At 38.9% G+C, this 67,681-nt stretch overlaps 2 protein-coding genes and 2 pseudogenes across 2 annotated transcripts; 3 read left to right on the top strand and 1 right to left on the bottom strand.

Annotated features, from left to right (window-relative positions):
* The first annotated feature begins 13,219 nt into the window (after positions 1–13,219).
* Positions 13,220–20,354, top strand: LOC137731383 (uncharacterized). Its single transcript, XM_068470493.1, has 15 exons — positions 13,220–13,649; positions 14,043–14,201; positions 14,350–14,466; positions 14,616–14,700; positions 15,126–15,234; positions 15,341–15,408; positions 15,488–15,613; positions 15,713–16,653; positions 16,985–17,188; positions 17,297–17,357; positions 18,513–18,626; positions 19,090–19,203; positions 19,294–19,380; positions 19,563–19,638; positions 19,995–20,354. Exons 1-14 carry the CDS (start codon positions 13,567–13,569, stop codon positions 19,587–19,589), a joined length of 2,295 nt encoding a protein of 764 aa, XP_068326594.1. The 5' UTR covers positions 13,220–13,566; the 3' UTR covers positions 19,590–19,638; positions 19,995–20,354.
* Positions 20,355–31,933: 11,579 nt separating this feature from the next.
* On the bottom strand, positions 31,934–34,096 carry LOC137732363 (7-deoxyloganetin glucosyltransferase-like). The gene is made up of 2 exons (XM_068471675.1): positions 33,547–34,096; positions 31,934–33,248 (listed from the first exon to the last, which is right to left on the bottom strand). Exons 1-2 carry the CDS (start codon positions 34,070–34,072, stop codon positions 32,320–32,322), a joined length of 1,455 nt encoding a protein of 484 aa, XP_068327776.1. The 5' UTR covers positions 34,073–34,096; the 3' UTR covers positions 31,934–32,319.
* A 2,469-nt stretch (positions 34,097–36,565) lies between these two features.
* LOC137732774 (protein ANTAGONIST OF LIKE HETEROCHROMATIN PROTEIN 1-like) lies at positions 36,566–37,930 on the top strand (annotated as a pseudogene).
* Positions 37,931–38,128: 198 nt separating this feature from the next.
* Positions 38,129–39,123, top strand: LOC137730964 (uncharacterized; annotated as a pseudogene).
* Positions 39,124–67,681: the final 28,558 nt, after the last annotated feature.

The following is a 67,681-nucleotide window of genomic DNA, read 5'->3' as shown; positions in this document are numbered from 1 at the left end:
CGGATGAGAGACTTGTATCCTCGATTGTTCTTTGATCACTAGGGGTTGTAATTTGGTTGTTTGGAATTTCGGGACGAAATTCTATTAAGGTGGGTAGGTTGTGACATCCCGTTCCGAATTATTAAAACATAAGTGCGAAATGACCCTTTTGCCCCTGGTTTGTTTTCGTTTTGTTGATTGGTTGTTTGTGTGGTGTTGGCATGTGTTGGGCCACACACACACACACTGTCACTATCCCTCTCCCTCTGTCTTTTCCCTGTCTCTCTCTCCCTCTCCTGTGCTCCCTTCCTTCCCATCTCCATTGAAATCGTACGGACACACACATAACCACATCAAACTTTAGCAGATCGAAGGAACCAATTACATTTTTGAACTCGTGAGACTCGTGCGAGTGCAACCGTACCATTTTCAGGTGGCTTAGTGAGGTCCCAAGGAGTCTCGGAGTGCTTCGTTGGAAGAGTTTTGACGTCGGAGTCGCCTGGTTCGAAGTTGGCCGGTTTTGGGCAGTTTACACAGTTGTTTCGCATATAGGTGATACGTATCCCGAGGATGAGCGTGGTCACTCGAGGCAGGGGGGCTACGACCCTTCCACTTACCAGTGAGTGGGCTTTTGGTTTTCCGTATATACCTATATACATATATTTTCTCAGAAATTGAGTTGAATTGTTAATCGCCACATGCCATGCATTATTTTATTACTGGTTGTGCATCGTTAGTTGCATTATTAATCGTATACATATTTATATGCATATATGGTGCTGTGGACGCACAGGTAAGTGCCAGGTAAGTGTTATTCACATTTATGTTTCAGTAGTGGTTTGAGATGCTTAGAGAGCTCATAACCTGCACCCCCGGTGTTAGTGCTCCCGCCCAATGTAAGGCACAGTCCTTCACGTGATGTTCACCTCTCGCACCACACGCTCAGCTTGGATCCAAGTTAGGTGCACAGTCCTGTCGTACAGACCACTTTAGGTGGTTCCGACTCGTAGGTGACCCGCGATTATTCACACAGCCTTCACGTGATCGTAGCACTAGAGCGTTTATATGTATTACACCCAGGCCTGTCGTATAGACCACTTTAGGTGGTTCCGACTCGTGGGCAGGTTCAGTTATTGAGTTTGAGATTTGAGCTCTAGATGCAGTCGTACAGGTCACACTAGGTGACTCCGGCTGCCAGATTACATGTTCTTGTTATGATTATACCTGAGCACTTGCATATCATTATGAGATTTCGGCATGGCATATTATTGAACATATTTGGCATATCTGTATATACGTATATTTATTTTCTAGGAAGTATACAGGTTTTACGGCGAGGGGTTAGAAAGTATTTTTATAAATGGTTTTCGAAAGCTTTGTTTTTGCCCACTCACGCTTTTGTTTTGCGCCCCTCCAGGTTCTAGTTGAGTAGCAGTTTCGGTGGTTTCCCAGAGGGCTTTTCCGGCATTTCTGACAGACACCCATTAGCGTAGGGTCACCTTCGGGTGTACTTTTGTCGCATCTTTTCTTTTGGACTGTTGTAGACTTGCTCTGAACTTAGCGTCTCACTTTCGCTAGCACTTGTTTTAGTACTTTGTATGCTAGTTTTAACTATTCGTACTTTTTATATTATTACTTTATTAGCTTCCGCACGTGCAGATGGTTACGTCACCTTCGTGTGACGGCCAACACGCCCTAGTCTCGGTCGGGGTGTGTCAGGAAAGGATAAAAAGAACCCTAAATCAAATCTTTCTTCACCAACAATCGTCATTTTCTCAATCATGTATATAAATACCATCCAAAATTTTCCTAACAACCTTGTCTTTCACATGGCAATTCTGGTATATCAGTGAGTTGTTTCTTTAATTATTCAAATCTAGGCAATTCGAGCTACAAAACTTAGCTCTTTTACTATGAAGGATAAGGGATGACAGATGAAGGCAATGCCGATGGGGAGGGAGGGGGACGATTTCTTTAATTAAAAACAAATCTTAAAGGAGTAACAAAAAATTTCTTGTTATATCAAGAGGCTTGTTATTGCTCTTTTACTATTTTTTTTTAGTACATTGATATTGTTACACTAAGGGGAGGAAGAGTTCGACTAAGTCACACAATGGGTAGCCTAATTTGGTATCAAATTCGTCATCCACGAGATTCGAACCTAAGACCTCTCACTTCCAAGTGAAAATGAATACCACCAAACTGTAGTACTGAGTGACTTTGTTCTTTTAGGGGGCGTTTGTTTGCCCTCACTAAAGTGTACGGGACTGGACAGGACTAAGGGTTAGTCTAGTCCCATGTTTGTTCCCGACAGGGACTAGGTTTAATGAGACTAAATCTCACTCATCTAGACTAAATCAGGGACTAGCTGGTATTAGTGAGACCCCTCAAAAACCATGGGACTAGCTAAGACTGTCCCCTCTCTCCCCCTTTCTCTTCCTCGCCCTACTCCTCAACCGCTCACCCTCGAAAACCATTGGACTATCACAACCAATTTTCATATAAAATACCAAATTGAAGATGGGAGTGAGGGGCTTACGATTCTACCTGAATCGAGGCCAAAAGGTGGTTGGAGGTGGCCGAGAAATGGCCTGGAAGTCTCGGCCGATTTGGGTTTTTTCAAATCCATGACAGATTCGAGCATGCAAAGCTCAGATCCGGGACCAGAGATGGGGAAAAGTTTTTTAGTGGTTCAAACCTCATCTAATCCGATGAGGTTTAGTCGGAAAGCTTGTCGAGAAACTTGCAACTCATAAAAAATAAAGGAGCTGTGAGGGTTCCATTTAACTAGCGTAGAGCTAGAGAGAGATACAGACTGAAATCGAGAAGGAGGGAGGAGAGAGGCTGTAATCGAGAGGTTTAATCTGGGGAGGAAAAGATTGGAATGGAAAAGGGAGAAAAAGAGGGAGAAAAAGAGGGGCAGAATGAGATGGTAAGGGAGGAATAGAGGGATAAAAAGATAGGATAAAAATAAAATATTAATAATTATGGATTAAATGATATAATATTAGAGTTTGTTAATTATCTACTTGTTAGTTCGACACTAGACTAAACACTTAACTAAGTTAGTCCAGCTTAGTCTAGTATAAGCTAGTCCAACTTAGTCCCTGAAGCTAGTCCAGTCCGAGATAGTCCGGTGCAACAAATGCACCCTTACTATTTAGTTTTAGTATTTTTTTTTTTAGTATGCTTTATTAAACATTATTTATTTATTTATTATCCTCGTGGCTCCTGTCCTTTATTGGGCGCACACCTTTTTGTTTCTTTAATATTTTTTGACACACCTGTGGATGCAAATTTTTGCCTTTCTTTAATTGACGAACCTGCACCTGCAAAATAATAGCACCTAAAATTAAGGCTAAAAGTCTCACACGCTCACAATGAATGAAGGGCTTTGGCCGAAGAATCTCTGATGCCAAACTTAGAATTATGAGAAGAATGTGTTTGTGAATAGCAAAATGCCTCTTTAGGGGTAGCTAAAGCTTACTGAATTTTGGAGATAAGTTGAGTATTTATAGGAAAGATGGAGGAGATGGGCCGACCCTTTAGGGTTTAGGGGTGGTCGGGCCTAGGCTTGTGTTTAAGTGAGAATCAAGATTCTAAAAAACGTTAAGTGCTAGTCGGACGGTGAGCATGGGCTTAGCACATAGGTGGCTAGGTAGGGCCTAGGCAAGCGCCTAGGCGGATTTATGTAAATTTATTATATATCTTGTAAATAAGTGCCAATTTACACTTAAAAAAATAAAAAACTATACTTGTATGGATAATAGAAGAATGATAAAATGCAAAAATAGAATTAGAAGAACACACAAAGTACATCCATCCAACAAGTTCAATATTTAAAAAACAGTAAGCATATAATCATAATGAGGAGTACTCTTGGATGATAGACTAAATTCTTCTTATTCATGATCCTTGCATTAGATTGGATATAGATTAAATTATTTAACGTTGTTGTATCTAGTTTTTTTCTTTTTTTCTTTTTTTTTTTGTATGTATCCCCTCAAAAGTTCTCCAATTCATTTCACAATTGGATGAACTTGTAATCAATCCATCCTTTGCAAATTAGGTAAACCATTTTCATAAGTATACCACCATGAAACTAAAAAATAAAAAAGCACACAATTAATTAAAATAAAAAATCAAACCTGCCTAAGAGCCGCCTAGGACCGCCTAGGTGCCGCTTAGCCCGCCACCTAGGACCGCCTAGCTCCAAACCAATTTTTCGAAATGATTTGCCCTAAATCGAGGCGGGTCTTCATCGCCTAGGCCGATTTTTAGAACACTGGTGAGAATATTCCAAGATATTTATGTAAATAAATATCTTGGAGCAATTAGGTAAATATCATAAATAAATTGGATTAGGAGTACTTACTTGAAAGATGTTTTCTCTAATTAGGAATGTATTTATGATAAGAATAAGGGATTATTCTATCATAAATATCTTAAACTTTTTCTACGAGCAGGGGTGCCTTGAGCAGTCATTAATCCTCTGTCTACTCTCTCAATTGCACGTGGTGAATGAGACTGCTCTTTGCTCATTTAATATGGTCAGCCTTGTCTCTCTTGGGAAATAATCCACGTGTCCGTTCCATAATTTTTGGGATTATTTTTGGCTCCACAACACCACTAACACTTGATAGAAGAATATTAAAAAATTAAAAAGATGTGGAAGAAATAATTTGAGATATATGAATATAGTCTCTCTTCTTATAAAAATGTGGGACCTTCATTTGTCATGTCATCATCTAACATCCAATTTAATTAAATATATAATAGATGTATGATGTTGTAACAAAATGATAATTTTAGGTATGACATTATATTTTTTTTAAAAATGGTATGAGAGTGAAATGATGTCCAAACTTAAGGGGCCAAAATGTAATTTACTCCTAAATATATAAAGTAGCAACTGAGTTAATTGCAAAAGTAATAATTGACTTTATCTATATATAAGGTGAGTTGCTACTTTATCAATTTTGCAAATTGGACCTCATAATGTATTTAACACAATTATTATCTGATAATCAGATATAATTCATGTGATTACGATATAATACATCTGTTATAAAAATGTATTCAATATAGTTACTATCTAACTATTGAGATGCTGATACACGTATAAGTCATGTCCCCAAATTGCAAAATTTGGGCTACACCGAATATAATAAACTTAAGATAATAATATTTTTATTACTACCAAAAAAAAAAAAAAAAAAAAAAAAAAAACACTTTTCGCGATGAAACATATCGTCTACATTTTACCATGCATTTGACACCTCCTGTACCATTGAGCAAGCTGAGTCACGCAGCCTAAATGAATATTAAGATGTCCACCTATTTTATTAGGTGTCCAATCCTTACACATTCACACCAATTAAGCCACAATGCAGCAGCTTGAGTTCTTAACTGATATGCATTACTTCACTTGGGCATTAAGTTTTTAGCTTCAAACTTGACGTGACATGATTTGGTTCATGCCTATCTCTCTTGTATTCGTATTAAAGCTGCTTGCAAGCACTAATTGTGCATGGAGGTGGCAAGGTGTAGATTCCATCCTATCAAACTATTGACACTTGTTTCCAGAGGACTTAGTCATTAAGTTTCAGATTCATTCTTTTATCTTCTTTTTTTTTTTTTTTTTTTTTTTTGCCGCTTCTACAAACCAATCATAGGCTAGTTGTTGCCGACATTCCTTAGTATAAATAGGACAGTTCCTATTGTTTTAGAGGGAATTGTAGGGTGAGGATTTTAGTCGGATTCTCTTTGTGAGGATATCGAGGATCTTCAAATTGTATTCGTTTATCATACATTATGCAGTTAGAAATCATTATTATTATTTTCTATTTAAAATTAAATATAAATAGTATCTGACGAAAACTGATCATCCGATATACGATGAACAAATGTGATTGGAGGATCCTCCGGATCCTGACAATGAGGAAATGCAATGTAGGCAAGGATAGATGCTATGAGTGGGCACAGTTCGATTTGATGCAGTTCTGAAGCCAAAAACTGTAATGAAACAAAACCATTTGGATCGATTTGGTGCGTTTTCAAACGGTTTCGGTTCGGTTTTTACAAAAAAAATATACAATTAAAATACGAAACGGTCAGTTATCTCAAGCTTTACATGAATGCAATCAACAAAGAACTTAAAAAAAAAAAAAAAAAAAAAAAATACCTAGAAGAAAAGTAGTTTCTAGTAAGATCATAAATGAAATGAAAGACATCATACTTCAGAACATATTATTAAGCATTTCTCAATCTGAACATCATAGAGAATGCTCCTAAATGGTACAAGTTAAACATAAGCAGTAGCTAATCGCACCGCTACAAAATGTCATAATCCGTATATAAAATGAAACTAATCCTTCATTAAAAACCAATAAAAAGTCCTCATAGAGCAACCTTATTAGCTAGCTAGGTACCAATTGCCAAGCGAAAATTTAAGGCCTGGGAAGAAGAAATGAATGAACGGTTTGCAACTTTACATGCACACTCTGTGCAGTATCACATGTATCGATGATCTAATGTCATGGGCTCATGGCATATGTATATTATAATTGCCCAGCAAATAGACTTGCATGGTTGCACCCTCAAATCTATGAGGAAGCTATGTATTATTTCCCTTGCAATTCGATTTCTCAACGTCCTTTGTGTGGAACATTTACTAGTTGATCACATATTCAGAATAGGACAATGGATTCAAGTGCCTACCCTTACTGATGAGTGATGATATTATGTCGAAGACTAAAGAAAGGAAGTGAGGAATGATGATATTCTAGTGTTGTTGAGTTTATACTAAATGTATGGACTCTAACAAACAACCAATTAAAACATGACATCTAATATGGACATTTTATTAATATTTACAGTGCGGTTTTCAAAAGCCAAAACTGAAACCAAACCATTTCCTACATTGCGGTTCGGTTTCAAAACTGATTCATTATGTGCAATTCAATATGATTTGGTTCGTGTTTCGGTTTTAAGTGCCTACTCCTAATAGATATAGAATGAAATAGAAAATATGAGGAGTTGTGGTGCATGTAATAAGAGTTAATGTAGACATTATATATACTTATCTATAGAGAGAGAGAGAGAGAGAGAGAGATAAGAAAAGAAAAGATAGTGGAAGAAATAGATGGTGATCAAGCTTACTCAAGTTTTTAGCTTTAGAATTTAGGTACGGGAATATGGAAAACCTTTACAGAAATTGATTTTATTAAAAGATAGTGAAATGTTATAATGTTCTTGATCTTGTTGTTTGATTAATGTGGTTAGATATTAATTGGCTAATTGCTTCAATTAAGTGTTTACTTATTATTGGTTATGGAATTATGGTTGAAATGCTATTCGTTGAGAATATACTATGACACATGTGAAAGATGAAATGACATTATTTGTGCATCATTCATGTTGATGTGGTTAGAACTTCAGTTTTGAGATTGCTCTGGACATGAGGCTAATTGGAAAGGGTCTTTTGTGTAGTTGAATATATTTATTGTGAACCAGTTCCTTGGCAAGTCTGGTGTGCACATTAGAATAGGATGTCGGCAGGATAAATTGTCGATTTGGGTTGGAGATCAATGAATTAGATAAGATGACTAGCAAAAGAGGTTTATGAACTTGGGGTATTTTATGGGGGTTAGTTTGTATAATAGAACATTCAAACACCATTACAGTGGTAAAATGCACGGTATGGGATGTGCATGACACACCCCAACCTGTAATGTCCACTTGGACTCCAAATCGAGCTGTGCTGGCTGACACTCGAAGGGTGACGAAGCCAAAAAGTGTAGTGATGTGGAAAATGTGAGTAAATTTAAACCTAAAAGTGCATAAATATAAGAGTGCGCATATGAGTGAGATTGAACCCAATTCACAAGTGATGTCAGAGCATAAGTAAAGTACAGTAAAAGTAGAATGAGAATTATACCATCGAAGGTAACCACCTATACCGAAATTTGCCAAGAATCCTTTGCGAAAGCTTAATACTAAAACCTGGAAGGACGAAAAACAAGGATGAGTGGACCTAAAAATAAAGTTTTGTAAAACCTTTTCAAAAACATAATAACCCTTGCCGTAAAATGAGTATAGTTTCCAAAATACACATACTACGTATAGTATGAAAATACTTACCAAAGCCAACAGTATTTCAAGAATGCAATACGTCACAAACTTTCATAAATAAACACATGACGTTCGTAATCACATATTCTCGCATAAACAAACATACAATATCGATTGCTCATCGACATTTGCTGACACACAAGTTCATGCAGAGGTATTGTCTGACATGAAGATGACTATGTGAAAAAATAATTTACGCTATAGTATTACAATCACGTGAAGACTGGCGCTGACACACCCCGACCCAGAAAGTCCACTTGGACCCTGAATCGAGCTGTGCTGGCTGACACTTGGAAGGTGACGAAGCCATAAAATGTGATAGTGTATAAAAAGTGAATGAATTTGAATCTAAAAGTGTCTAAATACCAGAGTGCGCTACGAGTGGGAGCGAACCCATTTCACACGCGATGTCAGAGCATAAGTAAGGTACAGTAGTGTGGGTAAGAATCATACCCTTAAAAATATCCATCAATACTAAGATTCGCCACAGATTCTTGTCGATACAAACTCAGCAGTTAAAACCTGGAGGGCACCAAACAGAAGGTGTGAGTAAGCAATAAAACCAAGCTTCCCAAAGTTACTACCTCTCAAAAAGTAATGCCCCTAAATGTAAAACCTGTATCGTTTTCCATAAGACATTACAACATATATACATATATCCAAACCATACTCAGAAATGACCAAAACCACGGTTTGCCATCAACTCCACCATACATTAATATGTAGGCCAAATGAACTAAATCAATACAAAGTGATATATCAGTCAGAGTCATCTAAAATGACTTGTACATCTTATCCATATCTCATCAATCATGGCTAGCATATAAGTCGGAGTCACCTATAGTGACCTGTACGACTTATCCATATCTCATCAATCATGGCTAGCATATAAGTCGGAGTCACCTATAGTGACCTGTACGACTTATCCATATCTCATCAATCCTGGCTAGCCAATAGCTCAATAAGTATACCTGCACACGAGTCAGAACCACCTAAAGTGGTCTGTACGACAGGACTGGGTGTAAATAAATGCTACGATCACGTGAAGACTGGGCGAATAATCGCGGGTCACCTACGAGTCGAAACCACCTAAAGTGGTCTGTACGACAGGACTGTGCACCTACCTTGAATCCAAGGTGAGCGTGAAGTGCGGGAGGTGAACATCACGTGAAGGACTATGCCCTGGCCACGGGCGGGAGCACTAACACTGGGGTGCAGGTTTATGAGTTATACTATATCTCAACACAATCGTACTCACTACCATCACTAACATCAACATGTACTCACCTGAAGCTTACCTGGGTGTCCTGCGTCCACCTTTGCACTTGAAAGCATTCCCAATAATTATATGCAAGTAGTATACATATGGATATACCATGATGCAATCGAACATTCAACCATGTTGTAGCATTTTCAATTATGAACTATATAGTGTGAAATGTACAATCAATAACGCTCTACTCCCGAACTACTTATTTTCAGAGATAATTATCCATAATAACCCAATTAACACTAATTAACTAACTAATTCACAAAACTAAAACTTGTCTTTATCAATTTCCTTTGCATTACTCAATTTCCCAAATAAGGCTTTTGTCTCAAATATTTTATGGCTGCATCTAACGTCTCGTTAGACTGCCTACGTACCCTAGACATGGATCAAGCCATTCGTAGTTCATATTGTACTTCAAGCATTCACAATAATTATATATGAAAGTAATATGCCTAATCAATTTTAAAGTGTCGATAGAACTCTCAACAATATGTACGATAAAAAGGAAAAGATCCACTCACCTGGAGTCCACGCTATGATTCTCTAGCGCACGCATTGAGGCGTCCTGAATGATTGGTCCCTGTGACCAATTATCAAATCACATCTCAGAACTCTTATCCGTAGAATATGTAATTCACATAAAACACAACCTCAACGACATTCTAAAATAGTTTGATACCCATTGACCACAAGTCAACCGTCGATCAAAGATCGACGGTAGGGTTTACAACCCTGTATAACTTGACCCAGAAGATCCGCATATCAGATCTCCAATCCGCAACTCCCAACGATCCAAAATATGTTTCTAGAATAACATATTAAAATTTCATTACGATCCAACGGTCAGATCTCCACCAATTGCCTAAAACAAGTGGTCGTGAACATTTATTTTACTAACTTACAAATCCAATTCAGGAAGATCCGTAAGTCGGATTCCCGATCCGTGAATTCCTATAATCTTTAAATATTACGTATTATAATGTATCCAATTTTGGTGACGATCCAACAGTCGGATCATCAATTCACATTTTATCAAGTAACGTATCGTAACGAATTTAGGTTCCAACTATCAACCTACGTCATTCAAATGACAAAAATGAATTCAAGACATTTGACATAGCCTAAAAATAGCATTGGCGGCCCACTGGCCACGCGCCGCCGCACGCGCCGCCGCGGGTGGCGGTCGGCCGCCCCGACTCGCCGGAAAATTCAACTATTTCAAAAAATTCTCAAACTTCACAGAAATGAATATCTCAGTGAGTGGAGCAACTTTCATACCTGCCACAAAGTCCAAAAGTGGACGGAAGATGGTCAATTTTGCCCACGAAGCCGGCGGGTGCCTAAAACTTCCCGACATCGATTCGTCGTCTACGGTGGTCCAACGGGGTCAAGGTTGGTTGGGTTTTGCTCCTGGGATGATGGGCTACAAAGCCCAAGTGGTGGCATCGGCCATTGCTTTGCCGATTTGCCGGAAAACCGAGAAGGGTGGCCGGAGCACCATTGATTTTCGTCAACTTTCGTGGCCTCAAACCGCCTCATACCATGGTTAATCAAGGTGGTTCTTGGGTGGGTTTTGTAGAGGGGAATGAGAGCTTCAAGATGGTGGTGGTGGCATCGAAAAACTCCACCGGAGTTGGCCGGAATCGGCCTTGGAAAGTGGGTTGTCGCGAGTGGGAAAAACCCACGGGAAAGCTGGGATTTTTTTTTTTTTTTTTTTTTTTCTTTTCTTTCCTTTTTCTGATTGGGCTTCACCTTAAATAATCAATTTCTGATTGGGGATTTAATTTAATCAACACTAAACCTTGAATAACCAATTTCGAACGTCCGTAACTATACCGTTATAATCCGGACTCGCAAACGGTTTTCGCCTATGCGTTCACATCCACGAGTATTACGAGAATATGTTAAAAGAATAAGTCATACGTCTCTCTAGACGATGGTTAACAGAAGTCAAAGTCCTTGCCTCTAGGGCAATTTCGTAAATTCACGCTTTTTAAATAAAATAAAAACGTAAAATTTGGAACGGGTTGTCACAGGCGCTATGCGCATCACATACAAGTCGTAATTGCCTACAACAATGTAGGATAAGACTGGCACATATAATGGATCCAAAGTGAGCGTACGGTGCGTTATGAACATACACGTTAAACACTGGCTGTGGTCTGGACGAGTACTAACATTGGTGCAGCAAACGATGAGCATATAACATAAATATAGTCATGCCATAGTGATTCGATAATTCTAGTCAACATAATATTATTCATAGCCGAAAATTTAATTAAGGCACCCTGTAAGGTTTATAATGATTTCCTAATTCTCACCGTTAAGTCATTTCCTAATATTGTTAATTTAATTATGGTAGTCATATAGAAAATTAAAAAAATGATTGGGCCTTTGCTTTCACATTAAATAAAATAAAATAAATAAATAACTTATTCCCTAATTTTAAAAGAACTATCAGCCAACTTTAAAATCCTTAACTCCAACCCTAGCTAACACAACAACGTCGCACTTCTTCTTCTCTGCAATTGCAAATTTACAAAGCTCTCTCTCTCTCTCCCTCTCTCTTCCTCTCTCGTCAAATCTTTGATGCCGACTCTTCTTCTACGCACGCAGACAGGGGACAAGGCGCAACAACGCGATGAAATTGCAGTGGGACACCGGAGATTCACAACCTTTGCAACGATAGTTTTTGAAGTTACAGAATTGCCCAAAGGTCGTCGAGGCCGCCTAGCCCACCTAGCCTTCCCAGGTGTGTAATTTTATTTTTGCTTAAAATATAATAAATTTACTTAAAATAATCTATGTGTTATTTTATTTTTCAATTTATGTATTTCAGTATAATTATGTATTTTTTAAAGTATAAATAGACACTTATTTATATTATTTTACGTAAATCCGCCTAGTCCGCTTAAGCCCTGCCTAGCAGCGTAGGCGTTAGGCCCTAGTTTGTCGCCCAACTAGCGCCTAGCATTTTTTAGAACCTTGGATCAGCCAACTAAGATCCATCAAGCTCACAACATCTTATTCAAATTTCACGATGATCCAATGGTTAGATTGTCATTAATTACAAAAATCGAGCGGCGATACAATTAACTCAAAAATCGAATAACCAAATCATCGCATCAAATCTCAACAAACAAATCTTAGATATAGGCTCAGGAGATTAAGAACATTTTTTTGCCCAAAATCCAAGTCATTGTGCTTCACATGCATGTATATCTCAACACGAAGAACAACTTTTATACTTGCCATGAAGTCCAAAGTGGATGGAAGGCAGGCAATTTCTCAGGTAAAGGTTGCGGGTGCTGTAATCTTCACGGTGTAGAATTTCTGCATACTGTGATTCAATGAGGTCAGGGTTGGTCGGGTTCTACTCTTTGGATGATGAGCTACATAACTTAGGAGGTGGCGTCGGATGCAGTTTAGCCGATTTAGGGTTTAGGATAAGACCTTTGAATCCCTCTTTTTAGATCTCTTTGTCAACTTTAAGTTGTAAGATTTAAAAATTTTAAATCGTATACCAAACAAGTTTTTGAGTTTTAAAGAAAATTGTTATCAAAAAAATTTTTAAGAAATATTTTGAGAAATTATAAAAATTTTCAAATAGGATATCAAACAAGTCCTAAATTTCTAAACGGAATATGGCAAATACCCTTTTATTGAGATAATGTTGGTCATTTACATTAAATCTTGTATTTGTCCCTTTTATGATCAAAACGCGTGCCGTTGACACTCCACGACACCACAGATGAGGGCACAACAGCAAGGGCATTGTCGTCCAACAAACAACTCCCTAGGGTCCCGAAGCCACCTAGCGCCCCCCCTCCTCTCCCCCATCTGTCCAATGCCCCCATCACAAAAAACCCAAGACGGAATTTTCCAAATCCAAATTCCACGGCCGCACGCACAGACACTCGGACACTTTCCCCTCCCAATTTTCCCTCCCCGCCGACTGGAGATCTCGCCGCCTCCCTCCCCAACCGTACCCCACGCCGCGCTCTCCGACACCAAATCCGCACCCCTAGCTCAATTCAATTCAAGCCCCCCTTCTATTCAGTTTACTCTTTCCACGGCGTGATGATTTTCATGTAAATTTCGATTGGATTTTCAAGATATCAATTTGAAATTTCCCTAGAATGCCGGAAAAGCTGAGATTATGACATTTTCCCGTGAAAATTATGAGGGCAGGTTCTTCCGACGAGCCCAATTCTCCTTCCACCTCTGTGCCGCGCGTTCCTCAGCCCAATCCGTGCAAGCACAGGTGAATCTTGGACTTTTTTATTGAATTTTGGTAGGAATTCATGAGTTTTTGTGTAATTCAATTACCAAATTGGTGTATTGTGGATTAATGCTTTTGCAAATTATATCTATTCATGCTTTAATTTTGTGGTTTTGCATGGTGATCCTAATTGAATTAGTTCCAATCCGAATTTGGTTTTTCGATTGATTAGCTTTTATCGAAATTGGTTAGGATTTAGGAAGACAATTTTGGAGATTGAGGAGGTACCGAGTTTTTGTTTTTGTTGTTGTTTCAAGTACTTTCCGTGCTTGAGAAATGGTTTCGGTGTTGATTTTGTAAAATCGGATTGGAATATTAATTGGCACTAATTCTTGATTTCAAACTGATTTGCATGTATCTGATGTTAACTGGCAGTGTTAGCAATGTCCTTCGATTGTTAGCACGGAGAGAGGTTTCTCCGCAAACGAAACATTGGTCAAAGAAGTTATGGGGGGAACCTCCGGAGTCTAATTCCGATTCTGTTGGCCCAAAGTTTGAAACAGCTAGAGATGCTAGGCACAGCCTTGTCTCATGGTAAACTGCCAATTCATTTAGTCGCTCTCTCAAAATTTTCTTGCAACAAAAAAAGCATACTGCTTTGTTTTTTCTAGTTGTTTGAATTATTTTGCATTTAGTTGGATCTTTCAATTCATGGTTTGTCTTGAAATTGGATCGACTTCAGGGTGGAGGCAGAGTCACTCCAGCATTTGTCTTCCAAATATTGTCCGCTTGTGCCTCCTCCACGTTCAACTATTGCAGCAGCCTTCAGCCCCGATGGAACGACACTAGCTTCAACTCAGTAAGTCCTGCTATGCATATATATATATATATATATATGTATATATATATCTCGGCCTGGTATGGGGTTTGCCTAAAGCTTAGTGTTGAGTTATATTTATTCTAAGAAGTGTATCATTTATTAAGTTTCAATTGCAACTGTAATTGCAGCGGAGACCATACTGTAAAGATTATTGATTGCCGAACTGGGATCTGCTTAAAGGTCTTGAGTGGTCACCGTAGGACACCGTGGGTGGTAAATCTACAGCACTGGATACTTGATTCTGAATTTCTTTTGTTTTTGTTCAAATACTTGAAGTTGAATGTTAGCTTCTTGCTTCAGCTTGCTGCAAGATGTTGTGAACAATTTTTTAAACAGAACAGCTTGAGATTTGGTGAAACGTTAAAGCTTCTTTTTCATCCATATTCTTTTGCTAAGAAATATAGGATGCCATCTATGCTTATAATGCTAAAATTCTCTCTGCAAGAAGTTTTATGCTCTCGTCAAAAGTCTTTGGGTTGCTTTATCCTAATCTTTTTTAGTGGATGTTGCCACTTTAATCTAGTTGTTTTATTCATCAACAAAATTACTGGTTACCAGATCTGACACTTCAGCATAGCTACTCAGTACATCTCATTAGCTTGCTGTGCATTTCTCACTAGCTGGTTGTGCTTTTGCAGGTTAGATTTCATCCTGTGTATCCAGACATATTGGCTAGTGGAAGTCTGGATCATGAAGTTCGCTTGTGGGATGCAAACACGGCAGAATGTATAGGATCTCGTGATTTTTGTAAGTTTTTGCGTTGATTATCAATCATTAAAACAAACAATGTATTCTTTTTTTCATTTAAGTTTGTGTCATGGATATGATTGTTAATGCTTTTTTCTCCACACAGTGCGTCCCATTGCATCCATAGCTTTCCATGCCCAAGGTGAGCTGCTCGCAGTTGCGTCAGGTCACAAGGTAAGATTTTTTATTAGGAAATTTTAACTAATCATGCTTATCTCTTATTAATGGCCTTAACCTTTAAATCTTGCATTAGTTGTACATATGGCACTACAATAGGAGAGGGGAGACATCCTCACCAAGCATAGTACTGAAGACACGACGTTCACTCCGGGCTGTGCATTTTCACCCACATGGAGCTCCTTTCCTTTTAACTGCTGAGGTAAATTTTTGGGTAGTCGTTTTTTTGTTTGTTTGGTAGAAATATTAATCGTTTTCTTTGATTAAATATATTTGAATCATGTATTTTTCTTATTTGTAGGTCAATGACATGGACTCCTCAGATTGCTCGATGACACTTGCAACTTCTCCGGGTTATTTGCGCTATCCTCCACCTACCGTATATTTGGCAGATGGTCAATCTAGTGATCGTTCCAGTTTGGCAGATGGACTACCTCTTATGTCTTTACCATTTCTGATATGGCCTTCATTTGCTAGAGATAATGGGAGAATATCTATGCAGCGTAGTGACACGGACATTGGTTCAAGTAGTGTGCAACAGAGAGTTGATCCTTCTGCTTCAGTGCGGTTGCTAACATATTCAACTCCTTCAGGGCAGTATGAACTTCTGCTGTCCCCAATTGAACCTAGTAGCTCTTCTCCAGCACTAGAAGAGACAGAAACTAATACTTTCTTGAGTGAAATGGAAACTGAAGTTTCTCAACCTGCAATGGACAGTTTAGAGGCTTTGGAAGTGCAACCTGAAGGGAGGAGCAATCATATTTTCCCATTTGGTGACTCAACATATTGGGAACTTCCTTTTTTGCAAGGGTGGTTAATTGGTCAGACCCAAGCTAGCCAACGGAATATGCGGCTGGTAGGTGATGCTACACAAGATAATCCATCTGCACGTGGTGAGATGAATCCAGCCATAACTTCCTCGGTAATACCAACCAGTGTGAGCCAATCCAGGCTTACTGGAAGATCTAGTTCCCGGCATCGTACTTCACGAACTCATATGGTGTCGACGATTGGATCTAATGACGGTGCTGGATTCAATAGTTTTGCGCATGCTGAAAGTGAGCCTCAACCAGTTGCAAGTAGAATCCAATCGGAACTTGCCAACTCACTTGCTGCAGCAGCAGCTGCAGAGTTGCCTTGCACTGTAAAGCTCAGAATTTGGCCACACGATTTGAAAAATCCTTGTTCTCCCCTTGATGCAGAAAGATGTCGCTTAACCATTCCACATGCTGTACTTTGTAGGTAAATTTCTTTCTGTTTTCAACGTTCATGGTACTTTGTTGTTTTATACAATTTGACATTGCCTTTAGCTTATTCGTAAGTCTTGCAAAACCAGTACATTGATAAAGGATGCAACATCAGTTGGTAGTTTGTTTTTACGTTTGGTTTTTTTGTCAAAGGTAGTTTGTTTTTACTGGATTTACACCTTTTGCAAAGAAATATTTGATTAGGAGATGATCATGAAATGTTGGCTTTTGTTCTTTTATTCTCTTTCAGCATTGCATGATTGTTTGAACTTTAATAGTATTACTGGCTGTATCTTTTTGGATTTTTACTTAATAATTTTTTGCAGTGAGATGGGTGCCCATTTTTCCCCTTGCGGAAGGTTTTTAGCTGCTTGTGTTGCATGTATGTTGCCCCATATGGAAGCTGATCCTGGATTGCAGAGCCAGGTCAACCATGATGCGACAGGGGCATCAACTTCCCCAACTCGACATCCAATTTCAGCACACCATGTCATGTATGAGCTCCGGATATATTCCCTTGAGGAAGCAACGTAAAGCTTTAACTCCCTATAATCTGTGTTGCATTTTCATACTTCTCTTTTAGCTTTCCATTTGCATTTTCCTTCTTTCTAGAACCTGATTTTCTTTTATCTATCTAGATTTGGAATGGTTCTTGCATCCCGGGCAATAAGAGCTGCCCACTGCTTAACATCTATTCAGGTCAGCTAAATTTTGAAGATGTATGACTTATTGGGTCATTTTGATCATTAGTTTCTCATTGATTTTCAGACAATTCTTTACTTATTTAACTTTTTTCCCTAAGACTAAAGCAAATCTTTAACAGAAAATGCTTCATTTTAACTGAAAACTATGATTAGCAGCCCTGTATGGAGTGCATCCCTTGAAATCTCATCATAAGAGCTCAACGATTCATGTCAATGCTGTGCCTAGCTTTAGTTTGAGTTAGATACTCTGGAGTTATGATAAGGAGATAGAGATATCTATTATGTTCGTAGAATGTAATGAATTACAGTTACGCATATTTTTTATAAGGCATTTGCCATCAGAAAATCTAAAGTTGAAGCAGTCTTGTTATGTAGCGGTATGTAAACACATACATATATAGGTATGTTTTATGTAGGGAGAATCTGTTAGGATTGCCTTATATTGTTGATGTGTGATCATGTTGTTTCAATATTCAATCCAACAGCTGATTGGTATATGACCTAGATGTCCAATGCACTGCTGTTATGATTAAAACAAATAATCAATAAACTGATATAGAAGAAGGTATATAAATGAGTGAAGACTTGGACTCTGTATGAACTATCATTATGGCAGCGGTCTATGGGTGGACTTAGTGGCAGATCATTAAGACATTAGGTTTTTATTATTTAGATAATATTTTAAGTTACGCATCCTCAGCACATACCCACCTGACTGCTTAACTACACAAATTAAAAGATGTGTATATTGTATTTTAGCGGGCTTCTGGTACTTAGCTTTGTTCTATTCCACATGAATCTCTGGGGTTCTCTAGTTGTGTTTACCTGTTTGTAACAGTAACTCACACACACAGACACACACATACGTCTGAGTTACATATAGTCCCTTATATATAACTTTTTCATGCATGCCATCTGGTTATGAACATTCTATTAAGTGACTGCCTTTGTTGCCTAAGTATTCTCAGTTTCACCTGTCAATAGTCCTTAGGTTGAATAGATCTCCGAACTCTAATAGTTGTCTCATTTATAAGCAAAAGATTCACAACCTAATAATATTTTTTCCTTTATATTTCTTCTAGATCAAGCAAAGAATTTGTACTTTCGTCACACTTATTCCATTTTTTTATTCCTTGATTTACTGTGGCAGTTCTCTCCTACGTCAGAGCATATATTACTTGCCTATGGCCGTCGTCACAGTTCACTTCTTAAGAGTGTTGTCATTGATGGAGAGACAACAGTGCCTATTTACACCATTCTGGAGGTAAGATTTTTTAGTTCTCTTCCATCCCTCCCTCTTCATTTTAGTTTTAATTTTTAAATATTAAAGTATCTTTTATTTTTGTTTCAAATCTGTGTCTTATTAACATTGGGTGTTTCAATCAATCTGTAAAGTAACATCTAGAAAGTTATGTAATATTTAATCTGCTTCTAATAAGTAATGACAAGGATATGAAATTTTTATGAATTTTGGTTGAGACTAATGTATGCAACCTAAGTTGGATTAAACTAGTCTTAGAGTGGAATAATTGAATTTGGTGCAAACTAAAAGTCATTTGCAACTGAACTCGTGTATGAAATAGATTTTATGTCAACTTTCTTATAAATTTGACCATAGTTGTGGCTTGTGGATCAACTGTGCATGATATAAACTTTCATGTGTTACCAGTTGCTTTTGGTTGTCCTCTATTATGAGTGTTCATGCAACATTCTTAGTTGTTATTCAGGTCTACAGAGTTTCTGATATGGAACTTGTGAGAGTTCTTCCTAGTGCAGAGGATGAGGTCAACGTAGCTTGCTTTCATCCTTCAGTTGGAGGTGGCCTTGTCTATGGAACCAAGGTAATCAATTCTGTTTCCGTAAGCTTCTTTTGCTTGTTTGGTTCCTCCCCCAATTCCCACAACTCAGTGTTTTCATGTTGTGAAATGCAGGAAGGGAAGTTAAGGATCCTCCAATATGATAGTTCTTATTGCATGAATCAGACAACAACTGCTTTTCTTGATGAAAACATGCTTGAGGTACAACATGACCCAATTGGAGGGTTTATTTGTTCATTGTTCTTTATTTTTGGATGCAATTATGCCTTTCCTTCATGTTTGGTTTTTAAATTGCTGTAAAATCAAAGTGTTCATCCTTTACATGTTTAATTACTTTTCTTAGCTGTTCATTCTCCTGATATTACCAGTGTCTATTTTTGTAGGTCCCGACATATGCCTTGGAATGCTAGGAACTGGCCATCATTTTCCACTTGTGGGACGAACCACTCAGCCTAGCCGGTCTGTTTCTCTTTTTGAAGATCTATTGCTTTTAGATTTTGTCAAATTAATTTTACTTCCAGCACCAACGTGTAGGATGGAGAGCGTTCAGAGTATGACGCCTTTAATATTACACTTATTTTCTAGAGGTTTTGGTGATGGGTTGAGGTTTTTCTTCAGTATGGATTTCTCCTTTTTAGTTGTAAATAAAAATTATAGGAAGCCCATGGATTGAATAGGACGGGCATGGATTGAATACACTCGTAGGTTTATAAGCTACGTCTTTAAGAAATAAGGTCTAAGATATTAGTTTACATTCCGATGGCTCCGGTTTCTTGGGGGAAGAAACTTATAATGGCCCTATGTTTTGCTTTCAGGATGAAATCACGGTGTATCCATGAAGCTGAATATTGTGCCTGACTCTTTCTTCTTCAGTCAAATGCCTGTGAAACGCTCTATTCAGAATCGAAAAATACAGCTTTGTAATTTTTCTTTATTGTATTTTTAGAGTATATGTTGTTCAAATTACTAGGGAATTTAATTTAACAAGGGAACAGATAAGTTGGGAGCGAAAAACCGTGGTGTTGTATATACGTGTTTGGTTCCGTTGGACGTTGTTAGGAATGTAATTGATTCTCTTTTTCTTTGTCTTGAACAAGGCATTGTGTTTTTAGGCTCTTGTATGTTGGCCTTCACTGTAAAAAAAGGAAAAAAAAGCAGAGCAAAGTTTCTCTAAATTATTGTTTTCCATTCCTTTCGTTTTATTTTTACTCGATTTTTATTGCGGGAACGTACTTTTCTAATGGGATTGATCTCCGCACTCCTGTTTTCTCGTTTTGCACGTGCCGGAAAGGAGAAAATGGGTGTAGGTGAATCACCTCCCTTTGTTTTACCAGCTTTACCCACCGTTGGAAGAGCACAAACTTGTTCCGCTCGTTTGCTTGTCAAACTATACGCACCTAAACAAAGAAGAAAATGGCTCTGTCGGAAGTGTCTTTCTTCTTCTGGACATGGAAGTCGATCTCCGTGAAGTGAATCGAGTTCCCATCCAGGAGAGAGCACTGTACTCTGGACTGACTCACACCCAAAAGAGAGCAAGATTTCCAATCAATTTCCCCTTTATCCGTCCACATCTACCATCTTCCGTCGAATAACAGAGCTTATAAACACGGCAAATGTTGCAATAAGAAATCCTTGCGACAAGGAATAGATCTTCCCTAGTTTTGATTATGTAAGCTCCGTACATGTCAATGTCAAGTAGGGACGATGCATCACGTTGGATGTCCATCTTTTTAACAGGAAACGAGGAATTCGTGTAGTCCCGTACCTCAACAGCGCAATCTTGACGCATCGTACCGGAAAATATCAATGTACCAGCCGTGCTCATCAAGTTTTGTCCACTTACTTTGCTCTGGAGTTTTACAGAAGGCAAGACGATTACACAAATCATTTTCAGACCAGTAGTAGTCCAATTTTCTGCAGTACCAAGACTCCGACGTTGGCAGCACTCCTGTCTCGCTCTATTCTCTCTCATTCTATATTTTATTTCCAATGCGTTATCAGCAAGAATGTGCTCTTGAATTCCGCTTTTGGAGAATCAGAGATAAGAGAATCGCACACAAACTGCAAGATCGAAGGAGCGCAAACAAGCAAATGTGCTTTGGAGGATTATGCTCTCTATAATTCTTGTTAAAACTTCTGCACTAGTAATATTGGTCATTTATCCTTCATTCCATGGTATGTCTTTTATTCTCTTTGTTTCAGATTTATTTTTGAAGTAAAAGATGAATTTTGCACTCTTATCTGTCACAGTGCAAGACAATGCAATACGCTTGTGAGGTTTTCAGCATGCAGCACCATCGATTTGCAGTAGCATGCGCTATTTGATTATTACTTCCATGATTCGTATCATGTTTTCTTTAACTTGTTGCATGCCTAAAACATGACAAATATATAGGTTCGAAATTTTGTATTATTGACACTTAGAAATTAATAAAGTTCAAGCCCAACTGAAAATACCACTCCATAAGAAGTTATGATCTAATTTTTCCAAATAATTCGTCTTAAGATGGTTCGCTTAGGAGTGACAGTGGGATTTATGAAGAGGCATATCCGAGCAGTCGTATACCTATGATTTAAGCATGGGCATGCAAATGAGAATGATTGGATCACGAATTGATGACCACTGATATTTTTTTTTTTATTATAGTAGCTGTTCATATCTTTAAGGGCTATACAATCATGTTTTTTCATTGATATTGACAAAGTAAAAGGGTCAACCAAATTAGAAAGAGGCACATTTCATTTTTGTGCCATTGAAAAATGTGAGATTAGTGAACCTATAGTTTGAATCCCAAAGGGTTTTCTTTGGTGTTTTTACTAAAGTGAAATAAAATCCCTATTGGGATAAGACTTCTTGGCAGAGACATAGTCTCCTATTTTAGGCTCAACCACGTTTCTAGAAGTATATTGTTATATTAAATTTGAGACTTATGGCATGTGGATGTTGCATACTACTTTAGATTTTTGAGTTTTAATATATCTCTAGAAGCAATTTCTTAATAAATAGAGAATTCCATGAAATTCTTCTTCAAATATTTCAATTGAAGAGCATGAAGCTCAAAGTATGTACTCAATACTAATATAGAGAAAATATATGAGACAAAGAAGAGGGTAAGAATGATGATGCGAGTGATGTAGAAGAAATGTGTATGAAATAGTATACAATATAAAACTTTCTAAAAAATAAAGAAACAAAAATAAAACGAAAACGAAAACAAAAAACCATGTGCCCTATATTTAACTGACAGGGGAAAGAGGCTGGCGGCACAAAGAGAATATAGAGAGAGATATGTTTGTAGGGTTGTGTAGAGGAATGTGTGTTATTCCCCCTACGCAGTGCCTTTATTTATAGTAATAAGAGAGAGAATAAATCCTTCTCCTCCAAGGAATACAAGTCCATATAGGAAAGAATAACTAGAATCAAATCAAATCTAGGATTTACACAATCACACTTAAACTAGAAGTTTATAACACTCCCCCTTGAGTGTGTAAATACTCAAGTAGGTTAGGCATCATGTAGAGGTTGAGGAAGTCGACTCGTTGGCACTGATTGTGGGAACATGCTATTCTCAATAAGGTAGGAACTTGCATAAGGAAGTAAGTCTCACAAAAAACCCTAAGGCTATGGTAAAAACCCGAGTAGGGACAAAATCCATAGTCTAAGGAAAAATGCGTGAGTAATGCAAAGTCAAATGAAATGTCTATGGGACGTCATCAGGGATATGATCAACCCAAGGTGGGTGCCTCATTAAAACCTAGTTAGGTAGCAAAAACCCAGTGGGAAAAATGCTCCTAATTGTAGGGAAAAATAGTACATTAAGATCAAGCAAGTATACTTCAGGATACTCCCCCTGAGTTTAACACAATTCCAAAGAGAACTAGCAATGTTACAACTCAGAAAGTTTATGCATACTAATTCCTTGAATCGCTTTCGGTAGTGATTTGGTGAAGAGGTCGGCCAAATTGTCTTATGAACGGATTTGCGTGACTTCAATCTTCTGATGCTCTTATTGTTGATGTGAGAAGAAGAATTTGGGCGTAATGTGCTTGGTGTTATCTCCATTGATGTAACCCTTCTTGAGTTGTTTGAGGCATGCTGCATTGTCTTCATAGATCGTCGTCGAGACATCACTGACGCGGTAAAGATCATAGGAGCTTCGAATATTGCCCACAACTGCTCTCAACCAAATGCATTCTCGAGTTGCTTTATGTAAGGTGATAATTTCAGCATGGTTAAACGAAGTGGCAACTAAGTTCTATTTAGTTGACCTCTAAGAGATTGCGGTGCCTCCAACGGTAAAGACATAACCCGTTTGAGAGCGTGCCTTGTGCGGATCAGATAAGTATCATGCGTCGGCAAAACCAACAAGGTGAGAATCAACTCGAGATAAGGGGGTGCGGCATCACTCGAGGATTCGTAGGGATAGAACAAGCCCAAATCTGTAGTACCTTTAAGGTAACGTAAAATGTCTTTAACACTAGTCCAGTGTCTGCGTGTTGGTGCATTATTGTATCTTGCTAAAAGATTAATAGCGAAGGAGATGTCGGGTCTAGTGCATTGAGCTAAGTACAGTAAAGCGCCTATCGCACTTAGATAAGGAACTTCAAGCTCCAAAATCGTTTCATCATCCTCATTCAGACGGAAGGGATCTCGTTTTGCATCTAGTGATCGACTGATCATATGAGTACTCGAAGGCTTCACTTTATCCTCGTTAAAGCGGTGCAACACCTTCTGGGTGTAGTTCGTTTATTGTACTAAGATTCCATCCAAACAGTGCTCTATCTCAAGACCGAGACAATATTGAGTTTTTCCTAGATCTTTTATCTCAAATTCCTACTTCAGGTGAGCAGTAGTACTTGCGAGCTCTTCAGAAGTTCCGATGAGGTTCATGTCATCGACATATACTGTAACAATCGCAAAACCAAAATGTGACTTCTTAATGAACACACAAGGGCATAGTTCATGTCCACATATCCTTGACTAGTCAAATACTCACTCATATGGTTATACCACATTCTTCCGGATTGCTTCAAACCATAGAGTGAACTCCTCAGTCAAATTGAAAACGTGTTCTGGGGTTTGGAAATATTTGATCTAGCCAATGTAAGTTCTTTAGGAACTTTCATATAAATTTCTGTATTAAGATCCCCATAGAGATACGCAGTTACTATGTCCATCAGCTACATACTCAGTTTTTGGAAAACTACCAAATTGATAAGGTAGCGAAAAGTAATCACATCTATAAATTGTGAATAAGTTTCATCATAGTCAATCCTAGGGCGTTGTGAGAAGCCTTGCGCAACATGGTGAGTTTTGTAATGCACAATTTCGTTCTTCTCATCATGCTTCCAAACGAAAACCCACTTGTAGCCAACGAGCTTCACATGTGGAGGAGTAGGAGCTACAGGTCCAAACATCTTACGTTTCACAAGCAAATTGAGTTCAACTTGGATTGCTTGTTTCTAGTTTGACTAATTGGTTCTATGTCGACATTCATCAATGGAACGAGGTTCAATGTCATCACTCAACATGATCTCAGTAGCTACTGCATATGCTATTGCATCGTCGACGACCATCTCATTTCTACATCAAATATCATCTAAGCTAGCATAATAGACCAAAATCTCACGATTCTTAGGAGGTGGCTTCGTCTCTTCAAGGACGGGTCCGTAATCTAGAATTTCCTCATAAGTTGGATAGAATGAGTAAGAGATAGTCGGATTCACGATAGGTTCTTCAGGTGTCTGTGACGTGGGTTTCCTCTTCTGAGGGTGTGAATCCTTTAAACTAAGAGGGTTGCCACGTTTTTGTGTAGCGGCAGATGATTAGCTAGCTGCTAATGTACGTGGATCACCAAAATTATCATCCCGGGCCTCCAGGAGGGAAGTCTATTGTACATTTGGTACATCAATCTTTGTAGGCATATTCGCAGCTGGAATATGTGATCTGTTCACTCGTGCTAGATTGGTGAAAGCATCTGGCATGCTTTGAGCTATGCTCTAAAGATCTAATATGCGCTGCACTTTAACTTTAGACTGAGCGGTGTGGGGATCTAAATGAGACAAAGTGGGAGTCGTCCATGATAATTCACGTCGTTCTTCAGGAACGTTGACATTCTTATCTCCCCCTAACGACGGGAAGACTCTCTTATAAAAGTGACAATTCGCGAAACGAGCGGTAAATAGATCATCTATCAAAGGTTCTAAGTAACGAATAATCGAAGGAGAATCATATCTGACATAAATTTCCATCCTTTGCTGAGGCCCCATTTTTGTACCCAAGGGCGGTGAAACCGGCATATAGATCGCAGAACAAAAAATGCGCAGATGCGATATGTCGGGTTCGTATCCGGTAAACAACTGAAGGGCGCTATATAATTGGATCACAACAGGCTTTAGGCGGACCAACAAAAATTTAATGTGTTATAAACTAGCACTTAAATTAAACCCTCTTATTGATAATTGTAGTAAAGATGTAAGTAAGGATCGTTTTAGGCCGGGGATTAGGAGGAATTGCTAATCTACTCTAAATTGATTTAAAAACACAAATCTAAACTTAAAAACGTAAAACTAGGCTTGAAAACACTTAACTAGACTCAAAGAACTCAAAACGAACTAAAAAGAATCAAAACAGCACAAAACAAGCAAATTGACTCAAAATAGAAACTAAAGAGTGATTTGAGCGAATTCTAACTTTAACTTGACTCAAAACACTTAAAAACACAAATTTGGATAGATTCTAACTAATTTGACACAACAAAGTAAAGGGGATTGGGTTTTTGACGAATTTAAAATTTAAACAAACAGATTTGAATAACAAACTAAAGGAATACGAATTTGGTGAATTAATGGGTGATAACCCTCAGATTTTCCTTAAGTCATTGAATTGGATGGGATACGCATCGGTAACCAAATTATTCTTCAATAGTTCCCTACATGAACAACATAATAGAGATACAATCAAAGATCATTAAGCTTTGTGAAAATCATAAGCATTGACAAGGCATTCGTAACTATGAACATCATGATACTTCTGCCAGGAATTTACTTAACACGATCGTGACCAGCAACCTCCATTACTTGTGAATATAAGTTCATAATGATTATGTGAAACTCCCTTATATTCTAGTATCAAATCCATGCATGCAAACTAAGTAGGCCTCCTTAATCAACATACGAGAATAAGTTATCAATCAAGCAGTTAAGTAAATTGCATTCACAATTTATGAAATCACAACTGGAGGTAATCAATTTATATTGCAAATATAATCATGGTTTCAAAGTCTCCTCTAGCTAAAACAAGTTTACCTCCTCATGTTCGCAAAACAAAGATAATTAAACTTAAACATTGAAAACAAAAGATTGAATACACCTAGAAACGCTCCAACAATCCAAGCTTGAATGGCAAGCACATCCCAGGGTCCTTCTTCTTCTTCTTTGTTGCGGCACAAGGTGTGGGTGAAGGTTTGAGTGATGGATGAATGTATGGTGCGTAAATATGGTGAAGGATGGATGGACTGATAGGTTGGATGGTGGAGTGAATGGTCAGGGATTGTGGTGAATGGAATCCCCCCATGGTTTTGTGCGGCAGATTATATATAATTTAGGAGAGAAAAGCATGGCATTAATTAAATGTTTTGGGAAAGATTTGGACCCCAAATCCTCAAGGAAAAAGGGTAATTAAAGTCAAAATCCAAGAGGAAAAGGGAAGGGATTTGTGGCAGCATCCAAAGGGAAAGGGAAAGGAACTTGCACGACAAGGAAAGAAGGAGAAGAAGGGGAAAGGTGCGGCACCAAGGTAGGAATGGGATTTAGGCTTCTAGAACATATATTTAAGTGTCCCAATATATTTAGGAATCCCCCTTAACAGCTGGAAATTAAGTAGGAAATGATTAGGATTGACTAAGTCAACATAAGGAAGTTTGACTCATGTTTCCTTCTTTGTAGCTGATTCCTTTTCTTCCAAGTCTTGAATTAAATTTTTCCATCTCTTTAGCTGATTCTTAGCCTTTCTTGAACTTCAATTTCGTCCATCCACCTTGCTCCAAGCATGTGTTATCCATTCCAAGCCAAAAATGCTCCAAATCGCCTTTTCTTGCCATTTTAGCCAATTGGACCTACAAACACATGAAAATAGCTTAAAATGCTAAAATAAATAGAAACTAACTAAGTAAGTGCAAGGAATTAAACTAACAAAGTTGCATAAATAAGCTACTATCAATCGCAACAAGCTTCAGGAGGACCAACATGGCTTTCTGCAATATTGCATGGCCCCAAGTAGCGATCGGGAACTTGGTACGTATGACCAACGATCGAGCAATCATTTGTAAACGCCTAATGAATGCCTCTGCCAGGCCATTCTGGGTGTGAACATGGGGTACTGCATGTTCAAGTTCAACCCCAACTGACATGCAATAGCATCAAAAGTTTTAGATGTGAATTCTCCAGCATTATCCAATCGAATACATTTGATCAGATAATCAAGGTGGTGAGCCCTGAGCTTGATAACCTAAGCCAACAATTTGGAGAATGTAGCGTTCCTTGTGGACAACAAGCACACGTATGGAAACGTCAACCAAAACCATAAAATATCTAAATGGTCCACATGGAGGGTGAATCGATCCACAAATATCCCCCTGAATCCTTTGTAGAAAAATAGGAGGATTTGAATGAATCTTGTCATAAGAAGGTTTAATAATAAGCTTTCCCATAGAACAGGTTTAACATGCGATTCCTTTAATCGAACCTAAACTTCGGGTTAATGGATGCTCGTGTGATGATTTGAGGATACGATGTATCGTTGTTCATCCAGGGTTTCATAAACGATCATGCCAAAGTGTAATTTTGTGCGTGGTCTTAGAGGTAGGGCCAGCCACATAGTGGCTTTCTATAAGGCGTATGGTCGTAGTATATAGATCACTTGGGATACGCTCCATCTTCTATAGAATACGTTTCTGGCCATATTCATAGGAAATTATGCACAAAAATTCAACTCCATTTTCTACATAGGTTTCAGAGTGGTAATTATTATCTCTAATGTCCTTAAAACTCAACAACGTTCTTCTAGAACACGGAGAATAAAGTGCCTCATCAATGGTCAAAATTGTACCATTAGACAACATTATACGTGCCTTACCGTATCATTCGATCATGTTGGATGGGCTTGAGAGGGTTGTCAGAGGTGCATTCTTAGGTATGAAGTTAGTAAAATAGATGCGTTCATGCAAAACGATGTGCGTTGTTGCACTATCTGCCAGACAACTAACTTTTCCACTAGTCATACCTAGAATGAAAATTAATTTGAATCGGTCACATGCATAAAAGTTCTAAAAACAAATATCCATTCAAAATAATTTTAAGTATTCAAGATGGTAATTTATTAACCCTTAATATCCAAAAAACAAATCACTAACAAATAATCCAAATAAAAAGGAAAATTGTTCAAAATTAAACAAAAAACACAAGGGGGTTCGTCCACTAGGTGGAATTCGGCCCCATTGTCTAAATTCAACTAGAAAAATAGTTTATGTCTAAGATTCTAATCTTCCATAGGGAAATAGCCTCTTGAAAGTCATAAACCTCCATCTTGGTACTCTCCGGTTCATCCACTTGCATAAAGTTTGATTTAAACCTCCATCTTGGCTTCTGGTTGCCCCTACCACACCTATTTTGACATTTTGGGTGTTTGTTTATGCTGTAGTGTGCTTCAGGCATAGCAGTTGTCCCAGCAGGTCGAGCTTGATGATTCTTGATCAACAGATGATTTTGCTTTTTAGTGAGAAGTAAAACAGAGATCAAATCCGAGAATGTAGTGAACTTCTGAGCCCTATATTGTTACTGCGGTACAATATTAGTAGTAGAGAAGGTCGACTAGGTCTTCTTCAGGAGATCCTCTTTGGTCAAGGTCACGTTATAGAACTTGAGAACTGATCAGATTCGACAAACTTTAGAATTATACTCATTCACAGACTTAAAGTCTTGGAAGTGCAAATGCTGCCAGTCATGTCTTGCTTGAGGCTAGAAGATGTCCTTTTGGTGATCAAAACGATCAACCAAAGTGACCCATAGTGCTCGTGGATCCTCATCAGCAAGGTACTCACTTTATAGTGTGTCATGAATATGTCTTCGGATGAAGATTATGGCAATGGCTTTCTAAGCTTCGCCAACCGAATTGCCTGTCTCATCTTCAATGGCGGGACACAAATTCTTTGCAGTGAGGTGGAGCTTCACATCTTAGACCCACTTGAGGTAGTTCCTTCTAGAGACCTCTAAAGCGGTGAAGTCGAATTTGTTCAAATTAGACATGTTCCTATCACAAAATAAATGGACAAGAAGTGATTAGTGTAATGGAGAAGAATATCAGTCCATTCACATAGGGGTAGAACACTCTGGTTCTAATAGAAATGTATTGGTTTAAATTGAAAAAAACTTTAGGTTTTCAAGGGTGATGTTTTTAAGGAAAACTTCAAGTTTTCAAACATGGCATGTTTCTAGAAACTTTAGGTTTCGAAATAATTATGAACTTTAGGTTCATATGTTTCTGCAGACAAATACAAATATATATACATAAATATGCAACAATAAAATATGCAAATAGAACTTCAAGTTTATAATTATAATTGAATTAATTATTTGGACTTTGGGCCAAATTTAAAGTGTGGGTGAAAAAAAAAAATTTATATATAAAACCCAACATGCGTAAAAAATAGGTGATTAAACCTCGGGGCCCAAAATAATGGGCTAAAGCCCACGGGTAGGCTGAGTAGCTTGAAACATGCGGCCCACGCCTAAAAATTGGGCTAGGTTGGGCTTAGCTGGGCTGTAGGCCCAAGACAGATAGGCACGGATCTGCTGCTTCGTAACGTATGTGTTCCTCATGAGGGTTTGGTTTTGTTGTGGTGGGGACACGGGGACACCAAAGCCACAGGCTGGTGTCGCGGGTTGAGTCCAACAGAGGCTCAATTAGGCTCTGTGATGTAGGCCGAGAAAAGTGTCCAAGCCCAAAGGGCTGAAACTTTGCGGAGAAATAGGCCAAGCCCAAGTGGGCTTGGGTTTTTAATCTAAACACCCCAGCTCAAGCTGGGTGAACTTGTCAGAGAACAAGACCAGCGCCACCTGTAACATCCCACATCGACCAACGGAGAGGGGGTGATGTGCCTTATATGTACATGCCCACCTCCATATAACACGAGGCCTTATGGGAACTTACTGGCTTCGGATTCCATCGGAACTCTGAAGTTAAGCGAGTTTGCGTGAGAGCAATCCCAGGATATGTGACCCACTGGGAAGTTCTCACGTGAGTTCCCATAAACAAAACCGTGAGGGTGTGGTCAAGGCCCCAAACGGACAATATCGTGCTACGGAGAAGTTGTGCCAAGGATGTGGTGGAGCCCGGTTCGGGATATGACAATTTGGTATCAAAGCCACTCTACCGTGTTGTGCGAGTGTGTCGACGAGGACGTTGGGCCCTTAAGGGGTGGATTGTAACATCCCACATCGACCAACGGAGAGGGGGTGATGTGCCGTATATGTACATGCCCACCTCCATATAGCACGAGGCCTTTTAGGAAGTCACTGGCTTCGGATTCCATCGGAACTCCGAAGTTAAGCAAATTCACACAAGAGCAATCCCAGGATGGGTAACCCACTGGGACGTTCTCGCATGAGTTTCTAGAAACAAAACTGTGAGGGCGTGGTTGAGGCCTAAAGCGGACAATATCGTGCTACGGCGGAGTCATCTGTGACGACTGCATGTCGTTGAGGAGGTAGCCAGAGGTGGCTGGGCATGGCTGCAGGCCATGCTACTCGACGGTTCAAGGGAGGCAACGCCGTTTGGGCATCGGGTTTAGGTTTTGGGCTTGGAGCCGTGGCTCCAGGTTCGGGTTCTCGGCTCAGGGGAAAAGAAGGCCATTGACATGGATAGCTTTTCAATGAAACCCTTAAAAAAAACTTTATAATAATTTTTTTCAATTCCATATTAATTCAGTGCATATTCATAAAATAATTTGATGCATGAGCAGAAGAAAGCATCCATGTTAGATTCTTAAGCAGTGGTAGGGGCATGCTGATAATGTGTTGTGGCCTATATTTAACTGACAGGGGAAGGGGGCCGGTGGCACAAAGAGTATATAGAAAGAGATGTGTTTGTAGGGTTGTGTAGAGGAATGTGTGTTATTCCCCCTACGCTGTGCATCGCCTTTATTTATAGTAATAAGAGAGGGAAGAAATCCTTCTCCTCCAAGGAATACAAGTCCATATAGGAAAGAATAATTAGAATCAAATCTAATCTAGAATTTACACAATCACACTTAAATTAGAAGTTTACAACAAAAAGAATATTAAGTTGTTTTCATTTTTCAAGTTTTAGTTGCAATACGACCTACTGGCTTTTAGGCTACGTTTAAGACTGCTCCGTGATGACCAAAACACCAAACAAAATAAATCGTTTTTTACTTCATTTAGCTGAAAAACATTGAATACTTCCAACTCTTGTAATTGTTTTCTAATTAGGTGCTTTTTTTTGTTGCATCAGGTTTCGAACTTTGTACCTAATCTACTCTTACTTATCACTCTACCCACATTTACCACTGGGCTAATCCCAAATGCTTCTTCATTGTGTTAATAAAAGCACTTCTAAAAAAAAGCGCTTATCAATTTAAGTGTTTTTTCGGAGAAGCAATTCGAAACGAGACCTAACGGAGCTACCACGTGTGCCATTCAACCACGCAAGGGCAAGCACGCAAATACTAAAGCACGTCCAGAGTTCTTCAATAAGATGTGGAAATTTCCTATGTATACGATATACAAAGTGCAAGCAGATCGTTCCTTTCATCAACTAAAGCGTAAGAAACGTACACAACATCACACTCTTCATGCTCCCATGGCTTTTGCTCAAGGTCTAGCCTTGATGATATTTCACAGAAGTCCATATTCAGTTCAAAATAATCTAACTCAAGCTTGGCGATCGAAACAGAAGAATTTCTATTTAAAAGAGGACACAGAGATTTTACGTACCCCACAAATATAACATTACTTTCTATACGTTTTTCTTTTCATCTTTATTGCGTTTACACTTATAAGAAGAAAAACAATGTAGCATCCACTAGAGACTTGACAAAACTATCATAGACATATGACATCTTAGCTTTTTCTTAGAAGCACTTGATTCACAAAATTGTCCAAGTTTGTGGATGATGAACCATGTGGAGTAGTGGCTTCTTCCGCCAGTTTCTTCCACTCCATGGCCTTAATTTTCAGTTGCTTGCCTTTCTCTCCTTCCATTAATTCTATAACAAGCTTCTCTACTTCATCTCTCTTGGCACCATTACTTATCTCCATGCCGATACCCCATTTATTACAAATACAATAACAGTTGGTTTGCTGGTCAGTAAAGCATGGAAAACATAGCATAGGCACACCTGCAGATAGACTCTCGATCGTTGAATTCCAACCGCAATGCGTTAAAAACCCTCCGACTGATGGGTGCTCAAGCACTTGCTCTTGTGGACACCAACTTGCTATTAGACCTCTTTCCTTCGTCTCCACGAAAAACTCAAGTTGAAAAATTGTCGATTCACCAGCAACAAGATCGGGTCTAATTACCCAAAAGAAGGGAAGCTTACTATTTGCTAGTCCCCAACCAAACTCAACAAGTTGTTCAGTTGTCACGACTGCTAAACTTCCAAAATTCACATAAACGACGGAACTTGGTGCCCTGGAGTTTAGCCATTGGAGGCACTCCGTTTCTTCTTTCCATAGACTATATCCCATGGCCTTCAGAGCGTGCTGCGGTATCTGATTAAGAAGTAACTGTTGAGGACCAATTGCATAAACACGTGGAAACATGGATGAGAGAGCATCCAAAACTTCTTGCTCCAATTCATCAAAAGTATGAAGAACAATTGCTGATCCTTTACCAAGTCTTTCAATTGCGTCCAAGAAGAAGTCTAGTGATTCATTAGGATTTGTTGTGATAAAGTTGTTTGGGAGATCCCTTAACCTTATACCTTTAAATCCTGGAACCCAATCTATGACCTGGTCCAGAAAGCCATTTGTTAGCCAGCTCTCATCTGCATATACACATGAAAAGATTAAATTGATTTTGTGTGTCAATGAAGTACCGAATAGAATTATTGTTTTTATCCAAGCGATAGTTTACACTGTACTTATACAATACAAAAGATCAATTCAAACTTGGATGCATAGCGGGTGGTACATGGCTCTAGCCAACTTGACAAATCTATGTATTTGTTTCTTTCAGAAATACAAGATAAAAAGTGAAAACCATTTGATCAGAAACGAGAAATTAAAATTAGACAAAGGACTAAATAATTAGTTACTTCAATGCAAAATATTTATTTCTTTCACCTTTGAGAGGGGTAAGTCCCTTCTCCAGCAAAGTAGGAAATTGATTGAAACCCATCAAGCTGCTTGCAGAAATAGTGAAGAAGAGTACGACAGGGATTCCCATTTCTTCAGCCGCCGTGACGGTGAAAGCCATCCAACCATCCGAAACAATGTGACTCGCTGGAGCAATATCATTGTGGGAAGTTGATGATTGAGTCAGTTTTTTTAGGAGGTCACGAAATGGAGCCAAGAAATTTGTTCTGACGGCCTCACCAAGCAAGGCCACATTTTGAGTGGTATCTTCATCTGAACTTTGAAGGCCATCTGGTATGGTTTCAAACCGAAAATCAGGCAAGCCGTCGAGGGAGTTGGGTCCTAGAGACTTGAGGAAACGGTTGTGATTGAACTCAGTGTTGACAAAGGTTATGTGAACGCCTCTACGGTGGAGGAGTTTAGCAAATTTGAGCATTCCCTTTATGTGGCTTTGAACTGGAAGGGGAATGCAAACGATGTGAGGCTTATCATTGGCTACTTCCTTGGAACCCATCTTATCTTTCAATATTTCTGCGTATGTATGTGTATGCACCACTCTCACAAATGATGTGTTTTATATGTTGGTAAGTCAAACTCTTTTGCCAGGATCTCATTGTCCTGATAGATAAAACAAAAAGATTGGAATTTTCTAGTACACATCAGACAAAATAAAAAGTCAAGATATTCGGCTAAAAATTCAATGGACCAGGATTCTGATGTACACTTTCTGCCAATGCATACTAGAAAATTTCTTTTTTGTAATGCTTGGCTTGAATTATTCTCTCATCTTTCTACATATAGCATGAGCCATATGATACTCGAATAACATAATCCCACATGCATTCAACAAATCGTTAAATACAAGATCAAATTGCACTAGTAGTCCTTTTAGGGCCCGTTTGTTTGACAGGATTAGAGAGGATTGGACTGGACTGGACTGTAGTCCCGTGTTTGGTCTGCACCAGGATTAGGTTTAATGACCTTAGGTGGGACTCGCTCGGATTGTACACCTCCTTACGAGTTCTTAACGAGGATCCTCAATTTCGGGCGGACTCGTAAGCCCAGAGAAAACCACGAGAGAGTCACTCCTCCTGCTCGTCCTCATCTCTGCGTCTTCCCTCATCGTCGTCCTTGCCCTGCTCCCTCATCATCGTCTTCCTCACCCTCATCTCTGCGTCTTCCCTCATCTGCATCTGCTCGCCCTCATCTGCTCGGAGTTGTCTGGTAAACTTCGAATCTTCAATTTATTTCGTCATTTGTTTTGCAGATCGTGATATTACTGAGCTTTATTTGATTTTGTTGTTTTGGGTTTGAGAAATTTTCAATCATAGACCTCTGCACTTGAACAAATTAGGGTTTTGATTTTTAGATCAAATTGAGGTTAGAATTTGGGGTTTTCATATTTCAACTTTTCTTTCAAATCTGAACTCAGAAACCATGCTTGGCCATAAAATCGACAAGTTTCTTTTGCAGAAGGGACACATACTTTCATCTCTGTTATGTTAGCATAAATCTGTGTGGTTTTTCGTTTTTATGTTCTTGGTTCACGAATCTTTACCAGTTTCTCCTTTTTATTTTATTAAATTGCATGTAGGGTTGGATGTTTGTGAATTGTTTGGATGAGAAATTATGTGAGCTGAAGAAATTTTTGTTATGCACTCTTTAATGGTTTGTGGTTATGTTCAATGAACCATCCTTTGTTTGGTTTTGTTTCTGCATTTTTTTTATTTCCTTTTACCTTCCTCGGACCACCTTGTTTGAATGGCATTGGAGATAGGCAGGAAGCAATTCCATATGTCCTGTCAATGTCCAACCATGATATTACAATGTGAATGTTTTGTACCGTGTGGGGTTGATGCTAAACTGCAATATTTTGTGGTTGTTGGTTGCAGAGAAGAGGAGCATAAACGGAAGTGGCCAGTGCTCAGAACCCAAGGGAAAACAAGTAACAAACGACTCAAAACCCTCGAGTCTAGAAGAAGGTATAATTCCTAAACCCATAGATCAATTTTCGACATGGATCTATTGAATGTAGTACTTGGATGTGTGAATGTCTGCGTTGCATCTACGTGAATATGACTTCTGTGATATTATAGAAAAACCAAAGTGTGTGATTGAAAGTTTAGGGCTTTGGGGATAATGGGGATAGTGGGAAGAAGCCAATGCCATTGGAGAAGGTAAGGGTTCTTTTGGTTGCAGTTTCAAGTTCCCAATTTCCCAGTAGGATTAAGAGGAGGAGGAATACTTCTTACTTCATGTCGTGGGCTAGGGCAGAAGATACTTTCCTTTCCACTTCTCTTGCTACCTATCTTGACGTTTTGGCTGTGAATTGCCTTGTGGAGCTCCGTTGAATACTAGGTTACATTGCTATGCAAAATTGAGGCATTTTTTACTCCATCAAGACTTGTGTCCATGAGGACCAAGGGATTTGTCCCAGTTTTGGGGGTATTAGTTTGGATAATTTCAACTTGCAAACATGCAAGCTCACATTTCATATATTTTGGATGAATGTAAAGTTTGTGTCTTGAAAAATGCCCCTTTCATAAAAAGACTTGCTTACACAAATATTGGACGTTAGATTTGTGTTTTTCGGGGGATAAAGAGTTACATGCAAAACCTTTGTCTATCTCTAAATTGTGATGTCTCATTTAAGAATAGAAATATGGTATATGAAATATCAGGGGCGGAGGGAGGTAGTGCCTTGGGGGACATGTGCCCCTCTCGCTCATTTTTTGGTTGTAAGATTATTGCATTAATCATATTAAATAATGAATAATTTCTCTTTAGTTCTTGAGTGCCCCGCCTTTCTTTCATGTTTCTCACTCACTCTCATGTTTAAACCTTGTTTTTTTAACCATGTTTAAATCTTGTTGAGTAGCATATATTTTGTTAATTACAAATGAGTATGACATTGTTAATAGAACAATAAAGAAAAGTTGAATGAGTATTACATATATAATGTCCTTCATTTTTTTTTCCTTTTTTTTTTGTTTGGATAGATATGGATCTAAGGAAGCTTTTATTGATCTTATTATTAGAGATGTCTCATTTAGAGACAATTTGCATTTGTACGATTCTTGTGTTGCTGATGCTAAGGGCCAAACAGAGACATGTTGAACGACGCACTTTGACTAACCGTTCACTTGTTAGACGAGATATTAGTTTGTGTTATCTGAATGGTATAATAGGGAAAACTAACATTGAATGTGTCAACGAATTGAGAATGGATAGAAGGACTTTTGGCATATTATGTGACTTACTTCGTCAAGATGGGAGGGTAAAAATGGATGGTTTGGTCTCTGTAGAAGAGCAGGTATGTATGACTTTACAACTACTAGCACATCATACTAAGAGTCGTAGTGTTGGTGGTAGATTTTATAGGTCGGGAGAGACTATAAGTAGGTATTTCAATAGTGTATTGCAAGGAATTTTGCGATTACCAGGTATCCTACTAAAAGTCCCTCAGCCTATGCCTATTGATTCTACAGATCCTAGGTGGCGATGTTTTAAGGTATGTTGATAATTTTTTTCATTTTTCCTAAGCTTTAACTCTTCATTCCCTTTGTATAAATTAATAAAAGCTTATTTTTTGTTTAGAATTGCTTGGGAGCATTAGATGGAACACACATTGATGTGCATGTACCTGAAATTGACAAACCAAGATACCGAACTAGAAAGGGTAGAGTCACAACTAATGTGTTAGGTGTGTGTTTAGGAGATATGCAGTTCATATATGTGTTTCTGGGGTGGGAGGGTTCCACATTAGACTCTAGAATGCTACATGATGCAATTACTAGGCCTAATGGTTTTAAGGTACCAGCGGGTAAGACTATTAGTTAGTCTCAACTTTGTAAGTTAGGTCTAGTTTTGTTTGTGAACTACAAAATACTAATAAGGTCTTCTTTTTTTTATTAGGTTATTATTACCTTGTAGATGGCGGTTATACAAATGGTGAAGGATTCCTTGCACCCTGTAGAGGAATACCTTATCATTTATCTGAATGGGATGGACGAACACCTTCTAATAAGGAAGAATATTTTAACATGAAGCATTCTAAGGCAAGGAATGTAATTGAACGCTGTTTTGGCTTGCTAAAAGGAAGGTGGGCTATACTAAGGAGTCCATTTGTTTATCCGATGAGGACAAAGGTCGAATAATTACTGCTTGTTGCCTACTACACAATCTTATTAGGAAAGAGATGTTTGTAGATCCAATGGAGAATTTGCCAATAATAGAAGATGGACAAAATACAGAAGAAGGTGAATATGTTGGTAGTGTTGAAACATCTGACCAGTGGACTGCAAAGAGGAATGCCATGACTCAGGAAATGTATAATGAGTGGAAAGCAATTAGGAACCAACAACCAAACTAGTTATATGTGTTAATGATAACATTTTATTTTAGTTTTCCTTTTTATCATGCATGTGTTGGATATTAGCAAAATGATTAGATTGCTCATTGGTGAATGTCATTTGATTTATTGATTGGATGGTATGCAAATTGATTGGATATTATGCAAATTGATTCTTTGTATTGTATTTTAGTACGTTCAAATATTTTTTGTTTAGGTATGGATAACAACAATAATTTGAATGCCGCTCAAGAGCCAAAAGGAAGAAGGTGTAAATGGGAAGCATTTGAGGAAGAAGTATTACTATCCGTTCTTGAGGATTTTGTTGCTCGGAAGCAACGGTGTGACACAGGTGCTTTCAAACAAGGTACTTTGATTGAAATAGCGAAAGTTGTCAATGTTTTATGTCCTAATTCAAATATAAAGGCAACTCTACATATTGAGTCAAAGTTGAAGAAATGGGAAAAAACATATAGTTTGGTCCTTGACATGATAAAAACAAGTGGATTTGCATGGAATGATGTCAAAAAGTGCGTTGAAGTTGACAGTGATGACGCATGGCAAACTTATATGCAGGTTCATATCCTATTTTATTTATACATTAGTTATATTATTGCTGCTATAGTTGTTACGCATGCTAAATTTTAGTTTTGCTATGTTGATATAATCTTAGAAAAATAAAGAAGCCGATGGATGGAGAAGCAAACCTTTTCCACTGTATGATAGATTTGCATATATATATATTTGGAAAAGATCGGGCTACGAGTAATGTAGCCGAAACCCCTGCTGAAATGATGAAGGAAAAAAGTCATGATCAGCTTGGTGCAAGTGATATTGGAGGTGAAAATGTTGTATCTTCAATGAACCAACAAAGCCAACAAAGCACTCTATCTGAAAATAGCCAATGAAAGAGGAAAAGAGCTATGGGAAGTTCAAGTGATGGAACTGAGGCAATTATCAGTGGACTGAAAGAATGTTATGTTGAAAGTGGGAAGAGGATGCAAATGGTAACTGAAGCTTTAGTTCAAGGTACTGCAGATCATAGTGACATAGCTAATGAACTTGGAGCAATAGGTCTTTCTCCTATGGATCAAATTGATGCATTGACTCTTATTTTGGAAAAACCACAAAATGTGGGAGTGTTCATGGCAATTAATTCAGAATTGAAGAAAGTGTTTGTCCAAAGGCTTTTAAGCGACAAAGCAAACGGATGAGTATATTATGTGCTGCCCTTTGACTTGGATGTATTTTATTAATCGTACAATCTTAGGTTATGGTTTCTAGCTTAGCTTTGCACTATGAGGTATTTTGGCTAATGTTAACTAGGATTTTGTAAATTATGGAGATCTCTACTTTGGAATGCTATACTATAGTTAACTGGCATTTTGTAAAATATCCTGGATGAAAGTTTAGTGAATGATGTTTTAAGAGTCAATCAATGGCAAAGATTGACTTGTCACAAGTATCTTCTTATGTACTTGCATTTGTCGGACTAAGAAATCCTTGGATCAACTTATGTTGATATAAGTATTTGATGGCTAATGACGTTTAATGTGTGATAAGAAGACAAATTAAATCAACTTAAGGGCAAGTTGTGGATTTATTACCATAACAATTCAGGAGATCAAACTCAGGGCAATGTGCCTAAATAGTAATTTGCAAGATTGCTACTCCCATTTGAATTTCGATGCTGCTTCGCCTTAATTTGAAGCTCTTCTGCTGAATTACAAATATACTGCTGGTGTCATGGCTTTTACCACACTCGGGACACAGCCATGCAGAACCTTCTTTTAATTTCCACCACCTCCACTGGATCCACTTCCAGACCATTGGCCACTACCGGCGCCAGCTCCCACACCTATGCCAACCCCAATTCCAATTCCAAATCCTCTAATTTTTAGGGCGTTGGGCACAGGTATTGGAGCTATAAAAATAGAACAATAATGTAGTCCTAGTCTAAGCAAACACAAATCTGGTGAACATTACTGTTTTCATTATCCTGCTTCTTAGTCCGACACTGCACCAAACGCTTTACTAAATTAGTCCAGCTTAGTCTAGTCTAAGCCAGTCCAGCTTAGTCCCTGCAGTTAGTCCAGTCCGAGACAGTCCGGTGCAACAAACGCACCCTTAGTTTACTCATTTTTCCCTCCGCTCCTATAATTTTTTTTTCTTGCATTTTTTGGCTCCTATGGTTTCGTTTATTGGTGTTTTGTTCCAAAAACCCAAGAACATGAACAGGTTATTTGAAATGATTTGAAGAATTTGAAAGAAAGTCTATGTTTATGCCTTTCGTACCTCCTATTTTCAAATAGGCACATTTGAACTTCGATTTCTCTCATTGTAGTTTATCAATCCTCAGAATCTGTATATGATTTCAAATCTATTGTTACTAGCTTTGAAATTTCTATAATTGTGTATGTTAAATTATAGTAAGGAAAGAAAGCCAAATTTGACATTATCGAGTTTCGTATAAAAAGAAAACCCAAAATTTTGCGACATTAAACAATATTTCCTCACTTGACAAATTAGACTACCGATGCTAATATAATGAAATTACAAGATGAAAATGCAAAAAGATGAACCATATGGATTGAAGTGAAACTTCGGCCTAATTAACAAATTTTAAAGGAAAATTTAGAGAGAGAGAGAGAGAGAGAGATCTATCTCAACGGTTGTGGATTGCACACGTTCGCTTGTGGCCTTATCACTTTCTTTGTACTAATCACATGAGCTATAATTAGTTGCCCTACAAGTAATACAAGTCATATTGGGATTTGACCTCTCAAATCCCATTGGAATCTACTTCTAGGTTTGCACTATCACATTCCTAAACAGTATTAACTACAACACTCCCCCTTGAGCGCGTAAAGCTTAAGAAGCAGTAGCGTTAGGTCTTCATGGACGATTATTGAAATCTTCAATTGGCATAGGCAGTACACACACAAATGTAAGTTAGGATTGCATGTAGGGAAACATAAACTAAAAAAAAACCTGACAATGGTAAAACCTAATGGGACAAATCCCAAAGTCTCATAGAAAAAGTTGAGAAGTGCATTGTCTATGCTTGTGGTAATCAAGTGGCGATTAAAGCTCACATCAGGGTATGACCACCCCATTATAGGTCCCTCATGAAAACCTTGTCAGGTTAGCAAAATTCAATGAGAAAAGTGCTCTTGAACTAAGAAAAAAAAGTGTACACTAAGGTCAACTTAGTGTTTACTAAATATTCCCTATAAGTTCGACAAAACTCTCTAATTGACTGCAAGCAGTGTAAATCAGGCAGTTTACGCATTCCAATTCCTCATACAAGCTTCTAAAAAGGGGACTTCGGCTATGACTTGGTGAAGAGATCGACAAGGTTGTCTAGGGAACAAATTCACTTGATTTTGATCCTTCTGATGCTCTTGTTGTTGATGAGAGAAGAAGAGCTTCGGAGTAATGTGCTTGGTTTGGTCTCCTTTGATGTATCATTTTCGAATCTGGTCTATACATGCAGAGTTATCTTCAAATATTGTTGTTGGGTTGTCTTTAGACGACAATCCACATGTGCTTCGAATATGCTCGACCACAACCGTCAACAATATACACTCATGAGTGGCCTCATATAGGGTGAATATCTCGACATGGTTTGAAGATGTAGCATCTAGAGTTTTCTTAGTAGACCTCCAAGATATTGCGGTCCCAAGAACAGTAAAGACATAACCCATCGAGAATCTTGCCATGTGCGGGTTCGATAAGCATTACCATAACCAACAAGGCAATATTCAAAGTGAAGGCCAAAGGGGCGGCGACTTCACTCGAGAATGAGTAGGGATAGAATAAACTAAATCCACGATACCATTAAGGTATTGTAGAATTTCTTTAACACAGTGTTTGCATGTCGGTGTGTGGTTGTATTTATCTTGCTAAAGGATGCACAACAGTGGAGATGCACGAGTACTTCTTGAAAAACTTCTTCCAATAGTGCACTACCGTTGCCTATCACATGGTTGAAATAGAGATTAAAGAGCCCTCAAAAGATAAAGTTATCGCCGTCGAGGAAGAAAAGACCCTCATGCCCAAAGAAGGCCTACCAACATACTTTAGCATCGATGAAGCACTTCGATTGCCCAAGGAGATGCGGAAAGCACTAGTAGCGGTCTTGGCGAGTCTCGACGACCACGAAGTGTAAGAAAGAAAGGATGAAGGCTTGAAGCTTCGACCACATAAGTATGCCACATGTTGTGCTGTCTATGATACAATCAACTTCACTGATGAAGACTTGATGCTGGGATCAAAGCCTCACAATTGTCTTCTCTTCGTCTTTGGGTACGTGAGAGAGAACAAAATCAACCGCATGCTTGTGGATGGCGGGTCGGCCATAAACATCATGCCAAAGTCAACAATGACCACAATCGGCATCAAGGTGGATGAACTATCCCAAAGCTGCCTCCTAATTCAAGGTTTTAACCAATGAGCAATAGGTATGATCTGAGTGGAGATGACCATTGGCGAACTCAAATCAAACACGTTATTCCATGCAATTAATGCAAGAACCACCTACAGCTTGCTCTTAGGAAGGCCTTGGATCCACAAGAACGGAGTAGTGTCGTCCACTCTTCATTAGTGTTTAAAATTCTACCGAGAAGGAGTAAAGGTGATACAAAGCAACACCAAGCCATTTACCAAAGCCGAATCACACTTTGCAGACGCCAAGTTCTACATGGATGAAGACATGGTGCCCAAAGCTCTTCCAAAAAAGATTAAATCCACATGCAAAGCCACACCCAAAAAGCAGAAGTGGTAAGCCGTGCCCAAAAAACAAGAAGGCGAAGTCGTGCCATCTTCAAAGAAAGAGGATGATGAACCTGCCAAACCCACAACAACCAAAGGGAGTGTGATGCCCTCAAAATGACCAAACACACCAGTTTTCCGATACATCCTAATGTTGAGAAGAAAGAATGGGCAATCCCCATTCGAAACTGGATCAAGCAAAGCCAACACACAACTACACAAGGATGATGTAAAACTACTCAAGACAAATGCAGTTTTACATCTGAAACAGCTAGGCAAAGCTAAAGTTTCAAAACCATCATAAGGTTTTGTAAAACCCCTGCCAAAGGGGGCGGAACTAAGCTCTCTTCCAACCAAGAGGACCTAAGAAGGTTTCGACCCAAACGCCTACAAATTCATGTCAAATGATGGGTATGATTTCTCCTCCTCTTCAAATCTTGGGAAGAAGAATGCAAACACCTTCAATGACAAAGAACGTGACCTCATCGAGACTCAAAAGAAGTTGAAAGAGCATGGTTACAAAGTTGACAACAACAAAGTTGGATTTGGCTTCTCACCAAATACACCCATGAAGATTTCAAGGAAAGCAAAAAATGCTAGCGCTCAACACATCAGTGTAAGCGTCAAACAAGATCAAGAGGAGCCTAAACTCGCCGCTCGAACGTCCATCTTCGATAGGCTGATTGTTCAAAACCCAGAATTTCGGTACTTGATCACATGGTAGTCAAGATTAAACTTTCTTCTTCAAATGGCTTAACACACCAACACCCCAAAACTCTGTTTTTGAAAGATTGTCAAAACCTAAGAAACAAAGCAACGCAGCTAGCTCTCATCCACGATGGTCGGCCTTGGAAATACTTAAAGAAACCAAGCAGCTTTCTAAAAAGAATAAGACAAAGCCAAAGGAAGAAAAGCTCGATGGTCTAACAGAAAAGGATGACGTTCGAAGCTTGATTCTTTCAAGGATGAAGTGCCAAGAAACCTTGGAGGTTGACACAAAAAGATAATTGAAGGTAAAAAGGCGCACCATCATCCACACTAGCCAATCTTCCCGCCAACATGCCTAAGAGGACGACACCAAAGAGAAGGTCCAAGACGTCTTCTACATCACAATCCAAGAAGACAAAGAAGATGAAATCCTCGAGGAAGACGTCACTGCTAAGCGACCACAGCTCAAGGATAGGGGGCAAACCACGATTGATGATCTTAAGGATAAACAAGGAGCTGAAGCATATCTTCGTAAGTGTACTGCTAAGTGTAGACGAGATCAAGGAGTACTACCAATTGCTATTGGAGTACAAAGACATCTTTGCTTAGACCTACAAAGGAATGCCCCACCTTGAACCTACCATCATTGTGCATCATCTTGCAGTCAAGCCTGGAACATGACCGATAAAGCAAACTCAAAGACATTTGATAGGAGCATATTTAGGCGACTTAGTTAGCTTGTTTTCGTGCATTTATGTTGTTAGTTCATAGTTATTTTAGTAGTTTAAGCTATTTTCGTGTGTTTTTAGGTTCACATGGCTAAGGAAGCAAAAAGGTGCATTTTGGAGCAAAATTGGACTTGGAATGGATAGCTTATGCTTGGAGCAAAAGGAATGGACGAATTTGAAGACCTAAAGGTGTGAGGATTCCTAATCATAAGAGAATTCCTAATCAAAAGAGGAATCCTAGTCAAAGAAGGTTTCCTACTTGAAGTAGGAAAGATAAGCCAAGGTTTCCTATTTTGGTTTAACCTTTCCTCATCCTTAAAGACTCATTGTTTCAGCATCATTGAAGACTTCTATACATTCTAGGACATAAACCAAACTCTCCTTGCAACATAACAAGCCTTGCCATGCAACCTATTGTATTTCCCTTCCTTGCCGTGCAAGGGAGGTCTTTGTTTCCTATTCTAAGTCATTAAAACACATTCCTTTTTCACCTCAATCTCAGCCATATCTCACATACCTTTTCTATCCCAAAATCCTTGTATAATTTCAGAATTAAACCATATTCCCCTTCTCACAATTGAATGCCGTAATTACCTTTCCTTTTCCCTTTTAATTTCTGACTTTAAGACTCCTTTTCCTGATGGATTTGGGGTCTAAATCCTTTCCTAAACTATGTAATAAACTCTAGGGATTCTTTCTCTCAAATAAATACCAAGGCCGCACCTTTCATTCACCCTAATCACTCTTCCATACAATCTGCCCTCTCACACAGAAACAAGTCTTTGCCACAACCTTCCATCAATCCTTCCACCATTCATACAATTCCATACCTTCACCCAAACATCCACACACCATCCTCAACCTTTGCCACACCACCCTACCATCGTAAATCCATTCACAACCCCGAAAATCATCCACAAATCACCCTAGACTTTTTGCCGTGACTTTGCAAGGAAGAAGAGAAGAAAGAAGAAGCCTTGGACGTTTGTGCATTCAAGTTGGAGTGTTGGAACGTTTTTAGGTGTAATCTATCTTTTATTTTCAATGTTTAATTCTATTCTCCTTTGTTTTGTTGTGAACATGAGAGGCTAAACTCGTTTTAGCTAGGGGAGGCTTTGAAACCATGATTACGTTTATAATATGAGTTGATTAATCCCAGTTGTGATTTCATAAATTGTGAATGCAATTTACTTAACTGTTTGATGGATACCTTATTCTTGTATGTTGATTAGGGAAGCCTACTTAATTTGCATGCTTGAATTTGGTGCTAGAATATAAGGGAGTTTCACATAATCGTCCCAAACTTATATTCACAAGTAGTTAAGGTTGTTTTCACAATCATGTTAAGTAAATTCCTAGCATGAGTATCATGATGTCATAGTTACAAGTGCTTTGCCAATACTTATGATTTTCATTGAACGTAATGATCTTTGATTGTATCTCTATTATGATGTCATGTAGGGAACTTTTGAAGAATGCTTTGGGTTGTCGTATGATGTCATCCAATCCAATAAATTAAGGAAAATCTGAAGGTTAGTTAGTGATGTCACGGTTAATCGGGGGTGTTGAGGTTCATGGTTTATCAGAAAAGCAACTGGAAATCAATTTATGTTTGAATGTATCATGTGTGGAAAAGTATCCCTTATCTATCTAATCATCCATTGGTTTTTCTCAAATTCGTCCAAATCTCCTTTAAGTCTTTTAATTACTTGTTTTTCTCTTAAATTCGTCCAAAACCAAATCCCCTTTATTTACTTGTTTCAAATCTGTCCAAAAATTGTGTTTTTGAGTCTTTTGAGTCAAAACCAAGTGTATCTTCGCCCAAACTTAGTCCTAGAGTCTAAATTGAGTCCTTTTGATTGTTTTGAGTTGTTTTGAATCTTTTAAGTTTGTTTTGAGTCATACAAGTTTAGTTAAGAGTCTTTTGAGTTTTTTTAAGTGTTTTGAAGCATATTTTTACATATTTGAGTCAATTTTCATTAGATTAGCAATCCCTCCTAATCCCCGGCCTAGAACGATCCCTACTTATATCTATACTACAAATGTCAAAAAGAGGGTTTAATTTGAGTGCTATTATATATCACATCAACGTTATCGATCTGAGCTTATCCCATAAATTGAGGTCGAGATTGACAAGCTAATCGAAGCAGGCTTCATTCGAGAGGTGCAATATCCTAAATAGATCTCCAACTTCGTCATTGTCCTTAAGAAATCTGGACAAATATGTGTTTACGTAGATTTTCGCGACCTCAATAATGCTTGCCCAAAGGATGGCTTTCCCTTACCGAGCATCGAAATCATGGTGGACGCAACCACTGGCCACGAGGCACTATCATTCATGGATGGCTCCTCTGGATACAATCAATTTCACATGGCTCTCGAAGACAATGAACTAACAGCCTTCCATATTCCAAAAGGTATCTGCTACAAGGTAATGCCCTTTAGTTTGAAGAATGCAAGAGCTTCATATCAACGCACAATTCAAAAGATCTTCAACGACATGCTACACAAATACGTAAAATGTTACATAGACGACATAATTGTCAAGACTAAGAAGAGATCTAATGACTTAAAGGATTTACAAATGGTGTTCAACAAACTACCACACTACAACCTCAAGATGAACCCGTTGAAGTGTGCATTTGGAGTTACCTCTAGGAAGTTCCTCGGCTTCATTGTTAAGCACCGTGGCATTGAAGTTAACCTATCGAAGATTAAGGCCATCCAAAGCATGCCCAATCCTAGGAACTTACACTAGCTGAAAATTCTACAAAGGCGGCTAGCCTTCACCAGATGCTTCATCTCCAACCTCACCGGACGTTGTCAACCTTTCAGTCGACTCATGAAAAAGGATGCTCTATTCATATGGGATGACGTCTGTCGCAATGCCTTTGAGAGCATAAAAAGGTACCTGGCAAGCCCACCTGTCTTAGGAGCTCACGTGCCTGGAAAGCCGCTCATCTTATACATTGCCGCACAAAAAGGTTCCATTGGAGCATTTTTGGCATAAGAAAATGAAGACCAAAAAGAAATAGCACTCTACTACCTAAATAAAACTCTCATTGGTGCCAAGCTTAACTACTCACCAATTGAGAAGATGTGCCTTGCCCTAATCTTTGCAATCCAAAAGCTAAGACACTACATGCATGCTTGCACCATCCACTTGGTTGCTAAAGCAGACCCAGTCAAGTACATTATGTCCAAACCCGTTCTGACAGGGCAACTAGCTAAATGGGAATGGCTTCTCAATCAATACGAGATCATCTACATCCCAGTTAAAGCCATCAAGGGACAAGCACTAGCGGACTTCTTTGCCAATTATCCAATCTCAACCAATTGGAAAATCTCAGACAACTTACCTAACAAAGAGGTGTTCTACATCAACTTCCCGACATGGACAATGTTCTTCGACGGATCCACACGAATGGATGGAGTGGGGGTAAGAGTAGTATTCATGTCGCCACAAAGACAAGTATTACCCTATTCCTTCCGACTAAGTAAGCTATGCTCTAACAACATTGCTGAGTACCAAGCACTGATCATTGGACTCCAAATGGTGGTTGACATGGAAATCACAAAACTAGAAATGTATGGCGACTCCAAACTCATAATCAATTAAGTATTGACCGAATATGAAGTAAGGAAAGATGATTTCGTCCCATACTTTCGGCTAGCAACTCAACTACTACAAAAGTCTGAGGTCGTGAAGCTAGAACATGTCCCAAGAAAAGAAAATCAAATGGGGGATGCCCTCGTAGCCTTAAGTATGGCACTAGAAGAAGACGAAGCTACAGATGTGCCAATTTGCCAAAGATGAGTGATCTCACTCATCACTGAAATGCTATTAGATGACACAAACGTCATCTCAGTACTTCTAGTCGACACTAAAGAGTGGAGCCAGCCGTTGATCGACTACCTAGAGCATGGAAAGCTTCCAGACGATCCTAGACACCGCTCTGAAATAGGTTGATAAGTACCTCACTTCCTCTACTATAAAGGAACACTCTACTAATGCTCTTTTGAAGCCATGGAAGAAGCACACTCAGGCGTATGCTGAGCCCATCAGTCTGGACCAAAGCTACACTTCCAGCTCAAAAGAATGGGCTACTACTGGCCAAGCATAGTGAAATATTGCCTGGAATACCCAAAATGTGCCAAGCCTGCTAATTCTACGCCAACATCATACATCAACCGCCTAAGACATTACACCCTACAGTTGTTTCATGGTCATTTGATGCATAGGGATTAGACGTCGTGGGACCAATCACACGAAAATCATCTGTTGGAGAAGCCTACATCTTAGCTGCAACTGACTACTTCTCGAAGTAGGCTGAAGCCGTACTTCTAAGGGAAGTTAAGAAGTAAACTGCCGTCCGTTTAATCAAGGAACATATCATACACTGATATGGTATGCCTCGCTACATTATCACCGACAACGAAAAACATTTCTCCAACCGACTCATGGACGAGCTCTGTGAGAAATAGAAATTCAAGCAGCACAAGTCTTCCATTTATCATGCTTCGGTCAACGGTCTTGCAGAAGCATTCAACAAAACATTGTGCAACCTCCTGAAGAAGGTGATCGGCCGAACAAAGCGAGACTGGAACGAAAGAATAAGCGAAGCATTTTGGGCATATAGGACGACACATATGACTTCTACCCAAGCTATACCTTATTCTCTCGTATATGGCATGGAAGTTGTTCTGCCGCTCAAAAATCAAATCCCCTCACTAAGGAGAGCTATACAAGAAGGCTTGATTAAAGAAGAAAATGCAGATCTACGACTTCAAGAGTTGGAAGTACTCAATGAAAGAAGGCTCTAAAGGATATATTTGTGAAAACTAGTTCATTTTGAGCAACATATATGCATGTAATTAACAATTAAAAAGCAGGATCATGCTTGTATGTACTCAAAAACAAAACTTTACCCATGAAATTCAAGGCCTAGTGAGTGTGGTGAACCAAGACTCAACTCAAGAATAAAGTGAGTTGAGAAATATTATACCTTTATTGATTCCTATTTGCATAAGCAAAGGCTAATCACCCAAGAGATAGGGCCTTCATTCCTTACTTCTTAGCTTCATGGATTTCTTGGATGAGGATGGCAAAATGGATTCCCCAAGTTCCTAAAATAGAGAACCTCTAAGTCTCCACACCAAGGAGAGCATTGATGAAGAGATAAGTGACCTAGAGGAAGGATGATTGCTAGCTAAGTTCCTCTAGGGTGGCCGGCCTTCATTAGAGAAGAGAGAGCTTTGTGTTCTCTTTTCTTCCCTTAGAAAACCCTAAGGATGAAATGGTTATAAAGTTGCCTTGATCCCATCTCACAATGGAGTGGCAAACTTGCAATTAAGGCAAGTTCATTATCCCTCTCTATGTGGCTGGCCATTAAGGGTTCATTGGGCTTTCAAGCCCTTTATGTTTTTCAAGTTGTCATACAACTTGAGTTAATGGGCTTGACATTCAAATCTCATTAGGCATTGTGGCCCAAAACTAACCCGAGGTTTATAACGAACATATTCGTTTGATTAATTAATCCTAGCCATAGATAATTATCCTTACTCATCTCCGATGTTTCTTCAATCTCTACCTTACTCAGTGTATTATCCATTAGTTCCTTTTAGCGAGGCAGTAGGTGATTAAAACTCTTCAAATCGATTGTGAATTGAAACTTACTTTCAATTCTCCCTTTAGTGATTATTCACCTTTAAGGCTTCCACAAACCATGAGTGACACCTAGCAGTATGTCATGGCTACCCAAGCTAATCATAAGAGGTGGAGAACCTATTCATTTTAGGATTACAATGCAATACGGTATTTCTCTAATACAATACTCTTGACCACATTGTTTGGTTTGATAGTTTATTCATGTCTATTATCTAATGTGATTCTTTTACTTATATGATTACTTTGAATGTAATTTGGAATGACTTCCTAAATCTCATTCATACTCTGTCCAAAGATTCTTAATCATATCATAGAGTATTATCCCTTAAACGGTTTGAAGGCTAGAGATCCCTTGTTGCGCATTCACTTGCCTATGTGGCTAAGTGGCTTAACCCCAACTATGTCATAGACACCCTCTGATGGAGTGACTTTGACATAGTCAAAGATCAAGGACCTAACCACATGACAACTATAATGCCTCAGGTCAAATGACTACTTTGCATTATCCCAACCATGAGTTCTCATGTGACATGAGTATGAGAATTCCTCGTTGATCATGTTTAGTGGACCCATTCTCTATTAAGCACCTACATGCTTGTCTTGGTGTCGGTTACACCAATGACTTAAGACCAGTCACTCTCCCTAAGAGAAGACATAGCACGTACTGATCTTAAAAGACTGTCAATGCCCAATTGGCAATCCTATGATCAGGAACGTTTAGGATATGTATAAGAAAGTGAATGGTCTCTTGAATCTAACTTCTTTAGATCACATTCTCCCAATTACATATTCGTTGGACTTATGATTTAAGCATATAACATTTATATGAAACGGCTTAAAACAATGATCTTTGCCCTTTATATTAAACTTGATTAGTTTAACATGTGAAATGTCTGTAAAGTATCATCATATGATTGGGTTTAGGGTGCATTTCCAACAGGCTCGAAGCTCGACAACACTTGCAATGCTACCAAGCACGGCTATCCAAGGCATTCAACAAGAAGGTCTGCCCAAGGTCTTTCCAAACTAGAGATCTTGTCTTGGCATTACGAAGGCCCATCATTACAACTCACAAAACAAAAAGCAAGTTCACATCAAAGTGGGATGGACTTTACATAATACAAGAGGTCTACACTGATGGCTTCTACTTAATCATGGTGAAAGACGACTTAAAGATCGGTCCCATAAATGGCAGATTCTTGAAGCGTTACTACCCCTAAACTAAACAAGCAATGCTTCTCACCTACATGAGCCTAAACCGCACACAGCACAAAGCTCCTTGCCTGCATGAGCCTAAATTGCACATGGCAACAATGATCCTTGCTCGCACAAGCTTAAAAGGCGACACTTAAAGCTCTTTGTTCGTATGAGCTTGAAAGGCGACACTCAACGTTCCTTGTTTGCATGAGCTTAAAAGGTGACACTCAATGCTCTTTGTTTGCTCGCACAAGCTTAAAAGGCGACACCCCCAGCTCCTCGCCTACATGAGCCTAAACTGCATATGGCACAATGCTCCTTGTTCGCACGAGCTTAAAAGGCGACATATAATGCTCCTTGTTCACATGAGCTTAAACGATGACATACAATGTTCCTTGTTCGTACGAGCCTAAAAAGCGACATTTAATGCTCCTTATTCGCATGAGCTTAAAAGGAGACACCCAACGCTTCGAGCCTGCAAAAGCATAAACTGTTTATGGAAAAAATCAAAATGACCATCAAAACTGTTAAAACCATAAAATAAAAAATAAAATAAAATAAAATAAAACAATCCATCACTCCTTTGAAGTACGTCATGACTTGATCCCTCCTCAACCGAGGGTATGTAGGCAACTTGAAACTTCAAAACTTCAAGTACAGTCACATCATCAATAAAAACACAAGCACTTTGAAGAATAAAAAGCAAATTCAAGAATGTGAATACTTTTCTTTAAAGGAAGAATTCAGCTACAAAGCCGTATTACAAAATGAGCACAAAAAAAAAAAAAAAAGGCTTAAAATACAAAGAATGGAAGACACTACTTGAAAGCTATGTCCCTAAAACTATGACAACGGTCTTCAAGCAAGCCTTCCAAAGTCTTCAAAGTCTCCATATTGGTGGGAAACAAGGTGGGCAGCTCCATGGCCGCGCCTTTCTCTTGTTCTATGCGCGAAATCTCCTCTTGATGCTAAGAAAGTGTAGCTTCCTATTCTGAGAGAACACTTTGAAGTCACAATGCTTCGATTTCCAACTGATTTCACTCTCGCACCAATGCTCAAAGAACGCAAGAAGGACGGAATGATGGTGATCATAACTAAACAAAGATGCATACATAGCGTGATAAAGTCCCATGTTGGTAAACACATCTTTGGATCAGCTCAAGACATCCTCAAGCCACTCCCAATAAAACTCAGCAAAGACGGCCTCTCCAGCAGTAGATAAGATGCCATTCCAAGTCATAGCTCTGCTACGGGTGCGATCACTAAGAATCTCAAATGAAGCTCGTGAGTTGTCACTTCTTCTTCTTTGTATTTGGTTTACCAAACTCTGTCACCTCCCAAGATACTTCAAAAAACCATGACTTGATATGCATCGAGCTGTCTTTTACAAGAAGAACAAGCACCTTAAGGCCAAACAACAGCGTACAAAGTTTCAACATTGTTCCTTTATCTTGCGAATCGTCTTCCCTTACAAGCATAATGATGGTATTGCTCTTAAAGCACTTGAAAAATACCATGGCTGCAATGAAAAAAAAAAAAAAAAAGACAACATAAGTATAAGGTGGGACGGCAAGAAGAAAACAAAAAAGATTACTTCACTACAGCAAAAGACATGCGAGACAAACTTCATGAGTGTTGAAGAATGACGATGACAAAGTCACAATAACAAGAAGAAATCAACCACAAAAAGCTTGAGCAACAAGGCAAAGAGAATAGCTACAAAACGATCCTTCAAAGCACGCAACAGTAGCAAAGAAAACCAAAATGCTACGCAATTGCACTATGCAACCCCACAGAGATTACATAAGCAGTTTCTTGCACTGCACGGCAAACGTCACCACTGAGGGAAAACTATGACCAAAAGGCACTACACAGCGTAACCTCACTGCAATCTTTTGCACAGCACCACATGGTAAAAAGTAACACACTGCAACAAGCTCCAAGCAGCAATTACACATGGCAGCAAACAGCAATAGGGCACGACACAGTAGCAGGCATAATGGCAATGTATGGCAAGGGTATGTTGTGGCAAAAACACACACCCAATTGTCCTATAAATAAGGGTCAATTGCTTCCTAATGCTATAAGGAAGAGTACATACCAAACAACAAAAGGAAAATCAAAAGAAGGAAGTACATTCCAACCAAAAGAAGGAAGCAAATTCCAAGCAAAAAAGGGCAATGCTCTACACGGCACTAAGGGAAAGAAAAAAAAATGCTATTTTTTTGCAACAAAATCAACAAAGGAAGGAGAAGGAAACAAAAATAAATAAGGAAAGGGTTTCAAAATTTCCAAAACATCAAAAGAAATTGCCCCCTTGCCGAAATTCAAAGAAGAAATCCCTCCAAGGCAAGGACAAGTCTTCAAGTTTCCCAAAATAAGGAGAAAAATACCCTCCTTGCCGTGAAAAAAAGAGAAAGGGGAAAGTAAAAAAATGCAAATTCTACTTACCCAAGGGCAAGCATTAAATATTTCTAAAACCTTGAAGGAAATCACCAAAGCTTTCCAACACTTCGAAGGAAGTCACCCTCATTACCAAAATTGAAGGAGATTCCTACTTAAAGAAGGAAAAGCATTTTTTTCCCACTACCAAAAGGAAAAAACATCCAAGTCTCAACAAATACACCAAATGTATTTTGTCAAAATTATGGAAAATCAATATGCACAATAAGTATGTGCCGATTTATCAATTTCCAAAATTTCTTTCAAGATCAAGCCTCTACGGCCCATGAAGAAAAATTCATTGCTTTCAAGATCAGGCCTCTATGACCCTTGAAGGAAATCCTCATTTCATTCAAGACCAAGCCCTAACGTCTCCTGAAGAAATGTTTTGTTTAAGAAATACGCCTCAACAGCCCTTGAAGAAATGTTTCATTCAAGAAATACGCCTCTACGGCCCTTGAAGAAGCAAACTAATTCAAGATCATGTCTCGATGACCCTTGAGTTAGAACATTCACATTGCAGGACTTCAAAACATGTTTCTTACATGTGACAAGCACATGCCTACAACGCGCCTTGAAGTGGGGGCATTTGTAAACATGTAAATTTCATTGCATGCAAATGATGCATCATAAAGCTCCATGTGGCATATGACTCATCACAAATGGACAAGTCATCAATGACATGTGGCACAAATTAAGCAAAGGAAGAATCAAACTTCCCCAAAACTCGGCAATAGGGGGAAGAAATCCTTTGAAATCAGCAAAGGGCCCAAATTGCTCCCAAAACCAGAAAGAAAGCTAAAGCATCTTCATAAAACAAGCAAGAATTAAATATTGCTCACAAAATAGGTAACAAGCCCTATAATTAGGCCAAGCAAGGGAAAGTGGTTGAAATTAAGACACAAAACATGCCTAAATTCTCCCATGGACGAATCAAGACACAAATCAAAGCCAAATCCATCCAAAGGGAAGTTTTAAGAAGTCTACAAATACAAGGTCTTCAGATAAGCATAAGGTCGACAAGTTCTACATTCAAGGTCGGCAATTCTACATCCAAAGGAACCTATGCACCAAATCTTTGAGGACTAATATGTTGCCAAAACACTCTTCAAAGAACGCACAACCAAAGTCGAAGCTTTCCCATGAAGAATCAACAAGCACCTGTGCCGATTCCTTCAAGACTTTGTTGCAAGCTCAAAACTTGTAACGATGTTCGATTCAAGATCAAGTTGCCAAAACCCTTGAATCAATGAAATTCTACATCAACACTCCTTTTGTTGGAGCCCTAAACCTGAGGTGAAGACTATCCACGTATTGTTTCAAGCTCAAAACTTTAATTAATCGTTCAATTGTTCGTCCGAGATCAAGTCATCGTGACCCATGGATCAACAACCTACGCATCTACATCAAATTTGAAGACTGAATCAGAGGAAAATTGTAAATAGAGATTGTAACCTTACAAATTCATCAACTCAAATCTACTTTGTACACATGTTCTCATTTCATTCGTTATAGAATTTTTGTGTTTACAGATATGGTGTGCCTCGCTGCATCATCATCGATAGCAAAAAACAGTTTTCCATCCGACTCATGGACGAGCTCTGCAAGAAATAAAATTCAAGCAGCACAAGTCTTCCATGTATCATGCTCTAGCTAATAGTCTTGCGGAAGCATTCAACAAAACGTTGTACAACCTCCTAAAGAAGGTGATCGATCAAACAAAGAAAGACTGGCACGAAAGAATAAGCGGAGCACTTTAGGCATATAAGATGACACATAGAACTCCTACCCAATCTGCACCTTATTCTCTCGTATATGGCTTGGAAGTTGTCCTGCCGCTCGAAAGTTAAATCCACTCACTAAGGATAGCTATACAAGAAAGCTTGACGAAAGAGGAAAATGCAAACCTACGACTTCAAGAGTTGGAAGCACTCAACAAAAGAAGGCTCGAAGCTCAACAACACTTGGAATGCTACCAAGCACGGTTATCCAAGGCATTCAACAAGAAGGTCCACCTAGGGTCTTTCCAAACTGGAGATCTTGTCTTGGCATTACGAAGGCCCATCATCACAACTCACAAGACAGAAAGCAAGTTCACATCAAAGTAGGATGAACCTTACATAATACAAGAAGTCTACACCAACGGCGCCTACTTAATCATGGTGGAAGACGGCTTAAAGATCGGCCCCATCAATGGTAGATTCTTGAACAGTTACTACCCCTAAACCAAATAAGCAATGCTCATCATTTGTATAAGCCTAAACTACACATGGCACAAAGCTCCTCGCCTGCACGAGCCTAAATTGCACACGGCAACAATGCTTCTTGTTCGCATGAACTTAAAAGGTGACACTCAACGGTCCTTGTTCGCACGAGCTTAAAATGCGACACTCAACGCTCCTGGCCTGTAAAAGCATAAACTATGAATGGCAAAATCAAAAATCAAAATAACCACCAAAACCGTCAAAACACAATCCATCATTCCTTTGAACTACGTCATGCCTTGATCCCTCCTCAACCGAAGGTACGGAGGCAACTTGAAACTTCAAAACTTTAAGTACAGTCACATCACCAACAAAAAAATGCCAACATTTTGAAGAATAAGGAGCAAATTCAAAATGTGATTACTTTATTTCTTTAAAAGAAGAAGTCAGCTCCAAAGCTTTATTACAAAGAACGAAAGACACTACTTGAAAGCTATGTCCTTAAAACTACAATGACGATCTTCAAGCAAGTCTTCCAAAGTCTTCAAAGTCTCCATATCAGTGGGAGACAAGACGAGCAACTTCATAGCCATGCCTTTCTCTTTCTCTAGGCATGAAATCTCCTCTTGATGCTGAGAAAGTATAGCTTCTTGCTTCGAGAGAATACTCTGAAATCGTGATGCTTTGACTTCCACCTGTTCTTGTTCTCACGACAACGCTTCTAGATGCACTTGGACAGAAGCCAAAGAAGTCTATGTGGCTTAATAATTTTTTGAAGTGACTTACTGCGAAGACCGAACCTGGCTAATTGATAAGTATATTGCCACAAGTTGATGACCTCTAACCTTTGGATTCAACTTCTTCGAGAAAGCAGCATGCAAAAAATAATACTCAGTTGAGGTAGCCATAAGCTTGGCAATCTTGACTCTCTCGAGAGTGAAAAATCAATGTTGAGGTTGTTAATCACAAAAACAAGCTTCAACAAGTCTTCCTTGAGCACTGCAAGGTCCTCTAATGGTCATTTTGAAATCCTCTTGTCAATGTGGCTCTTAATATCCAAGGCCGCACGAAGGTTGATGTGATGGATAAGCTGCTCAGTCCCATTAAGGTTCGGCCCTCTAAGAGAGATCTTAGAGCTAGCTGGCAAAGTTGTTGGACGCATACGGGCTCTTGCATACCTTCACCTACACACAGCAAGCTTGGGCAACTTGGCGGATTTGTAACAAGCTTTGTGCCAGACGAATCTCCAATATCTTCGTCTGTAGGTAGATTGCCTCCAAATAGCATCTCCGTAAATGAATGAACGCCCATGTTTGCCAAATCAAAAGAATAAGAGGACCCAACCTAAAGAAAACAAAGAAACATGTTAGAAAGTTAAACCAATGAAAGCAGAAGAAATCACAAGAAAGAAATACATGCATCTTTCTCAAGTGACACACGACCATCAAATTGAGGAAGCCTAAACACTTTCTTCTTCTTATGATGAATATTGACATCACTGTCATCCTGAGCACCTTCAAGCAGTTACTTGTTCAAAACTTGTTGACGCTACAGCAAAACAAGCTCATCTTCATGCAAGTCAATGTCGTTACTCGCCTCTTCAAAAACATCTGAATGTTGAGAAGAAAAACACTAGTGTTGAAGAGCTAAGGCCACAGGTCCAACTTGCAAAGGAGCTACGCTCGTACAATCGAAAGATGCCAACTGCATAGGAACCGTAGAACAACCCTCTCTTGGTGCACCATTGTGTAAACAATAAGAATTGGTGCCACTTGTAGTCCCTAAGTCTTCATAGAGTACCTTTGACCACTATGAGGCCTCGCCGCACCGAGCCAATCCTTGCTAAATGGTTCATTCTTAAATCTTCACAACTTTTAAACAATGCCTACGCCTGCAAACCGTTAAAGCTCTTTGCAGAAAGTACGCCAGAGTACTTTGTCATCAAGGGCCCCAACTTGGCCGAAGTTGATGAAGAATGCCTCAACTTGTCTAAAGTCGACGAAGAAAAATGAGTGCCAAAGTACTCACCCAACCAACCGTACACATGGTGGTAGGGAAGTATTGCAGCAGAACTTCGGTGCTTACTAAGTTCGAAGCAACACTCAAGCCATCATAAATATTGGCTAAAATCGGAATAGCAAGGCTAAAAGATTCACTTGCAACCATCTAGCTAGCCACTTTGAAGACTCCAAGGTGAAGAAAGTTAACGTCGTCTTTGGGGAAAACAAACTTACAAAGCCAACAAGCTAAGAAAACGGCTAGGTAAGATTCTTCCACGTGCTCTAACGCTATGCCAAGATCCTCAAACGCTTTCAACTCGGCAGGGGCATGGCGTCTAGCTGAACTAATGGCACCTAACAGGTCTGAGTCTCCCTTTGGCTTAGTGTTCATGCCTGGCTTACCTTAAGCCTCTTGGGAAAGCTTATGATACACCCGAAATAAATAGCGATAACTAGCAGGCAATCCTTGGTTATTGCAATGAGAAAATTCCTCCACGCTAGGAACAACCTCGTCGTAAAACTTACCTTGGATCGGCAAGCCTCCTATCTTATGGAGATCCTAAAGTGAAATCGACATCTCCCTTTATGACGTGTGAGTGTGTGCTAAACACCAATGCTTAAATAACGCACGAAGGAAGGAAAGATGGCGATCATAACTAAACAAAGATACGCATACGGTGTGATAAAGGCCCATGTTAGTAAGTACATCTTTGGATCGACTCAAGACATCTTCAAGCGACTCCCAGTAAAACTCAACAAAGATGGCCTCTCCAGTTGTAGACAATATGCCATTCCAAGTCATAGCTCCGCTATAGGTGCGATCACCAAGAAGCTCAAACGAAGCTAGTGAATTGTCACGAACATGGTGCGAAGGATTCAAGATAAGAATCCTCGATGTACACGCTTTTTTCCTTGTATTTGGTTAACCAAAATCTGTCACCTCCCAAGATACTTTAGAAGACCACATCTTGGTATGCATCGAGTTGTCTTTCGCATGAAGAACAAGCGCCTTAGGACCAGTCAACGACGCAAAAAGTTTCAACGTCATTCCCCTATCTTGCAAATCACCTTCCTTCACAAGAATGATGATGGTATTGCTCTTAAAGCACTTGAAAAATACCATGGCTGCAACAAAACAAACAAGGCAACATAAGCATAAGAGTAGGGCAGCAAGAAGAAAAAAAAATTGCTTCACTAAAGCAAAAGACATGCGAGACAAACCTCGTGAGCATTAAAGCATAACAATGACAAAGTCACAACGACGAAAAGAAATCAGCCACAAAGCTTGAGCATCACAGCAAAAAGGGTAGCTACAAGACAATCCTTCAAAGCATGCTACAGTAGCAAAAAAAACCAAAATGCTACGCAATCGCACTACTCAACCTCGCAGCGATTATGCAAGTAGTTTCTTGCACTGCATAGCAACATCACCACCAAGGGAAACTGGGACCAAAAGGTAGTACACAACGTAACCTCGCTGCAGTATTTTGCATAGCACCACGTGGTAAAAAGTAAAGCACTACAACAAGCTCCAAACACCAAAACTCACGGCAGCAGCAGCAAAAAAATAAATAAATAAAAAATCCCATAACAGCAAGCAAAGTCCAATAAATAAGGATCAATTTCTTCTTAATGCTATAGGGAGAATACATGCCAAATAGCAAAAGGAAAATCAAAAGAATGGAGTACATTCCAACCAAAAGAAGGGAGCAAATTCCAAGCAAAAAATGGCAAGGTGATTTCGGCCACAAAGGGAAAAAAGCACGTTGTTTTTGCAACAAAATCAGCAAAGAAAAGAAAAGGAAACAAAAAAAATAAGGAAAGGGCTTCAAAATTTCCAAAACATCAAAGAAAAGTACCTTTCCTTACCAAAATACAAAACGTAATCCCTCCAAAGCAAGGACAAGTCTTCAAGTTTCCCAAACCAAGAAGGAAAACACTCTCTTGGCTGAAAAAAATGGAAAGGGCGAAGAAAAATATGCAAATCCTACTTACCCAAGGACAAGCATTATATCTTTCCAAAACCTTGAAGGAAATCACCCTCATTGCCAAAATTGAAGGACGTTCCGACCTAAGGAAGGAAAAAGCATTTTTCCCATACCCACAGGGAAAAAATCCAAGCCTCAAAATACACCAAATGTATTTCGTCAAAAATTATGGAAAATCAATACGCACAATAAGTATGTGCCGATTTATCCATTTTCAAAATTATCATTCAAGATCAAGTCTCTATGGCCCTTGAATTAAATTTCATTTCATTCAAGATCAAGCCTCTATAGCCCTTGAAGAAAATTTCCATTTCGTTCGAGATTAAGCCTCTACAGCCCTTGAAGAAAATTTCCATTTCATTCAAGACCAAGCCTCAACTGCCCCTGAAGAAATGTTTCATCCAAGAAATACGCCTCAACAGCCCTTGAAGAAATGTTTCGTTCAAGAAATACGCCTTTACAGCCCTTGAAGAAGCAAACTAATTCAAGATCAAGTCTCGACAACCCTTGAGTTTGAACATTCACATTGCAGGACTTCAAAAAACATTTCCTACATGTGACAAGCACATGCCTACAATGCGCCTTGAAGTGGGGGCATTTGTAGACATGTAAATTTCGTTGCATGCAAATGATGCATCACAAAGCTCCACGTATCATATGACTCATCACAAATGGACAAGTCATCAATGACATGTGGCACAAATCAAGCAAATAAAGCTCAAAAGCATTCCTAAAATGCGGCAAAGGGGAAGAAATCTCCTTGAAATCAACAAGGGGCCCAAATTGCTCCCAAAATCGGAAAGAAAGCTAAAGCATCTTCACAAAACAACCAAGAATTGAAGATTACTTGCAAAATAGGCAAGAAAGCCCTGTAGATTTCGGCCAAGCAAAATTAAGACACAAAACATGCCTAAATTCTCCCATGGACGAATCAAGACACAAATCAAAGCCAAATCCATCCAAAGGCAAGCTTTGAGAAGTCTATAAATACAAGGTCCTCAAACAAGCATAAAGGTCGACAATTTCTACATTGAAGGGCCGAAATTCTTACAAAAGGATAACCTCTGCCAAATCTTTGAAGACTAATGTGCTACCAAGCACTCTTCAAAGAACGTACAACCAAAGCCGAAACTTTTTTTTCGACCAAATCTGAAGCATTCCCTTGAAGAATCAACAAGCACATGTGCCCATTCCATCAAAACTTTATTGCAAGCTCAAAACTTATAACGACATTTGATTCAAGATCAAGTCGCTAGGACCCTTGAATCAAAAAAGTCCTACATCAACTCTACCTTTGCCGCAGCCCTAAACCTGAGGTGAAGACTATCCATACATTGTTTCAAGCTCAAAACTTGAAACAACCGTTCAATCGTTCGTCTGAGATCAAGTCATCGCGACCCTTGGATCAACAACTTACGCATCTACATCAAATTTGAAGACTGAATCAAAGGAAAATTGTAAACAGAGCTTGTAACCTACAAATTCATTAATACAAATCTACTTTGTACACGTGTTCTCGTTTCATTTGTTACAGAATTTTCATGTTTACACTATTTCATCCTCTAAACTCATACTTTTTCCCCCCATCAGTATAATAGTAGTATCAGAATGATATAAAGATATAAAGCAAAAATATATAATAATGTATGGTCCAAAAACATGTATGCATAATAATATAATGTCAAAATAGGTATGTTTAAACATAGAAGCCATAAACTTGTACTGAATTTAAAACTGAAATTGGAAATGATTCACCCAAACCTTTGTAACGTCAAAAATACAGATATGTAACTATAATAATGTAAGTTAAAATACTTGCACTAAGAATTAAAACCGAAAATGAAAATAGGTCTCACCTAAGCATTTGTAACGTCACATACTCCGAAAATAGGTGTGTGTGTGTGTGTGTGTGTGTCTTCGGGTTGAGCCCAAACAATAATTAATCAGTAACTACTACCGCAGACGAGTCTACATGCCCACTCCCTTAACGAACCCAACGAATAAGTCATCGATATTACAGTCTGCAGCCCTCAATATCGACAACACATTGTTGTTTCGATAAACAAGTAGTAATTTCCCAAGGATTACCATTTTATCCAACTCCAAGGCGACATCATCAAAAGCACACAATTTCCTATATCATAATTTTGATCTTTCGAATACTAGTTCGTAAGACTCTCCTATCTAACCAGTGTTGCCTGTAGAATCTCACATACCATGTCTCAAATAGTGCCATACTCAAACCAAAAATAATAAATGTTGTCGTAAACAATTCCAAGAGAAGATCAGTGCAAATTCTAATCATACTGAAGCCACAAAATGAATGAACACAACACGTCCTCCAAGGTCTAGATAGCTCGTTCAGATTGTCTAACAGTCTGAGAATGAAATGCAATATTGGACAACAACTTAGTAACCATGGCCTTCAAGAAAGCTTCACCAAACTTGGAAATGAAACGCGAATTACCATGAGGTATAATAGTGACGGCATACCTTAAAACCGAACAATGTGACTCACAAAGCCTAAGCGAGCTAATTCATTGAAAATTTCTCCCAGATTTAGCAAAAGGCTATGCCAAAAAGGCTAAAAGAACACTCAAGAATTTAAGAGTCAAAACAAGTTCATCAAATCTAAAGAACAAGATAACTGGATTGAATGCGTAACTTTGATGCAAGAACACGCGTAAGTACCTAGCTTGATTTTGTGGTGGCAAGTCGAGATGGTTGAGCACGGACTTGACTCAATTGGTAGTCTAAAGTAATTTGATAAACGAGAACTCAGACTTTTTCCCCTTTCGAATATTCACAACAACTTGTCACAACGATAACCTTCGAGATGTTCAATCACCAGTGTTAATGATTCACTCGATAGGGTGATAATGGGTGATTGAATGACTGATGGTCTCAGTTAAAACTTCCGAATCTGAGTGGTCTTCTTGAACAATCTATCTGATTTAGAAACAAAACGAAGTGTCGTAAGGTAAGCACGAAACCAAAGTTGACTAGAATGTCTTCCAATACCAAGAGGTGGATCTGGGATTACAGTCCAAATTGATGTTAATCGAGATGTCAGTCTAGCGAAGTCTAGAATGATGAATTATGCCAAGCGGTCGAAAGTATAGTCGTCACAAACTGGTGGATAATATGTTGAGTAAGTTGATAAACAAATACTGAAACGTCATCATGGTCTCCACATGTACAAGGTGATTTGTACGGGAAATCTATGGTGACATTCATTCATTTCCATTCACATCCCAAGTGGGTCCTCGACAACCTAAAAAGGATAACCATGGAAATTCTTCCCACTTCCAAACGGAATAAAAACAAATTAAGATAAGCCTGACAGCTTTCATCTCAGTGCTTCTACTTACCAATAAATCTGACATTTCCTCGCATATTCATCAATATCCCATTCATACAATACTAGTAATAAAATGGACGAAAACAGTGGTTGTCACCATTCATTTCCATTCACATCCCAAGTGGGTCCTCGACAACCTAAAAAGGATAACCATGGAAATTCTTCCCACTTCCAAACGGAATAAAAACAAATTGAGATAAACCTGACAGCTTCCATCTCACTGCTTATACTTACCAGTAAATCTGACATTTCCTCGCATATTCAACAATATCCCATTCATACAATACTAGTAATAAAATGGACGAAAACAGTGGTACAATTTGGTACTGCCAACATGCGTGGCATACGTTGAAATGTGAGCATCATCAAGAATTTTCCTTCCTTTTTTTATTTTTTTTAATTTTTTTTTACAGCTTTCTTACCCTTAGGCAAGAAAAATTTGTTTCTTATCAATAGAGTTCCAACTCCTCGAACTTTCAAATCACGTCTCATGTCATCCGACACTTGCTCATTCAAACTCGCACATTACTGATCAAACTCTTAGGCTTCCTACCCGAAATATACCGATACATGTTTGACTTAGAAGTGAGCCAACAATACTTATCGTGGATCGGACACCAAAGTAAAGCCAATTCCTTGAAGAGAAACAATAGTGGGATAGGGATAACTCAGATGGAGGTAAGTTGTTCATGGGATTTCTGACTAAGAGCATCAGCTATGACATTTGCCTGACCAAGATAATACTCAAAAGTGCAATCAAAATCACCGATGAGTTTCATCAACTTCTTCTATCTCAAACTCAATTCCTTTTATGTGAAAATACACTAAAACTTGCTTGGTTAGAAATGATGCAACACTCCTCGCTATAGAGAAAACGTCACCAGATTTTACAACAAGGGAAATTGTTACCAACTCTAGGTCATGAATAAGATAATTCATTCCGTGAGGTTCGAGATGTTCGGGAGCATAGACGATGACCTTCCCATGTTACATTAGAAAACAACCCCAAATGTGACAAGGATGCAAAACAAGAACCGTAAAACTCACCACTAACATCAAGCAAAATAAGGACAGAAGCATGAGTAAGACGATGCTCCAAACTCCAAAAAGTTATATTCCCAACCTTCGTCCCACATAGATTTCTACCAAGAAAGGGTGTCATTAGGTTTTCAAGTAAGATTGTAACTGTTAACTCAAGGTTGTAGATAGGATGGTTCACTTCATACTGTTTCAGCAATTAAGAGGCACATGCATCACAAGGTCATGCTGCTTCAACGTGCAGCCAAACATTTAATAACACATCACCATAGAATTTAAAATTTGTTGATGTCATCGAAAAGTGTAGGAATAATGATCAAGTGAGACAATACTTCAGTTGTTAGAAACTTCGTTCACCTTCAACATTTCAAACAAAATTGACTAGCTATTTAGCAAAAAAGGAATAAGGCTATGCTCTAAGAATCGTTAAGAACTACCAATGGAAAGTGACAAGACCAAGGATATCTCGTATTTCATAACACCTTATAAGGATTTTCAATTTCCAACGGTCGCAACCCTTTTGGAAATTGATAAAAATAACGTCTGCTACAAAAAAGTCTCCCAAGAAAAGTATCTAATCTAAACGAAATCAACGTTCGAAGAATTTGGTGTAAAGCTGAGTGTCGATGTTTAGTGAACTGACCTTGTTGTTAGAGTAAGCAAGAAGGTTATCAGTAAAACAATCATCGAGAAATCCTCTGAAGGTCTACACAAATTAACACTTGCTAAACTGTGGATATAACTGATGCTTCTTCACTTTCTCCAACATGAACTTTAGATGTGTCAAGCAATCTCCATATAGATATGACTCTGCCCGCCATTCCTACGAAACGTATGTCACAAAGTAACATCACTGTTTCAGAACACTCCAGCTGGTCTGGCCTAAATCTTAACCCACTAACATTTTTCTGTATCACAACACTCCTATGTAGATCTGACTATGCCCGCCATTCCTAGGGAACACATGTCGCAGAGTAACATCCTCATTTCGAATCTTCAGCTGGTCTTAACTAGACTTCCTCTTATTGAGATTTTCTATTTCACATCACTTAATGTAAAGCTGACTCTGCCCACAATTCTTAAGGAATGCATGTCACAGAGTACCGATCCGATGTTGAAAGTCATCCATCAATACATTTCGTCACCGATGAGGTACAATCCGGACACGAATTCTTGTATTTCAAATAGAATGCGACAACTCAGACAGAAAAAAGTTTGCACAACTATGCCGAACGGCACATAATCTGGAAACCGTGACATCCAAATGATGTCAAGGCCGACACACTGCTACAGTAATAGAAGATCCTAAGTATGCTCTGATATCAAATTGACACGCCCAACCCTGAAATCCTCTAAACGCCATGGTAGTCACGTGCTAGCCGACACCCGAAGGTGACGAAGCCATATTAACATGCATGAGAGCCATGAAGAAAGAACGAACATAAATAAAACTTATAAATTTGACTATAATGAATATGCAATTGTGGAACGAGTTCAGGGCATACAACTAATCCAGAACACTATAGGAGGAATGTCATAAAATGTACGAACAAACGAATGGGTCCTACACCGAGATGACTCGAATAGATATTCTTCAAATGTACTAACCCCAAGTTTATGAAAACTCATATAACATAATAAGTAATAGGTTTTTCGAAAATCCTAGCATGCCATAAAACCTTCATAAAACATATATCATATATAGTGTGCTTAATAATGATATCACAATCACCCGAAGGCACTACATCGCCCGCCCAAAGGTCATATATAAATATCTTTCACCTAAAGGCACTACATCACCCGGCCGAAGCCATATATAAATATCTTTCACCCGAAGGCACTACATCACTTGGCCAAAGCCATATATAAATATCTTCTGCCCAAAGGCACTACATCAAATATCTTCCACCCGAAGGCACTACATCACTCGATCGAAGCCATATATAAATATCTTTTGCCCGAAGGTAATACATCATCCAGCCGAAGCCATATATAAATATCTTCCACTAAGTAAGCACAAAAAATCATAAACATAACTTTTCCAAAATATCTCATTAGAGCACAATAGCTTAAATAACATATCATAAATCATATTCATAAATATCTAAATAACGTAAATTCAATAAAGCATGATATTTCTGTAAACACGAAAAATTCTTGAAACAAGAAACAAAAATACGTGTACAAAATAATATTTTTGTGTTTAATGATTTTAGGGTTACAATCTCTTTGTAATTTGATCCTCTGATTCTATCTTCGTAGGGTGTAGGTTTGTGGATGAGTTGTTGATCCAAAGGGCCGTCGGGGCTTGATCTAAGGATGAACAGTTGATGAATGGATCTTCAAGGGGCGTTGGGCTTGATCTTGAAGAATGGGTGTATGAGTTTGTTGAGGTTGTTGATCCAAAAGGCCGTTGGGGCTTGATCTTAGGATGAACGGATGATGAATGATGAACACTTTCTTCAAGGGGCCGTCGGGGCTTGATCTTGAGTCGGTGGAAGTTCTTCAAGGGCCGTTGGGGCTTGACCTTGAAGGAGGATTTGACGAAGAACGAAGAGTGTTTTCTTGATCCTTCGGGATTTTCTTGAGAGCTTTAGAGTTTCAAGGCTTCAAGGTTTTGGTGTGATGTAAATTCCCTTCTTTCTTTCTTCCCCAAAATGAATGCCTTGGCTTCCTATTTATAGAATTCCAAAACTTTATTTTTGGATTTAAATAATCAGATGAAATAAATCATTTCTGCCAGGTATTGACACGTGTCCTATTTGATGACTTTTCCAATTTATTTCGATTTTTCGTTGAGTCACACGCTACATGTAAAATTTATGTGACACGTGAGCGTTGAAATTTTAATTATTGGTCAACATTCATTTCACCGAAATTTTGATGTCTACAAACGCCCCCACTTCAAGGCGCGTCGTAGACATGTGCTTGTCACGCGTAGAAGATGCGTTTTGAAGTCCCTTAATGTAGATGTCAACCCAAAGGCCGTCGAGGCTTGATCTTGAATTGGGCTGGAAATTTCTTCAAGGGCCATCGAGGCTTAATCTTGAGTTCGACTGGAAGATTTTCTGGTTTCCTCCAATCGTTGATTTTCCACAGGCTTAATCTTGAACTGGGCTGGAGGATTCTTCTGGTCTCCTCCGAAGGTCTGAACTTACTCCTTTTATCTGGAGTTGAATTTGATTCAAGGGTGGTGAACACTTAATTTTGAATCGGACTTGTGATTTCTTCAAGGGCCATTGAGGCTTGATCTTGAGTGAAAATATGACCATGAGCGGTTTCTGGATTCAGACACATGGCAGGCAAGCACGAGGTGGAGGTGATGATCTGTTTCTTTGTTCAATCTTTCCAATTCATATTTGAAGAGGGTTAGAGGATGACTCAACATATGCAGTTGTTGCGTTTGCTGACGATCCACAAGATTGATGTTTCATTGTCACTCATCTTAGCTGTTCTCCAAGCAGATGTGGTCCCTTCTCTGGAAGTGTATCAACCGTTGAAGATGACTACTCGAGAGCAACGCTAGGTAAGCAACCAGGCAAAGGTTCCAGGTAGTCGGTTCCAGATCGGAAGACTGACTCCAAGTGCCGGCTGATTGCTCTCTTTCTCTTTGCCATGCAAGTAATAACAAGGACAAAGGAAAAGACAGGGAAAAAGCATGATAT

This window comes from Pyrus communis, chromosome 4, assembly GCF_963583255.1.
Source record: "Pyrus communis chromosome 4, drPyrComm1.1, whole genome shotgun sequence".
Classification (NCBI taxonomy): Eukaryota; Viridiplantae; Streptophyta; class Magnoliopsida; order Rosales; family Rosaceae; genus Pyrus; species Pyrus communis.
This window is presented reverse-complemented; position numbering and strand designations above follow the sequence as displayed.

Coding starts and splice junctions, on each gene's coding strand:
- LOC137731383 (XM_068470493.1), top strand. CDS start 13,567: ATGAGGGCAGGTTCTTCCGACGAGCCCAATTCTCCTTCCACCTCTGTG. Junction 14,202..14,349: donor AGGCACAGCCTTGTCTCATG/GTAAACTGCCAA, acceptor GATCGACTTCAG/GGTGGAGGCAGAGTCACTCC. Junction 15,235..15,340: donor TATAGGATCTCGTGATTTTT/GTAAGTTTTTGC, acceptor TTCTCCACACAG/TGCGTCCCATTGCATCCATA.
- LOC137732363 (XM_068471675.1), bottom strand. CDS start 34,072: ATGGGTTCCAAGGAAGTAGCCAATGATAAGCCTCACATCGTTTGCATT. Junction 33,249..33,546: donor GGGACTTACCCCTCTCAAAG/GTGAAAGAAATA, acceptor GTGTATATGCAG/ATGAGAGCTGGCTAACAAAT.